Source organism: Microtus oregoni, unplaced genomic scaffold (genome assembly GCF_018167655.1).
Source record: "Microtus oregoni isolate MIOR12 unplaced genomic scaffold, Mior012 000026F_ref0000081, whole genome shotgun sequence".
Lineage (NCBI taxonomy): Eukaryota > Metazoa > Chordata > Mammalia > Rodentia > Cricetidae > Microtus > Microtus oregoni.
Genome location: NW_024543085.1, coordinates 35,141,258 through 35,213,346, shown reverse-complemented (window position 1 = coordinate 35,213,346; position 72,089 = coordinate 35,141,258). Strand labels below are relative to the sequence as shown.

At 41.9% G+C, this 72,089-nt stretch overlaps 1 protein-coding gene and 1 pseudogene across 6 annotated transcripts; both read left to right on the top strand.

Annotated features, from left to right (window-relative positions):
• The first annotated feature begins 17,621 nt into the window (after positions 1-17,621).
• Positions 17,622-18,623, top strand: LOC121463440 (annotated as a pseudogene).
• A 21,749-nt stretch (positions 18,624-40,372) lies between these two features.
• Positions 40,373-49,880, top strand: LOC121463446 (28S ribosomal protein S33, mitochondrial). Of its 6 annotated transcripts, XM_041675671.1 has the most exons (5): positions 40,449-40,479; positions 43,265-43,366; positions 45,960-46,142; positions 46,239-46,480; positions 49,520-49,880. In XM_041675671.1, the coding sequence occupies exons 4-5, from the start codon at positions 46,266-46,268 to the stop codon at positions 49,623-49,625; spliced, it is 321 nt and encodes a 106-aa protein (XP_041531605.1). In that variant the 5' UTR covers positions 40,449-40,479; positions 43,265-43,366; positions 45,960-46,142; positions 46,239-46,265; the 3' UTR covers positions 49,626-49,880. The 6 variants fall into 6 exon arrangements, with proteins under 6 accessions (XP_041531608.1, XP_041531607.1, XP_041531605.1 ...); XM_041675673.1 differs by lacking the exon at positions 43,265-43,366 and having other exon boundaries at positions 40,446-40,479; XM_041675672.1 differs by lacking the exons at positions 40,449-40,479; positions 43,265-43,366 and adding an exon at positions 44,214-44,399.
• Positions 49,881-72,089: the final 22,209 nt, after the last annotated feature.

Sequence of the window (72,089 nt, the reverse complement as noted above, 5' to 3'; positions counted from 1 at the left end):
AAAAAAATGTAGGCTTGAGAGAGAGGGAAAAAAGTATAGACAGGTATAAAAAGAAATAGTTTTAAAAAATAAAACAAAGTCTTTTAAGAGATAGTAACAATCATATAAAAGAGTACAGATAGTCATAGATTAAAGAAGTAAAGAAAAATAAGTCACATAAAGATGGAACATACACAGAGAGTCTGGATTGTGTTTATTATTATGTTTTCTTTTAATTTTTTGACCACAGAGAGACATTTGATTCTGGGACTTATTAAGCTAAACCAACATATATATTTTAAAGGTGCCTTGAATTCAAAATTTGAGTCTAAGGATATGTTACTTTGGAAAAAAGGCTCTGATTTTGTTTCCACAGAGGATAAAAAGCTGTGGATTCCTTACCAGCTAATATGGTTTGTTCAAACAAGACCCCCTGAAGCAATGTCCCAGATGGTCCAACATCCATGACAGCTTCAGGACTGCTGGCTGAGATGAACCTACTACACAGGATACCCCATGAAAGACCTGATTAACAACACTCCCAATCAGTGAGAAGTAGTCTAGAGAACAATGCCCAAATTCTCTAAATGATTATTTATAATTTTTTTTACATTTGAAGGGGGATATGCTATAGAGATGAATACTTTGCATTGGTATGAATCTTGGTTTATTGACACAAATTTAAGGCCAATTTTATTATATGTACATTTCTGTTCTTGATTAAGGTATTGTATTTGTATAGTTCATTTAAAAATGTAATGTATAATTAAGAAATATGGGTTAGCTGGGCAGTGGTAGCACACACCTTTAATCCCAGCACTCAGGAGGCAAAGGCAGGCAGATCTCTGTGAGTTCGAGGCCAGCCTGGTCTACAAGAGCTAGTTCCCAAGTCAGGCTCCAAAGCTACAGAAAAGCCTTTTCTTGAAAAACAGGAAGAAAGAAAGAAAGAAAGAAAGAAAGAAAGAAAGAAAGAAAGAGAAAGGCTAATAGATAGTTATCTACAGTAGTCAAGCTTGTAATCATGTTAGCTAGGTTCTCTAGATGTAAAGAGATGTATTTCAGATGAATAAGTATTCTTCAAACCTTTACAAGATTAAAAGAATATGGCATTTAAAATGTTTTAAGAACTTAGGACTTTTCATGACAATGAGACTCATCTGCTCCTGGCCTCACCAATGTACTTCAAGAGGATGATGGGCATCAAAGAGGCTCCTTATGGAGTTTGCTAGCAATTTGGGCAAGAAACTGCCTGGACTACTTGATGGTATACTGTACGAACTGGGCATACAGACCCACAGAAAAATGACTACTGAACTTGCTTAAAGGTGAGATGGTCTTTCGGGATTCCTGCTTCATGAAAGAGTCTGCCAGACATTTTGCAGGACGCAGAAGAAAGTATCTGATGAACTTTGCAATTACATGACAAAACAGATCTTCAAATTTCCTGCTTCATGGAAAAGTCTGCCAGATACTATAAGCCAGCAGGCTGAAGATGGGTGCCCACAACATTGCAGAAGAACTTTGGGCAACTGTCGAGGCAATGAAATGTCTCTGTCAATTCTAGAGTTTTAGAAGTTGCTTACCATGCACTTCCTGTTAACTTAGGTAATATTATATCCTTCTGGGGTCTTTGATGGAGTTGAAGAATAGATAGTTATAATTATAGTTTTCCTTAGTTATGATAAAAGATAAAGTAGATATAAATATGGTGACTGTAATTCTTGCTTGATACTTGTTTTGTTATATGTAATTTTATTATGTTAAAGTTAAAACCTTCCTTTCTATTTAGACAGAAAAGGCAAAGTGATGTGGGATTCCCCTCTATATGCTGTAAATATGTTTTATTATCATTGGTTAATAAAGAATCTTCTTTGGGCCTATGGCAGGGCAGAATTAAGTCAGGTGGGAAATCTGAACAGAGATATAGAGAGAAAGTAGGTGGAGTCAAAGAGACGCCATGTAACTCTGAAGAAGAAAGACATCAGATGCCAGTCAGAACCTTGCCAGTAAACCATGAGCCTCATGATAAAATACAAAATAATAGAAGTGGGTTAATTTACAATGTAAGAGTCAGCTAGAAATATGCATAAAGTATTGGCCAAATGTTGTTGTAATTAATATAGTTTCTGTGTTATTATTTGGGTCTGGGTGGCCGGGAAACTAACAATCCACCTCTGCCTACATACATTCTGAAGTACTAGGGTAGGACTTCACATCCAGAGTGGCATGTTGCTATAACTTAGACAAGCTTGAACTTGTAGTATAGGCAGACTAGCCTTCAAGATTTCAATTCTCCTGCCTCAGCTTTCTGACGGTCAAGCTTACAGGTCTGTGCTACCACGCCTGACTCAATGTATCTTTTGAAGGACACTGTTCAAGAAATAAACACATAGTTGTTTATTTGTGTGAAATGTAAAACTAATTGAAAACCAGAAACCAAGCAGCCAAGTAGCCATAGCAGAAAGTCATTTTCACCCTGGACAATATAATATTCCATGCTTACCCCCAACACTGAAAGAGCCATGAAAATATACAACTGGAAGTTCATATGCTCTGTCTGAACTTACAAAAGTTATAATGACAGATAGTTAACTAAAAAAAAATGTGTTCTATCTTATAAATACCTTTAGGATGACAAAATTTGAAATATGTTATTATATTTTATTATAAATAAATGTTGACAAACCATCAACCAAATTGTTGTGGTGTGGTAGTTTGAATGTAATTGGCCCCCATAAGTTCATAGGAAGTGGCACTATTAGAAGGTGTGACTTTGTTGGAAGAGGTATGGCCTTGTTGGAAGTTGTCACTGTGAAAGCAGACTTTCTGGTCTCATAAATGCTCAAGCCATGCCCAGTATCTCAGACTACTTCCTGCTGCCTATGAGTCCAGATGTAAGAACACTCTGCACTCTGCTCCTTCTCTAGCACCATGTTTACCTGCATGCTGCCTTGCTTCCCACCATGACAATAATAAACTAAACCTCTGAACTGTAAGTGAACTACCAAAATTAAATGTTTTCCCTTATAAGACTTGCCATAGTCATGGTGTCTCTTCACAGCAATAGAAACCCTAACTAAGACATGTTTATATGTTGATGGACCAGTATTGTTCAAAATTAATAAAAAGATTCACCATTCATATTTCATAAGACTTATTTTTCTTTTCAGTGCTAAGAATCAAAGCCAGAACCTCATACATGCTAAGGAGGGACATACTCCACCACTGAATTGATCCCCAGTCTTTGTGTGTGCACACGTGAGTGTGTGTGTGTGTGTGTGTGTGTGTGTGAATGTGTGTGTGCAAAATTAGGTGTCAGTCTTCACTTTCCCTGAGACAGGATCTTATCACTAATGCTTATACCATGCTCACTGGTCCTTAAGCTTCTGGGGACTCCTGTGTGTGCCTCTCATTTCTCTGAGGGAGAGATGGAATTACAGATGCTCCCACATGACTTCTGGGGTCTGAACTCAGATATTCATCCTTGTGTGACAAGCGCTTTTGCCCACAGCCATCTCCACAACCTGCCTTTGGTTTGTTTTTTAATTATTATCACCATCTACACGTACGTGTACAATGTTCAGGCAGGGAGACTCTCGTGCCATAGCATATATTGTGGTCAGAAGATACTGTTGTATAGTCTGTTCTCTCCTTCCTCCTCTAGGTGATTCTGGGAATAGAACTTAGGTTATTGAGCGTGTGTGGTAAACACTTTACCTACTGGGCCATCTCACTGGCCCCAACTTTGCTTTGTTTTCTTAAAGCACGATTTCTCTACATAGATCAGGGTGGCCTTGAACTTACCATGTAAAACAAGTTAGCCTCAAATTCCTGCCTCTAGCACAGCTGGGTGTCATGATTCCATTTGCAGAAACTTCACAGGAGTCGTAACACTTGCACTGAAGTATCACTAAAATTCTGAATATTTATCTTTAATGTTTTATATACACCAAGCACTGCATCAATCACATATGAAAAGTGATTAATATTTAAATACTATATGCTTTCATCATATACCATTATCACATTTACTATTATTTTACCATCTCCTGAAGTAATAGCTACACCCCTGCAATATTTCTGAAGTTCTTTAAAATATTTCAATGCTAAGAAAAAGAAAACTAAAAATCAGAAAATATTTTTTTAATTTGGTCAAATGTCCTCACAATCAAGACCATCATCCTAATCTGTATTGATCAGGAAATGGTTTATATAGATATAACCTTGGGGTTTTAATTGTAACATTTAAAATCATGAAAGTATGTTAATCTCTGGGGGGGTTGTTTATGTGTGTGCAAGTGTGTGTGCATGCATGCGCCCAGGTGTGTGTGTGTGTGTGTGTGTGTGTGTGTGTGTGTGTGTGTGTGTTGGGGTCTTGTTACCTTTCCCAGGTTAGCTTCAAACTCCCAGACTTTAATGATCCTCCTGGCTCTGCTTTATGGGCAGCTGAGACTAGAGGGGAATGCCAGCTACCAACTCTGTCGGCTCTAATTCTTTATTCTCTTTCCCCTTATTATATTTCATATGTAGTTTATTTCTATTAACAAAAGTATGTCAAATTCTAAGGTACCTTTTAAAATCATTTTAATCTGCTTTCATTTATGTTATTAATAGCATATAATAGCTCCTGTTAAGGAATTATGGGCGGCACACATCCTAAGTCAGTTTCATTTTCCCACTGAAATCTACACTTTGCTCTGTATGTAGGCTTCTTCTGTCACTCCATTTAGCTCTCCTAATACTACTTGCATATTTTCTTAAATAATGATGATTTAGGCATCTTCTATTATTCCATTTAGCTCTCCTAATACAATCCGTATCTTTTCTAAATCCATGACTTTAGCAGCATTTAATCAGTATTTCTATCACTGTGTTAAAGTAACTGTGGTTTTTTATTTACTAACATGGATTTCTTCTATGATAGATTTGAGATATTAAAACCCTTTTAGTTTCTCTGAAGAATATCATGAGTACTAGCTAAGTTGAGGTTACATCTTCATAACATATCCAAATTATGCGCCTCCATTACTGGCATGTTTTTGAACTTTAAACCAAAATTCAGGCTGAATTTGTATCAAAACAGTTTTAGGTAAGAACAACCGTGAATTGCTTTTCATCACAAAGCACCCTTTGCCCTGTCTAATTGTTACAGAATACCATAGTAACATTGTTTGCCCTGACTGTTACAGAATATGATAGTAACATTGTTTGTCCTGTCTAACTGTTACAGAACACCATAGTAACATTGTTTGCCCTGTCTAACTGTTACAGAACACCATAGTAACATTTTTTGCCCTATCTAACTGTTACAGAATACCATAGTAGCAATAAAAAACTCTCCTTCCCAGGGGAAAACATAAACAACCTGTCCCCCTCTCCCAACAAACCAAGTCAGATTCCAGCAGGTTCTACTGGGGAACCATTGAGCTTATTGGGCTTCCTTACAGAGCACAGATGAGGGGTTACTTAGAGGCGTGTGGGTGCCCCCCACAACAGGAAATTCTTTACCTGGCAGGGAAAGCCATGAGGCTTGTCTACCAAGGACAAACCTGAACCTGATTGCAAATCTACAAAACTAGAAAGATCATAATCAATTTCATAAATATCTATACTTTAAAGATGTGTAGGTAAGTGTGTGTGAGAGAGAGAGAAGAGAGAGGGGCAGAGAGAGAGAGAGAGAGAGAGAGAGAGAGAGAGAGAGAGAGTTGTGCAGCCTTGGCATTTTGGCTAGAGTATGATGGTTCGTATTGAAAATCATGTTGATTTTATCCAGGAGACAAAGTCTGGGCATGTCTGTGAGGGAGTTTCTAGATTAGGTTAATATAGCTGGGAAGACCCACCCAACTGCAGGCAGAACCATTCCCGTGGCGTTCTGAATTTAATAAAAAGGAAAGAGAAAGCACCAGCCTCTTTTCTCCTCTCTCTCTCTGTCTCTCTCTCTCTCTTTCTCTCTCTCTCTGTCTCTGTCTCTGTCTGTCTCTCTCTCTGTCTCTCTCTGCCTCTCTCTCTCTGTCTCTATCTCTCTCTCCCCTTCCTGACCATGGATGAACTATGACCAAGTGACCTCAATCTCCTACCACCATGACTTTACCACCATGATGGACTGTACCCTGGAATTGTAGGCCAAAATTAACCCTCTTACATTGCTTTTGTGGTATATTTTGTTGCAGCAGAGAGAGAAGTAATATGTGATGCTAGAGATCTCAAGTGAGGTTCCTCTCCATTGAAGACAGCACTTATCAAAGTTTAGGGAAAGTGAGTCAATGGTACTGATGTGGGAATATAGATATATATTGCTTTCTTAGTCTGTGTTTTGCCTACAGAAGGATGGGTCTAGATGAAAATTCCAAGTTACCCAGACACTCTACTAAGGGAGACTTTCTTCAGTCCCTCATTTAACCCCCTTATTTTACTTATTTGTTTATTTTATATTTTGGGATAGGGTCTCATGTTGCCTAGGCTAGCCTCAATCCCAAGGGCTCAAACAATCTCCCAGGAGATCTGCAGAGACCACAGATACAGTGGCTGTAATGGTAAAAGTAAAATGCTGCGGATCCCCAAGTGGCTGCAACGGGCAGAAACGCTGCAGGTCCCCAAGCAGGGGCAGTGAGCAGCAGGTCCTAAGAGAAGCCAGTCCCAAGCAGGGATGACACAGTTTCCCGAGTGCTTGAGGTGGGCCACTAGCCGCATGATGGGTAAGAGACCTTGAAGGGGCAGCCAGTCTTACAAGGAGAGATAGACAGAAGGGCACACCATGAGACCACACCGCAGGTCTCCAAAGGTGGCTGGTCCAGGGCAGGGAGCCATGAGAGACAGAGACATGGATAGGCTCGCCATGCAGAGTGAGATTGGATGTTTATTTAGTGGGTTATGGAGGGGAAAGGGAAAAGGAGAGAAGAGCAAAGAGGCAGAAAGAGAGAGGAGGGAGACAGAACCTGCCTCTTCGAGAGGGAGATGGAAAAGGAAGAGAGTCAGGCTGCAAGCAGGAAGGAAGATCTGCCTGCCTCAGTGGATGGGGGGAGTGGGAGGAACTTGTCTCTTAAAGGGACAGTACAGATCATTACAGTGGCCACAGGTGCATGCCACTGCACCTAACTCAGCTGCCACCTTTTAGTGAGTGTTCCTGTCCACTGTCGGTCTAATGAAGGCTTTTGAAACCATGGGTAAGTATTTTATATAAAAGAAATGTACAGAGAACTTAGAAAATTAAGAGAACCAAGAAGAGGAAAATAGAATTTTATCTGTCACACAAAATTTCTGTATAGGATTTGAATAGATTTAAAAATAGGTACTGATAAATCTACAAAACTCAGTCTCAAGGCACAGTTTTATCCAGTGCTTTCTCTGCATCTGTTTGATATAATTGCATGCTTTTTCTCCTTTATTCTGTTGATATGAAGGATGTTCCTGCATAACTAGAATAAATCCCATGGGATTGCAGTGTATAGTTATTTTATACATTGGTGGATTTGACTTGATAACATTTTGTTGAGAATTTTTGCATCATTTTCATGAGAAATGTTGGCTTTTAGTTTTGATTTCTTGTAAATTTTTGTCTGGTTTGGAATAAGAAAAATATTGGCCTCGTAGAATATTGGGAAATATTTCCTCTGCTTATATTTTCTAATGAAGTTGTAGAGAATTGGTTTTATTTATTTTTTAACTATCTGGTAGAATTTACTGGTGAACAAATCCAGAATTAGTTGGGAGATTAATTACTGACTCAATTTTAATAGAAATAGTCCTATTCTGAGTATTTCTTACTGTATGTTTTAATAGTTTATATAAAGCCGGGCAGTGGTGGCGCATGCCTTTAATCCCAGCACTTGGGAGGCAGAGGCAGGCGGATCTCTGTGAGTTCGAGACCAGCCTGGTCTACAAGAGCTAGTTCCAGGACAGGCTCCAAAACCACAGAGAAACCCTGTCTCGAAAAACCAAAAAAAAAAAAAATAGTTTGTATATTTCAAGAAATTATTCCGTATCATCCTGGTTATCAAGTTCATAAGTACAAAGATGCTCACAATACTTCTTTGTAAGTCTTTTTTTCTTTGTGTGTGTCTGTGTGCATGCATGCACATGTGGCTGTGGGCAGGGTGCAGTACATGCATGTGCATTAGCACAGGGATGCCAAGATTAATACCAGGTGTCTTCCTCAATTCTCTCCACTTTTTTTTAATGAGACAGAGTCTCTCACTGAGCCTGAAGCTTGTAGATCCAGCTAGACTGTCTAGCTGCTAGCCCTTGGGAGTCCCCACTTCCCCAGCTCTGGGATTATAGGCACATGCTATCATGCCTAGCTTTTTACGTAGGTGCTGGAGCTTGAACTCAGGCCCTCATGCTTGTAGAGCAAGCACTTTATGAGTAATCTCAGCCTACCTTTGTAATTGTTTAAATGTGCATGATCCCTCTTTCATTTCTGGAATTAATAATGGACTGCCATCTTTTTCTTAGCCTAGCAGGAATTTATTCACTTTCTGTTTGTTTGTTTTGACTTTCTTTGGCTTGTTGTTGTTCTGTTGTTTATCTCTACAAAGTACCAGTGATTCAATTACATTTATTTTCTTCTATTGATTTCCTGTTTTCAGTTTCTCAGATTTCTACACTATTTTTTATCATTTCTTTTCTTATGGTTTGGACCTAATTTGTTCTCTTTTTGTTGCCTAAAAGAGTTTACAGTGTTGATACTAGATTATTCTCATATCCCAACACATACACTCAATGTTATAACCATGGCTGTGATGCTTAGTGTTAGCTGTCAGCTAAACAGAATGGAGACTCATCTAGAGGGCAGGCCTCTGGGAAAGCATATATATAAAATCATATATATATATATATATATATATATATATATAATCTTTATGATTTTACCCCTCCTAATTCTTTTTGGCTCTTGTTATTTACAACTATATTGCTTAATCTTCAAGTACTTAAGCATATTCTAACTATCTTTCTGGATTTTTTATTTTTTTTTACTTAATCTTTTGTGTCCTAAGACCATACATTGAATGATTTTGTTCTTTTAAATTTTTTAGGATTGTTTTTTATGACCAGCAGTCTTTGTTTCTGGTTTTGTTTTGTACTGGAGAGATTACTTTTGCTTGTTTCATTTGATTGTTTGTTTGTTGCTTTGCAGTTGCTTTGCGGATAACACATACCTCAGGCTGACTGCCTATGTAGCCAAGGATAATCTTGTGCTCCTGGTCTTCCCTCCACCAACAAGTGCTGCTGAAGAAGCATGTGACACCATGCCACCCTCAGAATGTCTAGGTGAGCATTTTGTATGAGCTTAAGAACGTGCTGTTGTAAGATGAAATATTGAAATACTCTATAAATGTCAATTAAGTTCAGTTGATGGATGGAGCCATTCAGTTCAGTGATATATCTTTCTCCATCCCCTTACCTGTAATCTACTTATATGCTTATATTTAAGGTGAGTCTCTTGAGGGGAAAATGTAGTCTTTTTTAAAAAAAAAAAAATTCACTCATGCAGTCTTTGTCTCTAAATTGATGTATTTGGAACATTAACATTTAAAGTGATTACTGATATGGTTGGATTAATAGCTAATGTATTTGTTGTTGTTTTATAGTCATTGATCTTAATTTCACTTGTTCAAGTGGGGTTTTGTTGCTGTTTTATGCATTTTCTATCTTCTCTGATTTTGACTGAGCATTTTTTTTTTGAGACAGGGTTTCTCTGTAGCTTTTTGGTGTCTGTCCTGGAACTAGTTCTTGTAGACCAGGCTGGCCTCAAACTCACAGAGATCCGCCTGCCTCTGCTTCCTGAGTGCTGGGATTAAAGGCGTGTGCAACCACCGCCTGTCTTGACTGAGCATTTTATAGGATTCTTTTTTCTGTTTTCTTAACATATCAATTAATCTCTATTTTTAACTTTTGCATTTTATTTTGGCTCTTAACTTTGCAATATTCATTTATGAACAACCCAAGTTCACTTTCAAATAACTGTATTATTTCATTAATAATAGACATATCTTATAACACAGTATTCCAAATTCTTCTTCCCAAATACATTGCTGTTTATATTACTTCAGGTAAACTGCCTCCTGTTAGATCAATTAAGAATAAGAGCACTTAGTGTTCTTCCAGAGGACCTAGGTTCAATTCCTATCACCCACATGGCAAGTAACAACTGTCTGTAATTCCAGTTTCAGAGGATCTGATGCTATCTTCTGGCATCCACAGGTGCCAGACACAAATGTGGGTTACAGAAATATGTGCAAGCAAAACACCCACACATGAAAGAGGAAGAACAGAGGAAGAAGAAGTGGGAAGAAGGGAGACTTTATCTTTACTTGTTCCTTCTCTAGCATGTTTCCTTCCTTCATGGAGATCCAAGCTTTTGATCTACAACATTCCTTCCCTTTCTGAGGAACTTCTCTTAACATTTGTTGCAAAGCAAGTAAGGTATAGTGAAGGGTTTTCTTTTACCATTCATTAGTTATAAAACTCAGAGACAAATGTAAGACAAGACCCTACGACAGTCACCACAGGCTCCATGCACCCACCACCATTAGCCTTTCAGCTCCAAAGGGCCTCACAACCTCTCGGTTCCAGCTATTCTCCCACAGCCATTCTTTCTCTTGTGCTGGGCCCATGAAGGATTAGTTGATCCATTCCAGGCAGCTAAATGTGAACTCCACATCTTGGACCAAATGATCTATTCAACTGGATAACAGAACATGACATAAACAGAATTCCCATAACATTTACCCCTCTGTGTCTAATTAAAAAGGAAAGTGACTACTAAACTTTGCCAAGACAAGGTAGGACAGTCCTTCAAAATTCCCCACTTCTCAAAAATGTCTGTCAGCTATACTAGGCCTATAGGCAAAAGTTGGATGTCCCAACATTACAGGTGAGCCACTGTCTAGGCAGACAGATGTCCCTGTTGTTAGGTAGCATTTCACCCTTCTGGAGTCTTTGATGGAGCTAAAGACTAAATAATTAGACTTAAAGTTTTCCTTATAATAAAAGTTATAAAATGTAAATTAAGTATAAAACTTTAGACTCACAAAGATAAGATAAATAATAAAATATTTTCTCTAAATTTTGTCAAATACAAATAGACTAGATATTATAACTATAATTCTTACCTAACTGTCATATATATATTTTTACAACAGCCCTAACTTTTCTCCCTCCTGTGGACCCTTTCAGCCACCTACCCTTCTAGCCCTTCTATTCCTGCTTGTCAGTACCCAAAATCCCCCTTTCCAACTACAGTACTTGGGAAAGTGGGCCCTGCACCTCACCTAGGCAGCACAGTAGAGTTGACCCTATTGACAGGAGTACTCTTTGCAATGAATAACTGCAAGTAAAGATACATGGATAAAAGTGTTCACTGTGTGACTCACTGTGTCACACTACAGTTTCCGTAACAAGATTGATTTTATTTTATTTTGCAGGGGAGGTTGCAAGGGCAGAGGGTGGATACAAAGGGACGGGGAAATGAATGGGATCAAGATGCATGATGTAAAAGATACAAAGAATAAATAAGAAGAAAGTTAAAAGAGAGAAAAGAAAATATAACCTACCCAAACTTATAAGACACAATGAAGGTCATTAAAAGAAAAAAAATGGAGCAATCTCATATTAGTAACTTTACAGCACACCTGAAAGCTCTAGAACAAAAGGAAGAAATAAGGTCCAAAATGAGTAGACAGCAAGAAATAATCATACTCAGGGCTGAAATCAACAAAATAGAAATAAACAAAGACAAAAAAAAAGCAAAGAGTTGGCTTTTTGAGAAAATCAATAAGATTGACCAACTCTTGGCCAAATTAACTAAAATATGGTAGGAGAAGATTCAAATTAAGGAAATTATAGTTGAAAGTGGGGACATTAACAACAGACAACAAATCCAAAGAATCATGACATAGTTTTAAAACCTATACCCCACCTAATTGAAAATTCTAACAAAAGTGGATAATTTTTAAATATACACCACCTACCAAAGTTAAATCAAGATCAGAAAAGCTATAGCCCCAGTGAAATTGAAGTAGTAACTAAAAGTCTCCCAACATAAAAATCCCAGTACCAGATGATTTTAGTACAGCATTTTACTAGACTTTCAAAGAAAGATTAATACCAATACTCCTCAAATTATTCCACAAAATAAAAACAAAAGAAACACTGCCAAATGTTTTATGGCTCTACCATTATCCTGATACTTACACCAAAAGACCCAACAAAGAACAGAATTCAGGCCAATTTTTCTTATTCACATAGGGACAAAGTTTTCCAATAAAATACTTGCAAACTAAACCCAAGAGCACATCAAAAAGATAATCCACCATGATCAAGTGGGTTTCATCCTAGAGAGACAAAGATGATTCAACATATGTAAATCAATAAACAGAATACACTATATAAACAAATTGAAAGACAAAAAACACATGATCATCTCATTAGATGAAGAAAAGATGCTTGCCAAATTCCACTAGTACCCCTTCATGATAAAAAGTACAGGAGAGACTAGGGATATAAGGGACATACCTCAACATAAAAAGGGCAATTTACAAGCAAGCCCATAGCCAACATCAACTTAAACAGAGAGAAACTCAAACATCCACTAAAATCAGGGACAAGACAAGGTTGTCCACTCTCTATATACCCATTCAATATGGTAAGTATTTAAAGTTGTCCACTCTCTATATACCCATTCAATATGGTAAGTATTTGAAGTTGTCCACTCTCTATATACCCATTCAATATGGTAAGTACTTGAAGTTGTCCACTTTCTATATACCCATTCAATATGGTAAGTACTTGAAGTTGTCCACTCTCTATATACCCATTCAATATGGTAAGTACTTGAAGTTGTCCACTCTCTATATACCCATTCAATATGGTAAGTACTTGAAGTCCTAACTAGAACAATAAGACAACTGAAGGAGGTGGAGAAAATACAAATAGGAAGAAAAGTAAGTCAAAGTATCGTTATTTGCAGATGATGTGACGGTTCATATAAGTGAGCTGAAAAATTCCACTGGGAAAGTTGGACTCCTGATAAACACTTTCGGCAAAGTAGCAGGATAGAAAACTAATACAGAAAAATCAGTAGTCCTCCCTTGTACAAATGGCAAATTAACTGAGAAGAAGTATCAGGGAAACAACACCTTTCACAGTAGCCTCAAAAAAATGTAAAATATATTAGGCTAACCCAACCAAGCAAATGAAAGGCTTGTATGGTAAAACCTTTAAGAGACTGAAAAAAAGAAATTGAAGGTATCAGAGGATTGAAATCTCCAATGCTCATGGATCTATAGGATTTACATAGTAAAAATGGCCATTCTGCCAAAGTAATGTACACATTCAATGCAGTCCCCATGAAAATTCCAACACAGTTCTGCAAAGAACTTGAAGCTCCAGCTTCATATTGTTAATCCCACCAAATGAGAGTAAAGTCCATTACCCAAATTCTTTGGTTGAGTTATGTGAGCTTTATCTTCTGTCAGACAGGGCTATCTCCCTAAAGCTGCTTTGAGAAAATAACATCAAACATAGGAGAAGGTAGGGTTTATATTAGCCCAAAAAATTCAAGATTAGGGGATTTTCAAGGGGTTTTTGGTTATGTAGCAAGTTGGCAGAACATTTCAAAATTATTTGGCAGGGTGGAAGTTAGGGTATAGGGAGCAGAATGCTTCAAATTCCAGAAAATAGATCAAAACAAATGGCCAAACCCAAGTGTCTTTTCATTTTGTTTTGTTTTTGTTTTATTTTGTTATTTTTTTTTGTTTGGTTTTTGTTTTTCGAGACAGGGTTTCTTTGTAGCTTTGGGGCCTGTCCTGGAACTCACTCTGTAGACCAGGTTGGCCTCAAACTCATGGAAAGCCTCCTGACTCTGTCTCCCGAGTGCTGGGATTAAAGTTGTGCACCACCGCCACCCAGCCTTTTAAAGAAATGTTACAGAAAACAGAAATTAGCCTACTCTGACCTTGTAACCAGGTGGCTTTTAGGCTTAAAATGGAGTTAGGCTGATCCATCAATATGGAAACATGAAAACCTAGGACAGCTGAGACAGTCCTGAACAACAGAAGAACTGCTGGAGGTCTCACCATTACCAACTTCAAGTTGTACTACAAAAGCAACCCAGCATGGTAGCCTGGCAGTGGTGGTGCAAACAGGAGGATGGGCTGCAAAGGCAAGGTGGTGGTGGCAGCAGCAGCAACAGCAGCAACAGCAACAGCAGCAGCAAAAGCAACAGCAGCAGCAACAGCAGCAGCAGCAACAGCAGCAACAGCAGCAGCAGCAATAGCAGCAGCAACAGCACAGCAGCAACAGCAGCAGCAGCAGCAGCAACAGCAGCAGCAGCAACAGCAGCAGCAGCAACAACAGCAGCAGCAGCAACAGCAGCAGCAACAGCAACAGCAGCAGCAGCAACAGCAGCAGCAGCAACAACAGCAGCAACAGCAGCAGCAACAACAGCAGCAACAGCAGCAGCAGCAACAGCAGCAACAGCAGCAGCAACAGCAGCAGCAGCAACAGCAGCAACAGCAGCAGCAGCAACAGCAGCAGCAGCAACAGCAGCAGCAGCAACAGCAGCAACAGCAGCAGCAGCAACAGCAGCAGCAACAACAGCAGCTTGCCCCTCGTGCATCCAAAGGACTGAGGTAGCAGGACTGCACTGAGTTCAAGACAGCCTAGGCTACAGAAAATACCAGGCCAGTCAGGGTTACGGTGTGAGACCTTTAAGATAGGTAGATAGATAGATAGATAGATAGATAGATAGATAGATAGATAGATAGATAGATAAAACTAAAGCCTTTTACGTAAAAAGTTTCAGTTTCTATCTTAGTTAGGGTTTCTTCTGTTGCAATAAAACACCATGACCAAAAAGCAAGTTGGAGAGGAAAAGGTTTATTTGCCTTATACTTCAGCATTGCTGTTCATCACTGAAGGAAGTCAAGGAAGGAAATCAAACAGAACAGGATACCGGAGGCAGGAGCTGATGCTGAGGCATGGAAGGGTGCTGCTTACTGACTTGCTTCCCATGACTTGCTTGACCCACCTTCTTATAGAACCCTGATAGGGATGCTACCATCTGGTTGGAATGACTGGGTTCTCCTCCATTGATCAAAAAATGAAAAAAAATGCCTTAAAGCTGGATCTCAACTGAGACCCTCCTTCCTCCGATGACTCAAGTTGACACACAAAACCAGCCAGTACAGTTTGTTTGTTTAATTTTTTATTTTTTATGTCTAGGAATATTTTTGCCTGCATGTGTGTCTGTACACCATGCCTATGCAAGCCAAAAGAGGGCATTGGATCCCCCTAGGACTAGAATTACAGCCAGTAATGAGCTGCCACGTGGGGGCTGGGGATTGAACTCAGGTCCTCTGAAAGAACAACCAGTGTTGTTGACCACGGAGCCATCTCTTCAGACCCATCAAAAAGTTTTTAGAGCTGGGTATGGTGGTGTATAAGTTTAACTCCAATGGGAGGCAGAGGCAGGCATCTCTATAATTTCTAGGCTAGTGTGCTCTACATAGTAAGTTCTGGAACAGCCAGAGCTATATAGAAAGACTCTGTCTCAAAGCAAAAACAAACAAAAACAAAAAAAAAAACGTTTATAGCACCTTCTATTCCCACAGGAAAAATTTGAGAGTTCCGGATTCATCAAACTGTCACCTATCCTCAGTATAGCAGTTACTTTTTCTGTTGCTATAAGAAAACACCATGACCAAAAGTGATTTATGTGAGAGTTTATTTTAGCTTATAGTTCCAAAGGGCTAAGAGTCCATCACTGTGGGAGGCATGGCAGCAGGCAGCATGGCCACTGGAGCAGGAAGCTGAGCGATTACATCCCCTTGATGGCAAGTACAAAGCAGAGAGAGAAAACCGGAAATAGGGGAGGTTCTAGACCCTCAAAGCCAACACCCTAGTGACATACTTCCTCCAACAAGACTGAACTTCCCCATAGTCTCGCCAAGCAATGCCACCAAATAGGGACCAAGTGTTCAAATGCTTAGGTTTATGGGGGACAGCTCCCACTCAAAACACCACAGTCAGTAAAGAATCTTTTTAATCTTCCTCCTTCTCCTCTTCCTTTTTCCTCTTCCCCCTCCTTTTACTCTTCCTTCTCCTCTTCCTCCTCTTCTTTTTTCTCTTTCTTGTTCTCCTCTTCCTCGTTCTAGTTCTCTTCCTTCTCTTCCTCTTCCTTCTCTTCTTCTTCCTCCTCTTTCTCTCCCTCCTCTTCTCTTCCTTCTCTTCTTCCCCCTCTTCTTTCTCTTCCTTTTGGTGCTGAGAATAAGATTCCAAACCTCACAAATGCTGAGCAAGCACTTTACTAAAGAACTGCATTCCCAATCCTCATTTTACTTTTTGTCTCTTTCATTGATGGGAGAAAAAAAACAAATATAATCCCAAATATGCCTATGTTATTTCCTCAGAAAGCACGCAAAACAACTTTTTTTAGAATGCTTTTGGAGTGGGGCAGTAGTGGGTTATACCTTTAATCCCAGCACTCAGGAGGCAGAGGCAGCAGATCTCTGTGAGTTTAAGGCCAGCCTGGTCTACAAAATGAATTCCAAGACAGCTAGGGTGGTTACACAGAGAAATCCTGTCTCAAAAAACAAACAAAAAAATGATTTTGGAAATGAATATACATTATAGAGATTATATGTCTTTGCTAAAATAAAATAGAATGTTTGTCAGAAAACAGACTTATCAAATGATATTAATATCTCACAGAATCATTTATAGAGCTAGAGAAAATCACAGGGTTTGGCTCCTATATTTCAAAACTGGCCTGGGCAGGGCATCTTTTACCAGCACTACCTACTAAATGCCAGATCAGATTCCTGATGCAGGATGATTGATGGCAAGGGTATTAGAAGGACATCTTGAATTCAAGTTGACTTGGCTTCTAGGTCTTCCAAATCTGAATTGGGGTGGGAATAATATGCTTGCCCATATGGAGGCAGCACAAGGCATTCAACAAGAAATGGAGGTCTAAAGTAACTGACTCAGGTAATGTAAAAGCTTACAGGGTAGCCCAATTTTGACTAAAAATCCCTGTCTGCTCAGCCTCTGATAATGGCCCCCTCAGCCACATCACATGTGCTAGATGGAGGGGAGACACATGAGAAAGGGAGAGAGGTGAGAGGGAAAGAGCATACAGTGTGACAGGAAGTCATAGAGCACACAGCGTGACAGGAAGTCAGAGAGCACACAGTGTGACAGGAAGTCAGAGAGCACACAGTGTGACAGGAAGTCAGAGAGCACACAGTGTGACAGGAAGTCAGAGAGCACACAGCATGACAGGAAGTCAGAGAGCACAGCGTGACAGGAAGTCAGAGAGCACACAGCATGACAGGAAGTCAGAGAGCACAGTGTGACAGGAAGTCAGAGAGCACACAGTGTGACAGGAAGTCAGAGAGCACACAGTGTGACAGGAAGTCAGAGAGCACACAGTGTGACAGGAAGTCAGAGAGCACACAGTGTGACAGGAAGTCAGAGAGCATACAGCGTGACAGGAAGTCAGAGCAAGCAGAAGAGCCTGTCTTGTTCCTTATGTAACAACTCACTGTGGCAAAAATAACTCACTTCTGGCTCTCTGCTCCTCCCTGTTCTAGAGACAGCTGCTTCTTTTCGTGCAGTGCCAGCCTCGTTCCAGAGACACGATGGTGAAGGTCGGAGTGAATGGATTTGGCCGTATTGGACGCCTGGTTACCAGGGCTGCCTTCACTTCTGGCAAAGTGGATGTTGTTGCCATCAATGACCCTTTCATCGACCTCAACTACATGGTCTACATGTTCCAGTATGACTCCACCCATGGCAAGTTCAAAGGCACAGTTAAGGCTGAGAATGGGAAGCTTGTCATCAACGGGAAGGCCATCACCATCTTCCAGGAGTGAGATCCCACCAACATCAAATGGGGGGATGCCGGCGCCGAGTATGTTGTGGAGTCTACCGGTGTCTTCACCACCATGGAGAAGGCTGGGGCCCACTTGAAGGCTGGGGCCAAGAGGGTCATCATCTCCGCCCCTTCTGCAGATGCCCCTATGTTTGTGATGGGTGTGAACCATGACAAGTATGACAATTCCCTCAAGATTGTCAGCAACACTTCCTGCACCACCAAGTGCTTAGCCCCCTTGGCCAAAGTCATCCATGACAACTTTGGCATCGTGGAAGGACTCATGACAACAGTCCATGCCATCACGGCCACCCAGAAGACTGTGGATGGCCCCTCTGGGAAGCTGTGACGAGATGGCCGTGGTGCTGCCCAGAACATCATCCCTGCATCCACTGGAGCTGCCAAGGCTGTGGGCAAAGTCATCCCAGAGCTGAACGGGAAGCTCACGGGCATGGCCTTCCGCGTTCCTACCCCCAATGTGTCCGTCGTGGATCTGACATGCCGCCTGGAGAAAGCTGCCAAGTATGATGACATCAAGAAGGTGGTGAAGCAGGCATCCGAGGGCCCACTAAAGGGCATCCTGGGCTACACTGAGGACCAGGTCGTCTCCTCTGACTTTAACAGTGACTCCCACTCTTCCACCTTCGATGCTGGGGCTGGCATTGCTCTCAATGACAACTGTGTAAAGCTCATTTCCTGGTACAACAATGAATTCGGCTACAGCAACAGAGTGATGGACCTCATGGCCTACATGGACTCCAAGGAGTAAGAAGCCCGCCCTGGACCACCCATCCCAGCAAGGACACAGCAAGAGAGGGGTCCTCGGCTGCTGAGCAGTCCCTGGCCTAACTAACCCTTGACACTGAGCATCTCCCTCACAGTTTCCATCCCAGACCCCCAGAATAGCAGGAGGGGGCTTAGGGAGCCCTACTCTCTTGGATACCATCAATAAAGTTCATTGCACCCTCAAAAAAAAAAATAACTTCTTTCGACAGGCATGAATCCCTTTTGAGAGAGATGTTTCCAATGACCTAATTACCTTCCACTTCCCTCCCTGTCATGGACCCACCACCTTTTATGTGGTCACACTGGGAAGTTATTGCACCATGTTGTGGAGAAGGGAGCACTCAAGAAGAGTAACATAAGTGACCTATTACCAACTACCACCAACCAGTCAACTTGTAACTGAACAAAATATTCTAACTTAGCTCTTTCCTTGGCTTCCTAAGGAAACTGTAAAACGTATGTATTCCATTGCATAGTTTATTTAATAAAGTGAATATTCAAATGAAGCATATAAACTTTGTCTAAGTGGAAAATATTTTAAATGTAAATGATAATTCTTTCAAATTGACATTTCATAAATCTTCACAAATATCAGCGTGAAGTGAAACTCAGCTAAACAGCTGAGCTTTCCTACATCAGTGAGTATCCAAGAAATCTAAAGATAAAGGTCAATAAACCGTGGACCTTGGGGAAAGATCAGTGTTGTTTTAAAACTAAAACAAGGAAAAACAGCATTTCCTGTGTTTTCATTTTGCAGTGGTGGCTACTAAATATACGTGAACCCTAAATTCAGGTAGGAGCACTGATATCACCCACAAAATCTTTGGGAAGAAAAAGGTGACTTGCAATGACAGAGAAAGGGATCTCACTGCAAATGAATAAATTAGCATGATTCTGAGAAACAGCTGCCCTAAGCCCTGGGATTTTGCTTTAAAGTTAGTCCAATCTTTTAATGACCATAAAGTCCCTATCACAAAGTAATGTAAATTTTTGCTAAAACATTAATTTTCAGAATCCTATACCCCAAGCAGCTGATACATGACTCCCAGCATTCAAATTCTACCACAGCTTTATTTGACCTTGATATGTGGCAATGGACATGTTCACCCGCAGGTGCATTTAGGAAAAAAAATTAGATGGTATAATATTAATGAATAATTAAAGATTTATGAAGGTCTCTGGAAGTTTCCCAAAATATCACAAGGGTTCACCGTATTTTTTTTCTTTGGTTTTTGGTTGTTTTGAGACAGGGTTTCTCTGTGTAGCTTTGGTGCCTGTCCTGGAACTTGCTCTGTAGACCAGGCTGGTCTTGAACTCACAGAGATCTGCTTGCCTCTGCCTCCCAAGTGCTTGGATTAAAGGAGTACACTACCACCACCCAGCTGATTCAGCATATTTTTAAGAAATTTAATAAATAAAAATATCTGTAAAAGAAAAGTAAATTAAAAAACAATAACAGAAATTACTGTAGCTAATAAAAATCCATAATCTGACTGCTAGGTACAATATAGTTATAACTCTTCCTACTGAGAGTGACAGAAGCTCAGTTTGTCATAGGCAAAGGATTTGTTCTCATTGGAAACTACCAGGAAAGGTTTAGATGGCTGGAGCACATCCTGCTCTTGCAAGGGACCCAGCACCCACTTAAGGAAACTTAAAACTGCCTTTAAGTCCAGCTTCGAGGGCTCCAAAGTCTCTGCTATACTCCACGAGCACCTACGCTCGCAGTAAATATACCCACTCACAGGCACACATACACACACACACACACACACACACACAATTAAAAATTAAATAAACTTTTTAAAAAAGTCTTTTAAAAGTGGAGCCAGAGCCGGGCGGTGGTGGCGCACGCCTTTAATCCCAGCACTCGGGAGGCAGAGGCAGGCGGATCTCTGTGAGTTCGAGGCCAGCCTGGTCTACAAGAGCTAGTTCCAGGACAGGAACCAAAAGCTACGGAGAAACCCTGTCTCAAAAAATCAAAAAAAAAAAAAAAAAGTGGAGCCAGGGACATGGCTTGCTACTCTTCCAGATGTCTTGAGTTTGGTTACTGGAAGCCATATTAGGTGACTCACAACCATCTATAACTCCAGATTTAGGGACTCCATCACCCTCTACGGCCTCCACGGGCATCCACTCACAAGCATGCACCTCACATATGTGGATGCTAGGAGTCCAACCTAGATCATCCAAGCTACCTAGAGGTTGAGGAAGGAAAGTCACAGGTTCAAGCCTGTGCTGCATAGTGAGACATGAAGAAATTTTTTAAAAGATGAAATGTAAGGGAAGGATGTGTGAGGTTAGGGAAAAGAGAGAAGAGGGGATTGAGGTAAGAACCATAGGTTGGGAAAGACTGCTGCCAAGTATCTTCTGGACGTGGGAGGAACATTGACTCACCAACTCCCAGCAGTTCTCGTTGCCAGCACAAAGGTCAAGCCACCCATATTCCAGCATGGAGAGGGAAGGGACTCATGAGAAGAGGAGGGGAGGAAGAATGGAGGAGGGACGAAAGAAGGGAACAGATAGAAAAGGGAGGAAATGAAATGGAAGGGAAATCCCAGGAAGAGTCTTAGGGTTGATTTGGTCAGAAGTCCAGACGATTTTATCAGGGCTCAGGTTCTTTCTGTTTCTTTTCTTTGTCTTCGCCCTCCATTGTCTTTATTCTCACTATCTAGCTGTGGCTTGAGCTGCTGTTCCCACAAAGAAAAAAAGACCTTCTGCGATTCCTTCCTCAATACCTTTTGTACCTTCCATACATACGTATGTCTACTCCTGATTAGCCAGACCTTGGACACATGTGGCACCTCTGGAGAGAGAAAGGAGCCCCCACCCAAGCTATAATCCTCATTAACTGACATTGCAGAGAAGTTATTCCACAGAAACATACAATAAATAAATGAAATAATAAAATCAAATGAATTCCAGGTATCCCAATCTAAAAATATACACAATGGATGACTAAAACAGTAAATTTTTCCTATTTATATTTAAGGCAAAATTGGAGATGGTGGTGTAGTTCAGAGCTCAGCACTTGCCTAGCATGTATGAGACACTGGATTCAATCTCAACACAGCGACAAGAAAAATGAAAGAACCCGAAAACCAGGGACTCCGATATTTGAGAGCTGGACCCTAAACACAGGGCACTGCAGTATTAAACCTTCGTTGTTTGGGAAGGCGGGGAAGATCCCAGGGACTTAGCGAAGGCAAATGCTCTGGGAAACAGGCAGAATGTGACTATTGTGTGGCCCCTCTAAAAATAATCCGAAAGCCTGGTGAAAGCCTGTTGCCTTTCTATGTTCAGATTCAACCACCAATGTACCGTCATCAATGTAGTACTCTGTACCTAAAATAATGACCTCATTTTCCACTGAGCCTTTAATGCATCCAACAAGTTCTTTCTTTATAACAAACACAGGAGTGTCTACATTTGTTAGCTGTCTGCTTTGGGTGTGTGTGTGTGCTCTCAGATATATCTTGGAATAGACAGTGACATCAATTTTAGTTAACAGACTGAAGATACTTGAATTCTTGAGCTAGAATTAGGCTGTGTAAAAGACTGACACTGTGACCTCAGTGTATTTCTCTGAACAAAGTGAATAGATGTTTTCCAAGGATAGTTGTGGTGTTTTGAATGAGAATGGCCCCATGGCCTCATAGATTTGAATATTTGGTCCTTAGTAGGTGGAACTGTTTGGAAAGCCTAAGGAGGTTTGAACTTGTTAGTGGAGATGTTTCACTGGGAGGAGGCTTTAAGGCCACATCATTTCCAATTAGCTCTCTCTCTCTCTCTCTGTCTCTCTCTCTGTGTCTCTCTCTCTCTGTCTGTCTCTCTGTCTCTCTCTTTGTCTCTCTCTCTGTCTCTCTCTCTGTCTGTCTCTCTGACTCTGTCTCTCTCTCTGTGTCTCTCTGTCTCTGTCTCTCTCTCTGTCTGTCTGTCTGTCTGTCTCATAGTTACATCTCAGATAAAAGCTCTCAGGTGCTGTTACAGCACCATGCCTGCCTGCCTGCTACTATGCTTCTCGCCATGATGGTCATAGACTCATTCTCTGAACTATAAGCCCACCCCCCCCCCCAAAAAAATCTTCCTTCTGTAAGCTGCCTTGGTCATTGTGTCAGATCACAGCAATAAAGAAGTAACTAAGACAAGAGTCTATCTCAGAGGCTGGAGAGCTGGCTTGGAGGTCAAAAGCACTTTCTGTTCTTGTGGATGATCTAGGTTGGGCTCCTAGCATCCACATGATGGCTTACAACCATCCTTAACTTCAGTCCCCCATATCTGGGGCCATTTTCTTGTCTCTGCAGGCACCAGGCATGCATGCAGTACACATGTATACATGCAGGCAAAATATTTAGAACTTACATACATAAAATAAAAATAATAAATCAAAGAGAGAGTTGTGTATCCCTATCTCAAGCAGGCCAATGATTAAACAAGGGCTCAGAATCATAGATCCCTACTGTGCTCATCTAAACAGGCCACGGGACATGCAAGGGCCATGAAATCAGATCCACAATTTAAACACTAGTTATATTCTGTGACCATAAGCAAGTTATCTAGACTCTCTGAGCCTCATTTTTCTGACCTGTAAATCAAGTTGAAATAGCTCTAACCACGGTGATATGAGTCACTATCAATTAGTAGCTAACCCATAATAGGCATTGAATGAGTGCTCATTATTAACATAACTACATACAGTTGGTTTTCCTGCTTCTTTCTCTGAAATTTCAAACCTGTGTATGGTGTGTGTTTGTAGGGGCATTTTAAGGTGCATGGAGTCTGTAGACCAACATTCATATTGCTCTCCTCCTTATTTTTGAGATAGGGTCTCTCACTGACCCTGGAAATCATTGATTGACTAGACAGACTGGCCAGCGAGCTCCAGGGATCTCCCTGTCTTTTCATCCTCAGTGCTGAGATTATGGGTATGTGCCATTATACTCAGCTTTTTACATGGGTGTTGGAAATCTAGACTTAGGTCTTCGTGCTTACATAATAAGTCCTCTAGCAAGTGAGCCATCTCCCCAGTCCAAATCCTATTTTATGCCACGTAATTAATCCACAGTTCATCCAACCTAAAAATGTCAATCATCTACCATTTACATAATGTGGGCATATGCTTCTGGAATGATATATGAATGTATACATATATGTGTATACACACATACACACACATACATACATATATATATGTATATATATATATATTGTTTGTTGGTGCTGCAGCTAAATTCTTCTCTTAGTTCTGACACTAACCCTCTGAGGTAGGTTCTGCTATTTTTCTTCCTTTATTAGGAAAGTGAACCCCAGAGAAATTAAGTGACTTACCTAAGGTCACAAAGTTGGCAAACATTATTAGATTGAGGGTTGGAACACAGAGAATCTTGTTCCTTCGTCTTTGTGGGGATGGGAGGTAGCTCACTATATTACCCAGGCTCATCTCTAACTCTTGAATCTTGAGAGACTGGGACTGCAGACACACATAGCTGCACCCCGATGCCATTTGCTTTATATATTTGCTGTTCAGAGCAAAGATGACAAATAAAGACAGTTAAAAGATAGAGAAAAGAGCCACCAATTCCATCACTTATTCGTAAACACCTACTGCACTGCCGCTTTGGCTGCAAACCTTGACCCTTGCCAACAAAGCCTCTTTATACAGTGGATGGCAGTTAGAAGGAGGCTCAACAGTTTAGGGTATTAGCAACTGTGGGGTGTTCATCACTAATTCACATCCCTTCCCCACCAAGGCTCAGAGAACATCACAGAAGGATAGTCAAAGGGAAAGGCCATAGGTTGGAAGACCCTGCTGCCAAAGAAGATCTTACCAGCATGACAAAGCCATTGTACTCATGAGCTCATGGAAGCTGTGGTTGCCAGCTCGGGCATGCACAGGATCAAACCAGTCAGTCGGCACTACAACGTGGAAAGGGTAGGGTCTCACAGGCCCTGTCCATAGCTGCAGGGTTATTGGCAGCTCATAGCTGCTATAGTAGGGAGAGTTACTTTACTTCAGAAGTTGGTCATGATAGGTTTTCCTGGTGGAAGGCACCTACATTCAAGTGAATATTGGCAGCAATAATTAGACCCAGTGAGACAAGAAGAGGAGAAGAAGTTGGGAGGGAGGTGTGTGGGGCGACCCTGGAGGAGCTAGAGAGTGGGGAACAGGGAGTGGATAAGACTTAAATATGTTTGTATTCAAATATGAAGTTACTAAAGAATAATTAAAAGTTATAAATAATTTTAAAGAGCACTTAAATGGCAGCTTATTGTATTTACTATAACACCCCTATGAAGTAGGTGATACTATTACTGTCATTTCAAGCATAAAGAAAACAAAAGTTTAACCTGGGCAGTGGTGGCACTGCCTTTAATCCCAGGCGGATCTCTGTGAGTTCGAGGCCAGCCTGGTCTACAAGAGCTAGCTCCAGGACAGCTAGGGCTGTTACATACACAAAGGAAACCCTGTTTAGAAAAAAAATTAATTAATTAATAGTTAATTAATTGAAAAGCTTAAAAATATAAACTATTTCCCAGGGTTGCATGAGGGGCGAATAGTGAAGGTAAGTTCCAATCCTGGCCATCTGGCACTTGTGTTTAAGTACAACCCTCCCCTGACTCCCCGACCTGTGGGGTAAGTGTGGCGATGCTATCACTATTAAAAACCATGTGTCTGTTTATTCAGACTCCATTCAGAGGCCACTGGCCACTGACACTGTTGTCCTTTAAAGACGGTGACGTGTAGCCACCGAGGCTCCAATGACACGCAGCCGGTCTAGTCACTGCAAAAGCAAACTGCGGGCAAATGTGTGAAGCAAATTGACGTTTCCTCTGGGGCTTCCAAACTCTTTCTCAAACCTCTTTCCCTCATCTTTAAGATTCCCCTCAGTGCTATTGGAAAGGAATATGTCCTCTTCAAATTATTATGACTCGATTAAGAACTCAAAATGGGTTAATATAGAAATATCAGTGTGAACTTCTCAGAATGCTAATGCTGTCGGTAGAAAGTTCAAAGGCATGATGCTTCGGTGAAATGTGAATTTCAAACATTCCAGGGTGTAGCCAAGGACAAGAACTCTCTGCCACCCAGAGCAAAACTGTGGAAAAGCTGGAACTTTGAGAGAATTTTTGGTTTAAAACATTAAAATATATGGAGAACATTTTAGAAGCAGACAACTTAATATTAATAAGTGCTGGAAATAGAGTTTAATTTATGGACTTTTTGTTGACAGAGTCCAGGGATGTGAAAGTTCAAGTAACTCCTAGGGAGGCAGGTTCAACCTAAAGCTGAAAGGAACATCAACACAGATAGCAAACACAACAAATTCTCATACACTGTTACTCCTCATAGCCTCCTTGGGTATCCATGACCAAAATGTTTTATTAATGAGCAAAATGTTTTTTAAAAAAATAGTTTGGATGTGAGCTTGAGGCCAGCCTGGTTGGTTTACAGAGCAAGTTCCAGGACAGACCCCAAAACTAAAGAGAAACCCTGTCTCAAAAAAAAAAAAAATAGTTTGGGGTAGGGAAGATAAATGCCTAGTTTTGACTCCACACGTTTTTATTCTGTTCCATTAGGCTGCGCCTCTCCCGGGACCACAAAACCCACCCAGGCCAGGGGAACTACAAAAGGCTGCAGAGAAAAGGAAGCAATCTGCCCCCAAACTGTGCCTGTAATTAACATACACCATCACAGCCCTGAAGCAGGAGTTGGCTACCCTAGGCTGTGTCAGTCTCGGGCTTACCTCTGTTACGTTTCAGAAATGAACTATTCCACGTAAGATCACTTTTTGATCCCAGCTGATGGAATTATCTAGGGAGGTTCTAGAAACTTTAGAAGATAGGGCCTCACTAGAGGAAGCAGATCAACGAAAGTGTGACGTCACAGGTTACAGATGGCCGCCAATCCTTCCTCCTCCACTTTCTATCCAGGACGTGGTGAGGAACATCCCCGGCCACACCGTCAGTGCTGCTATGTGTTCTGCCAGAGCACATGGGGCCAAGTGACCAGAACGGAACCTTCTCAAAACCGTGAGCCAAAGCAAACCTTTCTTGCATTAAGTCGTTTAATGAAGTGATGTCAGACACCCATCACAGCACCTACTGCTGAGACGAAGAACGTGATGACTACTTGTGCTCAGCGTCCTTTCTCCCTTCTTACACATTCCAATATCCTATCTTGGAATGGGGCTTCCCACAACAACTAAATCAAGATAACCCTGAACCGGTGTGCCCAGAGGCCTGTCTCACACAGGATCCTAGAGTTAGCCAAGTTGACAATTGAAATTACCCCTCCCATTAGACCAAAGAACCACGATAATGTTGCTCTATTGGCGCCTCACTACAAGGTCTCCAATAGGCTGAGGCGGGGACTGTTTTGTATTTCAAAACAATATCATTGAGAAGGGAGTGTAGCACCACAGAAGAGCACGTGCCTGAGTGAGGCCCGGCATTCCATCTTCAGCACGTCAATAACAATAGCAATGAAGAGGAGGAGGCGCTGTTCAGGATCCACGTCGAGCAGGAAATACACGTTGATTTTCAAGCTCTCGCGGGGTGCATCTGAAGAAGTGGTCACACTGCAGTTGAGCTCTCGGAGAAAGGAAGGGCTGTGAGAGGGGTGTTACAAATGGAAGCCTGGCGGCCAGAATGCTTTTAACGAGATTTTAGTGAGAATCCCAAACACACTTAGGTATAAAGGGGATGGATAGCCACACCTGTTTGCGACTGACATCAGTCTCTACCTGAGTTTATGGGGGGGAAACTCCAGTAAATTTAGCTCAAATAGAGTAGAAGGAAGACAAGATAGATGCAAATACAAAACAGAAAGCAAACATACAGAGATTATATTGCTGCGGGGTGTCCTCCTGTGACTACCCAGACACCAGCTTAAGCCAGTACAAAGTCTTTACCAGCGACTGAGTTGACAACTACACAAGCGTTTGGGATCCCAAGCCTCTCTCAGGATGAGCTTTTAGGCACAAAAACCATATCCTGGGTTGGCACATCTTAGGTAACAAGAACAGTTAGCAATAAGTGGAACTATAAAAACCAAAAGGTCAGTACATTTAGAGACTTCCAAAAATACAGATTTTCATAGTTTAGGTCTTTGATTTTGTTTTGGCAGGTGGTGCTGTCTATGTGCTGAGTTTTATGGCCTGAATGGTACTTTTATCATGGAGTCAGTTGTGCTAAGGTTTGGGAGCATATCAGGGTCTGGGGACCTACTAAGGTCTGGGGGGCTGTTATAATATCAGTCTGAAGTTGTTTCTTTAAATATTTATAACCTTTAGTATATAGTGCAAGCACAGATTAAATTTTTTGTGATATCAACAACTTTCTAGAAAATATATATCTTGCCAAAATGGATATAATGACAAAGAAATTTCTAAAAAACATTGTCTTAAATGAGCAGTGAGAATTATCAAAACAATAAAAAATAAAGAATTTGTAATTTAAGGCCTTGGTACAAAAAGAAACTTAGATACAGATAAATTCAAATACCAGCAAAGTCTATCAAATAGTTTTAGAAGTATCAATGCTACTTTCACAACTCTTCCAGGAAACACAAAGAAGGGCAGTCTTTCCCCTGTTAGTGTGACTTTGACACTGAAACCTGGTGACTAGACTTAGAGAAAGTAAAATTATACACCAATCACATCCCTTAGTACACATGCAAAATTCCCAAATAAAATATTCTCAGGCTAAGTAGAGAAAAACATGAAATAATTGAATTTCACAACCAAGCTGAGTTTATTCCTAAATTAAATGGTAAAACAAGCAGCGTAATAGAGAAAAGGATTTTTTAGCTATATAGTCACTGCAACTTGTACCCAGAAACACATGTAATAGGCTTCAACACCGATGATGACAATGATGCTGATGTATAGATGAAGATGGCAACTTCCAGAAATCCCAGGAGCAGAGACAGCCAGGAGTTACAGAGAGGAGATGAGGTAATTACATTGGTAACAGTATCTTAACAAAGGGAATGTGAAAACGCCACCAGGAAGCAAGTGCCTGAGAGAAGTTATGATATGCCAATCATGCTAGGAGCCTAATTAAGAGAAATGACTAAAGACTCGCAATAAGAAGCATATTTCTAGCATCTGAAGTAGCTAGAGGGGCCTGGGGGCAGGTAAAATGCTTCGTGTACAAACATAAGGACCCGTGTTTCAGTTCTCAGGACCCACAAAAAGAGCAGGTACCACAGTACAAGCCTGTAATCCCAGCTTGGGGAAGACAGGGACCAGTGGGTCACTGGAAGCTCCCTGGCCAGACAGCATAGCTGAGTCAGTGAGCTCACAGTTCAGTGAGAGGCTCTCTCAAAGGTAAGGTAGAGATGACCAAGGACGACACCCGACTTCAGCCTCTCACCTCCACAGGTACGCACACACAAACATGTATCAAACATGTGTATATACACTCACACACACATGCTCACATACACACAGGCAGCTTGAGGAGAGACCTGCAGTGATGAGACTCTGGAGTGTGGAAAGCCGTTAGCGAAGGTTGAGGGAAGGACACAGATCTGTACTCCACAAAGGATCCCTGCTACAATGAGGAGCGTCTACTGGTGGAAGGGGACTAGACAGCAGGTCAGCCTGATGCTGTGCCCAAGAACTAAAGGCTAAGGGGACTTGGGGGGGGGGGTAGATTTGGGAGAAGGCAGCTGGGAGTTCAAGGATAGTAGATGAATGTCTGGTGGGAGCATCTAGATAACAGTGATGTGTTTTGTCAGAACGAATAACATGAAAAGAGGAAAAACGATGGGTAAAACAGGGGCAGAGAGTGAAACTAAAGATACACAGTCTGGAGATGGAGAGACGATCTAGAGGATGGAGAGACAGTCTGGGATGGAGAGACAGTCTGGAGATGGAGAGACAGTCTGGGGATGGAGAGACAGTCTGGGATGGAGAGACAGTCTGGGGTGGAGAGACAGTCTGGGATGGAGAGACAGTCTGGGGATGGAGAGACGATCTAGAGGATGGAGAGACAGTCTGGGGTGGAGAGACAGTCTGGGGATAGACAATCTAGAGGATGGAGAGACAGTCTGGGGATGGAGAGACAGTCTGGGGATGGAGAGACAGTCTGGGATGGAGAGACAGTCTGGGATGGAGAGACAGTCTGGAGATAGAGAGACGATCTAGAGGATGGAAAGACAGTCTGGGGTGGACAGACAGTCTGGGATGGAGAGACAGTCTGGGGATGGAGAGACAGTCTGGGGATGGAGAGACAGTCTGGGATGGAGAGACAGTCTGGAGATGGAGAGACGATCTAGAGGATGGAGAGACAGTCTTGGGATGGAGAGACAGTCTGGGGATGGAGAGACAGTCTGGGATGGAGAGACAGTCTGGAGATGGAGAGACGATCTAGAGGATGGAGAGACAGTCTGGGGATGGAGAGACAGTCTGGAGATGGAGAGACGATCTAGAGGATGGAGAGACAGTCTGGGGATGGAGAGACAGTCTGGGGTGGAGAGACAGTCTGGGATGGAGAGACAGTCTGGAGATAGAGAAACGATCTAGAGGATGGAAAGACAGTCTGGGGTGGACAGACAGTCTGGGATGGAGAGACAGTCTGAAGATGGAGAGACGATCTAGAGGATGGAGAGACAGTCTGGGGTGGAGAGACAGTCTGGGATGGAGAGACAGTCTGGGGTGGAGAGACAGTCTGGGGAAGGAGAGACAGTCTGGGGATGGAGAGACAGTCTGGGGTGGAGAGACAGTCTGGGGATGGAGAGACAGTCTGGGGATGGAGAGACAGTCTGGGATAGAGAGACAGTCTGGAGGATGGAGAGACAGTCTGAGATGGAGAGATAGTCTGGGGTGGAGAGACAGTCTGGGGATGGAGAGACAGTCTGGGGAAGGAGAGACAGTCTGGGATGGAGAGACAGTCTGGGGTGGAGAGACAGTCTGGGGAAGGAGAGACAGTCTGGGATGGAGAGACAGTCTGGGGTGGAGAGACAGTCTGGGGAAGGAGAGACAGTCTGGGATGGAGAGACAGTCTGGGGATGGAGAGACAGTCTAGGGTGGAGAGACAGTCTGGGGTGGAGAGACAGTCTGAGGATGGAGAGACAGTCTGGTGTAACATGGAGAGCCAGGGCTACTTGTTGTTGGGGTTTTTGTCCTGCCCGGTATCCCCAGCTGTTTAGCCCCAAAGAAAATCACACATAGATCTTTATAAGTTATAAAGCTGATTGGCCCATTAGTTCTAGCCTCTCACTGGCTAACTCTCACATCTTGATTAACCCATTTTTCTGATCTATGTTAGCGGTGGTCAGGGCAGAAGTGGGAGGAATCAACTTCCTCCTTCCCAGAATTCTCCTGTTTTCATTACACCACTTCTACTTCCTGTCTGGTTTTCCTACCTATATTTCCTGCCTGGCCAACCGGCGTTTATTTATAACATGATTGACAGAATACAGACAATTCTCCCACACCAGTCTGGGGGATGGAGAGACAGCTCTGTTAGTAAAGTGCTCATGGTAAAAGCTTAAAGACTTGAGTCTGACCCCAGAACATGAGTAAGCAGCCAGCTGTGGTCGGACGCACTTGTGTTGCCAGTGCTGGGGAGACAGAGACCCAGTGTCTTAGTCAGTGCTGCATTTCTGTGAAGAGACACCATGGCCACGGCAGCTCTTATCAAAAATAGCATTTCATTTCTTATAAGAAAGTGGAGGTTTGCTTAGTTTCGGGGGTTCAGTTCATTATCCTCATGGTGGGTAGCCTGACGGCATGCAAGCAGACTGGTGCTGGAGACTTAGCTGAAAGTTTACATCTTGATCTGCAAATCACACAGAGACAGAGAGACTAGGCCTGGCATGACCTTTGGAAACCTTACAGCCCACCACCAGTGACATACTTTCTCCCACAAGACCACACCTCACAGTCCTCAAATAGTCCCACTCCCTGATGGCTAAGCATTCAAACACATGAGCCTGTGGGGATCATTCTTATTCAAACGACCACACATGTATATCCCCGGAGCTCACTGGCCTTCAGCCTCATCCAATTGGTGAATTCCAATTGATGAGAAAGAAACTCTGTTTCAACAAGCAAGGTGGACAGCTTATGGGGAAAAAATCCAGCAAGATAATTGACATCACACACTATTTATGTTACTACTTGTAATTTAAAATATGCATACTAGGTATTGCTTCCCAACCCTTAACAAGTCTGCTACATGTTAGATACACTGGTAGTGGGATATAACCAATGCAATTATGGAAGACTACTTGAAAGTCTGTAAACACAAAGATGACACTTCAGGCCCCTCACCTGAAGACATGCGTATGTATGTACTAAAAGGCAGCTTGCAGGAGGATGTTCACTGAATGCTTCTGATAATAAAAAAATCTAGAGACAAGTATTTCCTTGGTGCCAAATGTTAAATAACCATAATATATTCATATAGTGGAATACTCTACATAAATTAAAATAGATTCATTACATATGTATATATTAAGATGTATGACTCTCAGAAACACAACTTCAAGTGATTAAAATAAGATGCAAAAGATGTATATAGGAAATTCCCAGCTCTGCGGTTTTGAAATGAAAGGCATGGCTTCTGTATTCTATTTATGACACATATAGATGTCCAAAAGGACAAATGCACACACAGGAATCAGACACGCCAATCTCAGAATGATCATCATCTTCGAGAAGACGGAGGATAAGAGAGAAAGTAGGAGGGATGGAGCTTCATCTCTTCTGTATTCATATCTGCACAGCAAAATAAATTTTAAAGAGGAAGAAGTAGAGGAAGCATTCATTTGACAAGCTATAAAAAGAACACCTCTCATTTTAAAGCCGGTTTTCTGAGTTATCATTTACATACCACAAGATTCAGCCTTTTCTACATATACAGTCTGATGAGTGTTAGCAAACAAGTACAGTTGTGTAACTACTAGTGTAATGGAAAAAGTACATCCACTGCCCAGAAAGTTCCCTCAGCCCCTCTGTGGCCAATTGCTCTCCCTCGTCACTAGCGCCCCCTATGGTCATCTGTCCTGTAGTTTCCAATCCCAGTGAAGCCTCTCCACAATGCTGCCTAAATGGACTAAAAGGCATGTAGCCTATTGGGTCTTACATATCGCTTAGCACAATGCTTCTGAGACTCACTGACATACTCATATGTTGTCCTAGATAGGGTTTCTATTGCTGTGATGAAACACCAGGACCAAAAAGCAATTTGAAAAGTGTATTGAATGTAATTGGCCCCCATAAACTCATAGGGAGTGACTATAAGTAGTTGTGGCCTCGTTGGAGGAAGTATATCCTCCTTACCTGGGGTGGGCTTTCAGGTCTCCTGTGCTCAAGCTATGCCTACTTCAGTTCACTTTCTGTTGCCTGGGAGTTAAAATATGGTACTCTCAGCTCCTTCTCCAGAACCGTGTCTGCCCTCACACCACCACATCCTGCCATGTTGATAATGGGCTACCCCTCTGAATCTATAAGCCAACCCCAATTAAATGTTTTCCTTTATAAGAGTTGCTATGGTCATGTGTCTCTTCCCGGCAACAGAAACCCTAAGACAGAAGGAAAGGGTTTATTTGGCTTACACGCCCATATTGTTGTCTGTCTTGAAGGAAGCCAAGACAGGAACTCAAGCAGGGCAAGAACCTGGATGCAGGAACTGTCGCAGGGCCCATGGAGGAGTGCTGCTTCCCGGCTTGCTGCCCATGGCTTGTTCAGCCTACTTTATTATAGAACCAGGACTGCCTGTCCAGGGGTGGCACCACCCACAAAAGGTGGGGCCCCATCCATCACTAATTTTAAAAATGCCATTACAGACTTGCCAACAGATATTGAGGAAGCATTTTTTTTTAATTGAGGCTTCCTCCTCTGATGACTTTAGCTTGTATCAAGTAGATATATGACTACCCAGCACATAAGAATACATAATTTATTCCCTTTTGTTACTTCATAGAATTCCATTGTATAAAGGTACCACCATGTGCTTCTCTATTTATCCACTGATGGACCTTTGGGTTGTGTCTTAGTGTGGGCTCTTATAAATAAAACTGCTATGGTGGGATATGGAGGTTTAAGTCTGTAACTCCAACCCTCTAGAGACTGAGGCAGGATAACTTTTAACTTCAAGGTCAGAAGTCACACAATCACAATAACTGCAAAAAAGGCCTTTGTCAAAGTTCAATAACTTTTCATAATAAAAATCCTGAAGACAGTAGCAAGAGAACAAACATACCTCAACATAATAAAGACTATATATAACAAATGTATACCAACATTATACTAAATAGAAAAACAACTCAAAACATCCTTCTAAAATCAGGAGCCAGACAAGAGTGCCCACTATGATTCCTCCTATTCAATACAGTCTTCTGGATCTTAGCTAGAGAGATAAGGCAAGAAAAATAATAAAATATCTACAAATAGGAAAGGAAATCCTTATTTGCATTACCCTATATTGTAATAGGCTCTTCAAATGTGTGGTCAAATTAAGGGTCTTGAGACAAAAAGCTTCTCTTGGATGAGCCAGATGAGCAGCAAATGTAATCATATATCTCTCTTAAGATCAGTGGGAGCCAGGCGGTGGTGGCGTACACCTTTAATACCAGCACTTGTGAAGGCAGAGGCAGGCAGATCTCTGTGAGTTCAAGGCCAGCCTGGTCTATAGAGCTACAGAGAAACCCTGTCTAGAAAAAAATCAGTAGGAAATCACACACAGAGGAAAAGGTGAGAAGAGTAGGGAGAAAAGTATTATTTGAAGATACTGGCCTTGAAGATTGAAATGATAGGGCCACAAACCAATGCGTGCCAGTGACCACGAGATACTAGAAGAGTCAAAGAACTGGTTCTCCCCAAAAGGAACATATGCTTCCCTAGAAGGAGCATAGCCCAGACAATATCCTGATTTTTAGTTCAATAATACTGAATTTCAACTTCTGTCTTCCGGAAATGTGATGAACAAATGCATTGTGGTAAGCCACTGTGTGTGGCATTTTATTACCTCAGCTTCAAGAAAGTAACATGAGCCCCATGAATTCTACTTAATGGCAGGCATGGTGCCCACTACAGCCTTCTACACCTTGTGCTATGGTTTGGACATGGCTTGGGGGTATCATCCAAGCGCTCATGGGTTGAAGTTTAACCCTCACCCTGAGGTATTAAGAGGGTAGAAAATTAATCCATCGTGGCATTTAGAGATGAGGCCTTCGGGAGGGGATTAGTACTAAATAAATAAACCATGGAATGGAGTTCTCATGAATGAATGCTGGTGGTTTCTTACGAAAGAGACCAGGGAAGATACATGCATGATCCATCTCTTGCCATGTGCTGTTCTTTACCCCCTTAAGATTCTGCATGCAAGAGATGATTGCCGGAAGCACTGGGATACAGCTCAATGAGTGCAGTACTTGCTGTGCAAGCCGGACAACCTGAATCTCCAGCACCTGCACAAAAGCTGGGTACCAGCGCACCACCACTGGGAGACCAGAGCAGAGAAGGAGCCCTGCCAGGGGCTCCCAGGCCAGCTAGCCTGCTGTACACAGCAGTGTACCGTAATGATCCTGTCTCAGACAAGGCGCAAGGCAACGACCAACACCTACACTTGTACTCTGCCCTCCAGACATGCATGCAGACATCCACACTCACATACAGGAATGTGCACGCAAACACTGTTCACAAACCCCAGAAGAGAAAGCCAGTGCAGAATGTGGGCCCTCTCCTCCAGAACAGAACCAGAAGCCAAACTAAACCTCCTTCCAACACACCAAACGTTAGTAACAGACAAAAAACTAATACACCTTGGTGCTCTGGTTTTTTGTTTGTTTTTTTACATTTCTTTTCTTTTCTATTGAGAAATTCTGGAAATAACCACAAAAGTACAGTACAACAAAAAACTGGGGCTAGTTTTTAACAACCTGAAAATTTCAAATTCTAGAACTGTTTTTTTTTAAACTAACTTCCAAACAAGATAGGATAAATAAATAAAGAAATAAATAATCATGGATGTTCATGACAGTGCCCAGACAGCTTACTGTTGTCATGCACCTTCAGGACAAGGTAGGTAAGGTTTGCTTCAGGAACAACCACAACACATCAAAGCAACAGTCACCTTAAAAACAAAGGACCTACCAGGAAAGTCAGTCTCAAATGTCAGAGCCGGGCGCTCCAGTCCTCCTCACCGGGCACAGGTGCAGTACTGGGCCAGGCTGGCTGACCCTGCTGCTCCACCTCAAAGCCTGCAGAGTGGTGGATCACACTTGGCAGGGGGCGCTTCCTTGGGAGAGCAGCCACTGAGTCTCTGGCCGGGTGCAGGCTGCACTTACAGGGGTGGCTTCTGTACTTCTTTGCATTTGTTTCTGCCTGGTCTTGGTGTGCGCCAGATTCCTCGCTGCCCTCCTTTTATCATGCTCTTGCTCTTTATGGGAGGGCAGTGTGTTCTTAACTGTGTTAATCAGGAATCTTTCATTTGTTCCAGCAAGAGAACACTTCATCGAGTCCATCAGTCCCACGGTCTCTGCTCTGTTTTCCCCACGTTTTGCCTCCTTTCACATTCTTCTCGGTTTTCCTCTTCCATGGAGTACGGAGGGGGGGGGGGGGGACCTCCAGGAAATACTCAAGTGGCACTGGCCTAAAAGGGGCTCTTCCCCATATCAGGAAGGGTGCAGGGCAGAGAAGGAAGTAACCACTAATCACCTTGATGTATACTAAGAAAGATTTATTTCCAGACATGATGGAGCATGCTTTTAATCCCAGCACTCAGGAGGCAGAGTCAGATGGGTCTCTGTGATCCCAGGGCCAGCCTGGTCTACAGAGTGAGTTTCATGTAAGCCAGGGCTACATTGGGAAACTCTATTTTAAAGCAAATAAATAAAAGAAAGAAGGATGGAAGAAAGGAAGGAAGGGAGGGAGGGAGGAAAGGAGGGAGGGAGGGAGGGAGGGAGGGAGGGAGGGAGGGAGGAAGGAAGACTTGCACAAAACATACTAATAACACAAATCAGCAGAGATGGCTCAACAACTGGGAGCACATGCTACTCTTGAAGAGGAGAGCCCAAATTCAGTTCCCAGATTCCATGTCAGGTGACTCTCAGCCACCTCCAACTCCAGCTTCGGGTTATACGACATCCTCTTCTGGCCTGCACTGGAACCTGCCATCATGTGAACATACATACACACACATACACATACTCAGACACACACACAATTAAAAACAAATATTTCTAAAATACAGCAAATCACTTAAAATGATTTTTAAAAAGACATGAAGCAGAACCAACAAGCTTCATACAAATATAGCAGGCCCTCCATGTTCATGGATCTTCCACTCATAGATTCACTTAATAATTTGGAGGGTCTTGTATCTATAGTAAGTGTAGACAGACATTTTTTTTGTCAGTATTCTCTTACCAATACAGTATAACAACTATTCACAGATCTTTTACACTGTATGAGATAGTATAACTAATCTAGAAATAATTTGAAGTATATTATAAGCTGTGCATATATTATATGCAAATATCAGTCTATGAGTTGAGCAACCACAGATTATGATGTCCATGGAACCAACTCCCCATATGTAGTGAGGATACATTTAGAATATTTTATGCCATGAGTCAATTACAAATCTGGCTTTAAAGCTAACAGCCAATATATAAAGGAGTTTGTACTGGTTAGTTTTTATCAGTTTGACATAAACTCGAGTCACCCAGGAAGAGGTGAATTTAATTGAGTACCTGCCTCCAGCAGGTTGGGCTGAAGACATATCTGTGGGACATTTTCTTGATTAATCATTGATGGGGAAGCCATGCTCCAGGTGGGCTGTGTCATTCCTGTGCAGGTAGTCCTGGGTTGTAGAAGAAAGCAGGCAAGCAAGTCATGGGAGCAAGCCAGTAAACAGTGGTCCTCCATGATCTCTGCCCTGGGTCCCTGTGATGGTCTCCCTGGATGATGGACTACAAGGGGAAGTCAAATCAACTGCCCCCAAGTAGTTTTTGGCCAGTGTTTCATCACAGCAACAGAGAGGCAAGCAAGGATAGAAGTCTTCTTGTTTACAAACTCTAAGAGGGCATTGGTTAAAAACAACCCAAATCTACACAAAATGCAAACGCAAGGTGAGATTTCTCCAAGGATGGCTGCTGCCCAGGATACTGTGAGGTGGGTAGCTGTAGTTATGTATGGGATTTTAATAGCCTCGGTATAAATGTCTAAAAGATTGCTTACTATAGCATGGTTGATAACATATTAATACCTGGCAAACAACAATTCTATAGGAGTGGAGACAATGTCAACTGAATGCCCTTTAGATATAGAACTCACTGCTGACTTGCCTTAATTCTAAGATCTATTTTACTGTATTTTTGTAAGGCCTTGATTAATGCTCAGAAAATAAGTACTGGCTTCTCAATCAAACTATCAAGCATTCAATAAGTGTTGTGCAGAATCCCTATAAAACTATTGAAAGCAGATTTGCAAGGGGTGAAAGACTTAGAGTGTTTCTGTTGTCGATGAAAGACTTAGCTAACCACTGAGAAGACGTGCTTTCTTATGAGCGGGGTTTCTCAGCTCTTGTCTTTTCAAGGAAAAATTCAGTGGAGACTCGCAGTTTAAGCAGTTTACTTAACAAAGAAAAAAAAAGTTGCCAAGAAGTGAGCTGTCCCAAAGAGAAGGGGAGTAGCATAGTACATTCTGCATTGTAAATTTTTTAATTCTTATATTTATAAAGTGGGTGTCACACCAGTAGAGTAAGGTGAGCCTTCTTCCTTCCCAAATCATGGTGAATCAGATTGCCTTTTTTGCAATATTTCTTCCCAAGATCCTCTAAAAAAAAAAAAACCTTATAGTAGAGGCCAAAGCCACAATGAAAATGAAGTCTTGGTCTTTTTAACATGCAAACCCTTCACTAGTGCACAGATGGGCAAATACCTCAGTGCCTTAGTTTTTGATATGGTGTGAACAACCCATCTGTGGCCCCAAGGACAGATAACCAAGAAGGGAACTCTGCTGTCAACAGACACAGATAAAACTGTACTTTTCTTACTCCACATATCTGATTTCCTTTCGAGATTGCCCAAGGTCCCATGACTGATCTCACAACTGTCCACTGGTTAAGACATTTTCCTGCCCCACAGTTAAGACATCTTGCTTTTCTTTCTTTTTTTTTTTTTTTTTTACATCGAAACTTTATCATAAAAGCTGGAAGCAGATGTGGCAATTGTATAGCTTGGTCTTCTTATGGGACTTCTAGCAGTGGAAGCGGAGCCTGTCCCTGACGCTTTGGCAGGTTTTGGGGAACCTATTCCTCATACTGGGTTGCTTTACCAAGCCTTAACACGTGGGGAGGAGCTTAGTCCTACTCAACTTGATATGCGGTACTTTGTTGACACCAATGGGAAGCCTGCCCGTAGTAATTTAAAAAAAAAAAAAAAAAAAAAAAAAAGCTTAGAAGAGAAGTCATGCCATACAAAGCTCACACTGGAGATTTATTGGAAGAGGAGAGAGAAGGAGTAGAGAAGGGGACAGAGAGGGAGGCAGAGACAAGTCCCTGGAGACAAGAGTGGCGGAAAAGAAAAAGAGAGGGAGGAGAGAAAGGGGAAGAGAAAAAAGAGAAAGCGATGGGAGGTGGGCAGGCCCACCTTTTAAAAAGGAACATAGAGAATGTGCACAGGAGGTGCTCTTACTAGCTATTGCTGAGGACGCATCCTGTTAGGACCCTACGGGCAGGCCAGTACAGATGCCCAAATACTAACACTGCCCCTTTCTGGACAGAAACAGAGGAGGAGTGGGTGGGGAGGTGGGGTGGAAGGAGAGGACAGAAGGGAAACTATGGTCAGGATGTAAAATGAATGAATAAATGTAACTAATAAAACATTTTAAAGAAAAAAGTTGGGAGCAGAATTTTTTTCTTTATTTTTTTGTTTTTTTTTTTTTTAGTTGTTGAAAAAAAATTTCAGCCTCCTCCCCATTTCCCATTTCCCTCCTCCTACTCCCCTCCCCCTCTCCCCCTCCCCCCACTCCATTCCCTCTCCCTCTCAAGAATGAAGAGCAGTCCAGATTCCCTGCCCTGCGGGAAGTTCACGGTCCTCCCACTTCTATCCAGGTCCAGGAGGGTAAGCATCCAAACAGGCTAGGCTCCCACAAAGTCAGTTCATGTATTAGGATCGAAACCTAGTGCCACTGTCCTTGGCTTCTCATCAGCCTTCATTGTCCGCCATGTTCAGTTGGGAGCAGAATTTTACAAGAGCTTGTCCAACTGTAAGAGGAGAATCATAACCTGGACTGTCTTCCAAGACACAATTCTCTCCATGCTACCGCCCCTGTTTATCTTCCACCCGGCAGTTCCATCACTGCGCCCAGAAGAGAGAAATACAGCTTCAAAGACAACCCCTTGCCTAATACAAAGGAATCTTCCAAAGAGGCTCAAAAAGACTCCGATCTAGCATCAACTAGTATCTTTGGAGCACATAGGACATGAGAAAAAGAAAAGACAATGAGAAAGGAAAAACACTGCATTTCTTTCTATTATCAAAGAGCAAGTAGCTTCAGAGACGATGGATGCAGCGCCGTGGCCATTCTCAACAAAATGAAGCTTGCGAGCCCTCCAGAACCTTCTGAGAAAGCCGAGCCAGCCTCGTTCTCAGAAGCAACCACACAGCTTTTCTCACCGGCGGAGGCCCTCGGCGCCGAGCAAGCCAGACCGCTAGGTGTCACCCGAGGCCCGGCCCCCCAGGGAACCCTAGTAGTTCCGGGTTGTCCGTGGCTCCGCTCTAGCCGCCAAGCTTCCGCCTCTCCCCTGCTCTCCGGAGCTGGGGGCGGGCGGGCGGGGGGCGGGCTTTCCGGGACGCGCGCGAGCAAGGTCAGACGCAGGTAAGGCGCGCGGACAGTCGGGGTCGCAGCCGAGGGCGGCGGCGGTGTGGGGCAACCCAGGTAGCTCTCCTGGTCGCTTGCCTGGATCCAGACGAGTCCGTTAGGGGCCCGCCCGGACGTCCCACGTGTACCCCACACAAACACCCTGGCCTTTCCCTGCGTCCTGTGGGGAATTGAACCAACCAAGAATGCACTTCCTGTCCCCCAGTTAGCCCGCCCTCAACACTGTGGTTTTGTATGGGAGGTGCAGACTGTGTTTGTTGCTAGTTTTTATAAATGCAATTAAAATGGTACTTGAGAAAATGTATGATACCGCTCCAGCTCCATCACCTGAGTAGTGACCGAATCAGACAGCGGAGAATATGAGTGGTCCATAATGAACGGAATAATGAGTAGTGACCGAATCAGACAGCGGAGAATATGAGTGGTCCATAATGAACGGAATAAAGTTAATATCTATTCAGTGGCGTTCTTGCCCTGTGACCTAGTGAAATAGTTGGCACCAATTTTTAAACACTCGTTCTGATTAGGTTGCTTCTCAGTAACAGCACATGTGCGTTCCTTGGGTCGTGATTGGGCAGGCACCCTGCCTTCAATTTTGCATCAATCTCACAATCCAGGAAGACCATATGACTGTCTTCATTTTACTTGGGGAGAGTATAGTGGCAGATAAGGACGGCAACAACAACATGACCTTTTATGTAAAAGCATAGAAAGGATCCTAGCTACCTTTCTACATCAAGTTCGGTACACTCTGTACTCTGCTTTGAGGAACTGAAGAAAGCTTCCAGGGAAATGCATGATCTAAACAAGCGGTTTACAAATTCAGAGACAGCACACTTCACCTTTCAAAAAGGAAAAGCAAACCTAATCCAAAGCCAGCTACCGAACTAGAATTGATCTTTTAAATCAAATCTAGAAGCTGGAGAAATGGACCTATGGGTGGGACCTATGGCTTACCGTGCAAGCATGGGTACTTGAATTGTATCCCCAGTACCCACGTTTAATAAAAACAGACAACAACAAAACAAAAGCGCTGGAATCTCAGGGACCTTTGCTTGGGAGGCTGAGCCTGAACTCACTCCTCAGCCAGTCTCGCCCAATCCATGAGCTTTAGGTACGATGAAAGACCTTGTCTCCAAAAATAAGGCAGAGAACAAATGGGAACCTGATGGTAACCACTGACCTGCACACACTGTAAATAAATGGAACAAATCAGACCCATCAGAAAGATAAGAAGCTTGCCTTTTTATACCAAAGGAAAAAGATAAAGGAATTTTGAATTTTCAGATGTGGGCTTAATGTGTTTTCCTTGACATATTTAAGTAATTTGGTTTTGTTTCTCATTTTTAACAATCATTTTCTCCATAACTGTATTTTTATTTCGTTCACATTTAAAGAAACATGACGTTTCAAGGGGACTAATTAGGGAGCTGGAGAGATAGTTCAGCAGTTAATAGTGCATATTGCTCTAGCACAGGACCCAAGTTGAGTCCCTGTGTCAGGTGGCTCACAACTGCCTCTAACACTGGTCTCGGTCTCGAGCAGCGGTTCCCAGTCTATGGGTTGTGACCCCTTTGGGGCTCACATATCAAAAATTTAGATTACGATTCAATACAGTAGCAAAACTAGAATTATGAAATAGCAACTAAATTTTAGTTTGGGGTCAGCACAACATGAAGAACTGTGTTCAAGGGTTGAAGCATTTGGAAGGTTAAGAACCACTACTCTGGGTGATCCAACACCGTCTTGCCTCCTCAGGCCCTGTGCTCACATGCACATACACAGATCCACCCACATAAATTTTTAGAAATTAAAATTTTTCACACTATTATGTAACTCCTAGGATAATTATATATGAATTAAAATCTAATTGACATGTAAATTATTTGACTTGATGTCATTTTTAAAAGTCATATTCTTCCATAAAGTTGAAATCCTGTAAGAAAGCATGCTAAGATCTTGAAAAGTCCTAATTTTTTTAATTTTATTTTACGTGTGTGTGTGTGTGTGTGTGTGTGTGTGTGTGTCAAGATGAAAAGGTATCTTGGGGGAGTCAGTTCTCTCCTTTCACCATGTGCGCTCCAGGGATCACACTCAGAGCGCAGGCCAGGTGGCAAGCACCTTAAGCTGCTAAGCCATCTTTTGGGTCTTATTTTTTCTTTCTTTTTTATTTAAAGTTGGAGATGGGGGGAAAAAAAACAGCAATGTGTTAGTCTTAGGACTAGTAGCTACAGAAAACAATCTTGGTTAGCTTGTGTTTTTGTTTTCAGATGAGGTCTCTCCACATAGCCCTGGCTGGCTGAAAACTTCTTAGAACAGGCTGGCCTTGAACTCACAGAGATTCGCCTGCCCGTGCTAGGCTTCAAGGCCACACCTGGCCTGTGTTGGTTTATTTGTGTGTTTTTCTGTACTTTAAGTTCCTCAGACCAGTGAGATAGCTCAATAGATAAAGACACCACAGACAAATCTAATGACCTGAGTTCAGTATCAGAGGCCCTTATGGCAGAAGAACCCTAAATTACCCTCTTACCTCCATTGTGTATTGTAGCACAGGTGTGCCCACATCCTTGCATACAACATGGCACAAAATAAATGAATGCAATTTTTTTTAAAAAAAAAAAGCACATCCTTTATTTTTAAACTTTTTTTTTTCCAAGTTCCTCTGTCATTTACTAGGATGTGTGTCTGTGTTATGGACAGAAACTAAAGCCATGGTGCTGGAAGTGGGGTTGAGTCAGGGTCTCGGGTCTAAAGAGGTTTATTCTCTTTCTTTGTCATAAAGACTTTGTCACTTCAGGACATGAGTTTTGTGGTCTGTGTTGCCATGGATTCTAATGTGATCTTATTACTGGTCGTATATCCCACCTGTCTACTACATTGCAAAGTGAGTATGGAATTACCTTAGCATCCTGTGCCGGCTTTGACTGTTTCTAGAGAGCCCTTTCCCCTCTTTCCTACCTATTGGGTTACCAAGGAGCTGGTAGCGCCACCCCCCTCGTCAGGCTTTGTAAATGAAGGTATCATTTCAGGTAACCAGCACACACAGCTACGCCTGAAATTTTATCAGGCGTAACCATGTGTGCGTGTGCACTCTCTCAAGGGAGGACGAGAAATCAACAGATGTGTCTGTGTGAACACACGAACGCCAAGCTTTCGGAGAGGTGTAGAGTTGTTCCTTTTTTGAGTCATCATTTACTGAGTATCGCTGCCCTACTTCTCACAGTATTGCTGCAACCTTTCTTTTCAGAGAAAAGGGAAAGTCAAATTTAGACAGGCAGAGTTCAGAATAGACAGAATGGCGGAGCCAGGATGCAAAGCCAGGTCTCATACTGTAGCCTCTATTTAAGAATAAAGTGATTGGGAATTCAAGATTTATTTTCCTTTAAATGCTAGTAACAAAATGATAGTTCCCAGCCTGCCGTAAAGTATCTCTGTAAATCTTCTGCAGTTACAATGGAAATCTATTCTTGTATTATACTGGTAATTAGACAAAAGAGGGCAAGTGAAAAGAGTGCAGAAGCAATTTGTTTGTTTCAAACTTGTGTTTGGAAGAAGATTCAAGGTCTTCAAAAAGAAAAGCGTGCATAGAAACATGGCTGCTTCTGAAGACTTCTGGATACCTGCAAAGCCCTGGAGGGTTGTGATGCCTGCCGGTCATTATTTTCTACTTTGATATTAAACTGGTCATGACATTTTTTCCCCTGATAAAAATGAAACCCTCATTCTAATAGCACCAGCCCAAGCCCATCTGCAGCCACACAGCCAAGCAAGAGATGGCAGAGAAGTGTGTGAAAAAGGAGGAGCAAGGAAAGCTGAGCGAGCCCAGATCCCGTGATGAGGCTTCCATTCTGACTCTTCTGCCTTTGCTGGCCTTTGGGTGGCACTGCTGGCCCAAGATCATCCAGTTGGCATTCAAGGTGGTAAATGGTTTGAGGCTAACATTCTACAGTAGGATTCAGGTCAACCTCTCTTCTGTTTCTGTTGAAATAGCAGTAAAACTTTCTTCAAGCAAACTGAGTTTATTTCTTGCGAGCACTATTTTGAAGTTTTATCAGGTGTCCTACACCTAGCCTTGTCTTTCAGCAGGTGTGTGGGACCTTGTCTCTGCAGGTGGCAGGTGGTTTTCTTGGCGCTCTTTCTTCCTCCCACACTCCTGGCATTTTTATTTTTGAAGTATTGATTTGATGGAACCAGACTTTGCAAGGGTAACGTGAAAAACTCTGAAGAGCTGTTTTATTTTAGCACCCTTCTCCTTGGGAGGTTTTGGTACAGTTCTTCCATCAGTTTTTTTCAAGATAGATTTATGCCTTTTTTATGTTTAAAAACCAGCTCCTTGGGCTGGAGAGATGGCTCAGCGGTTAAGAGCACTGACTGCTCTTCCCGAGGACCCAGGTTCAATTCCCAGCAACCACATGGCAGCTCACAACTGTCTGAAAATCCAGTTCCAGGGGATCTGATACCTTCACACCAATGCACATAAAATAAAGTTAAATAAACCATAAAAAGATTTTAAAAAAAAAACAACCAGCTCCTTTTTCTCTCAGCCAGACTGTCCCCCAAATAGTCCTTTAGCCAGCAAGTATTCTCATCTTGGCATGAAAATTTCATATAAATTAGCGTATTCTGCCGACAGTAACCCATCTATCTGGCCTGGGATGAGATGACATGTTTATTCTACTAGAAGCATTCCTTTTATTGTTGGTGGTAAATATTTTTCACTTTTTCTTATGTCTGTGTCTGTGTGAATCCATGCCATTTGAGTGTGGTGCCCACAGAGGCCAAAAGAAGGCATCAGATCCCATGGAGCTGGAGTTAGTTCCAGGCACTTGTGAGCAGTCCAGCATGGGCGCCATGAACTGAACTGTCCTCTGGAAGAGCAGCAGCAAGTGCTGTTCACTGCAGGCTGTCTCTCCAGCCCCCAGAAGCATTCTTGATTTTTACATGTCCATGTGTAGGTTTTTTTTTTCTGTCTATTAGCTATAATTTTCAATGCCCTAGTTATCATTCTTATATCTGTTTCTACATTCTGTACCTCTGAAGGAAAAGGTGCTGTTGAGTTGGTCTGCATTACGGCTGATGAATAGCATCATAATTCCTAGGTGACTTTTGTTCAGGGATAACAGATCTTTTAAGCTGATGATCCTTATTTGAGCTGTTGAGTTTTGTTTCTATAGAACTACTGTCTGTTTTTCCCAAATGGCTTTCAGTTGCTAGGCAGAATTCAATCCAGTAACCTAGAGGCCAAATGACCTCATAACTCATTAGCAGTTCTCAGAGCCATCTGGTGCCCTTGAGGAGAACTGTGTTCAAAGGGCTGATAATAAAGACAACAGCATAATTACTTCTCTGCCATGATTACACCTTTAGATGGCAAGCAGTCAGCATATTTATCTGCAGATTGCCTGGGTGGTTGTTTTCTGAAGGTATAATAACGATGCTATAGCAGAATAACTTGTTTCCCTGTCCCCTTCATCCAGCTTGCAAATAAGTAAACTTGACGACAAGTAAATAGCCTATTGAATCACAAATTGTAAGAAAGGCAATACACCAAAGCAACATAGTATATAAACACAAAACATAAAAACCACAGGCCTGAGGAAAGAAGTAGCTCCAGAGTGGATATGTCTCAACTCCAGGGCAGATCTTGCCAAAGGAACACGGTAATTCATGGGTGGCTTTCTGTGTTTCATTTTCTACAATGTTACCAGATAAGTGCAAAATTTCTCACGCTCACCTATTAATCTCCTTTTCTCTAGGGAATCTTATACCTCACGGCTTAAGAAATGGCTTCGCTTTCAGAATATGCACTGCGCATGTCTCGTTTAAGTGCCCGAATCTTTGGTGAAGTGGCCAGGCCTACCGATTCCAAGTCCATGAAAGTGGTGAATATGTTCAGGGAGCAGCCCTTGGCCAAAAAGAAAGAGACTTACGACTGGTATCCAAATCACAACACGTATTTTGCACTTATGGGCACACTCCGTTTCCTTGGCCTCTACAGGTGAGGAGAGATAAGATAGGGCTTGTCAGAGACGGTGTTAGCAGAGCAGCAAAGGAAAACAATTAGCCTGTCTCTCCCTACAGTTCTGTGGTTTTTACGAGAGAGTCCAGGTACATCAAAAGATACCGTGTGTGGGGGTAGGTGCTCTTTCAAAATTGCTTGTTGGAATTATGTCTAAAACATAGCCAGCATCAAATTGTACTGAGCTATAGAGAGACGTACAATTGCTCATTAATTAAGGGTGCTCTAAAAAGGATGGGGGTAGGGAGTAGGCCAAAACGTAGAGGAATAAAACGCACCAAGCACCATGCCTGCCAGAGCAGCTGATTGTTGGTACAGAGGAACAGAACCCTGCCCCACACCTGATCTGCCTCTTACTGGGTGTGTGGGAGCCTCCATTCTCCGCTGGTGGCAGTTTTGTTGACATTCTTACTCCACCTACTCACTTCTGGCATTTTGATTTTGTGTCCTTGGTATATTAATTTGACTGATAAGCTGTAGTTCACTTTTAATGGTAATTTATAAATCACATAACTCTTAATACTGTGTTTTGTTTGTTTGGTAGGTCTAAGAAGTGAGTGCCTAGGACCCTTGTAGAAAAAAAAATAGTAATAAAATACCAAGATGGTCGTTTTTCTTTTAAAAAAAATTTAAGAAGAACTAAAATAGTATATTTTATTAAATTGAATTGTATACCATCTTTAAAATATAACATGTCCTAACTCCTAACTACTACCGTTTGTTGTAATATAAAATAAATAGTACAGCATGGTACTCATTCCAGAGAGCTAAAGGTTGGCATTCATTTATCCAACATATTTTTAAGTACTTTCCATGTACAGGTATTTAAGATGAATGTTAAAGGACCAACAGTAAACAAAACAAATGGATATTCTAAGTTAATAAATTAGTAGAGATTATAATGTATGGCCTACTTTTGAGTGTCTAGAATTGCTAGGGACTATCTCCTTTGCCATTAGTCTTGGCTCAGAAAATAAAACCTAATTTTATTATGACCCAGAATAAAATATCAGAAGCCAGATCCCATGGAATATTATAACCCCTAACAGAATCACATTCAACTATTTTAATATGTCTGTTTGATATTGTTCTTCATTTATTTGAAGAACAAAGCCCCAGCTATCTTTGGGAACAAGGGAAAAAATGCTAAATATTTAGTTGTTCATTGAGAAGCAAAATTATTTTTATATGTTTAGTCAGTAGTTATGGTAAATGATGCCTCCAATGGCCATCTGTAGCATCAGACAGGATGGATGTAGACATCCCTTCAATAAAGTCTGATATAAAAGCCTGCAGAAGAGGGAGGGAAATAAAATCAACCAAAACAGTTGATTCACTCGGTTAATAAGCTGCCTTGCTGTGCTAGCAGCCTTTGTAGTTTTCTTTTGGTGGTGGGCAGAAACAGTGAGGGATTGAAGAATGGAAAAATGATGTAATGAATAATATGATATGTTTTGTGACAGTGTTGAACATGCTGGGTGACGGGGACGGAACTAGCTAAGCAGGATCCAGAGTGCTGACAGAGCCTGTGGTGATCTGGGGAATAGGCATGGTAACAGCCTTAAACAGGGCAGTCAGGGTCAGCCCCAGAGAGGAGATTGAGGTTTAGGCTGAGGCTTGTGGGTAATGAGTGAACCCGGTGAGACCTGTAGAAGAGCTTGTGGGAAAGAGACGAGTGAACAAAGGCCTCTCTTACTGAGGCTGGATTGTGCCTGCAATGGCCCAGGAATAGTTTGGGCTAAGGGACCAACTGGGAGACAGGAGGCAGATCACAGGGGTCTGTGAGTGCTGTGGTAAAGAACAGGACTTTTGCCCTGGACAACAGAGTTTGGACAACATGATCTGACATCTATTTTGGATGAATTGTTATGGTTATATTGATAATTATTTGTCAGTCATAGCTAACCCCAAGGAGGTCTGTGCTGTATTGTCCATCATGTTCATAGAATGAGATATCAAATTCTATAAAATCAATCTTTTAAAAAAAATAGTTTAGTTGGGCCCAGCAAAGCATCCCTTTTTAATATATTTAGCCCATTTTATTAAATCCATTGAATAATGTATATTCAATCCATAGGCCATTATTGCTCCCTGTTACAGAGGAGGAAACTAAGGTGCAGTGGGAGAGCGAAGTCTCGTATCCAAAGTTACAGAGCTCGTGTCTGTCTGGTGGAGCTGTGTTTTAAAACCAGGTTTCCATGGGTCCCATGGCTTACATGTGTTTACACGTTTTGGGGTATTTAGTCTTAGGATGTAGACATGATACAGTTGTAGCCTTCTTCGCCTTCTGCGCTGCCCACATGTGTAATTAGTCCTGGCTGCTGTGACCCCTAGAAGGCTTATCTTGATTTGCTGTCCATCTGTGTGAGCCTTTCCCAACAGCCTTTACGTATGGGGCATTCACTGCCATGCAGGGTGTTCTGCAGAACTGCCCATTTTTAGTAGACGCTGATTCCTAGGGCAATCAGGATCTCTGTGTAGCTACTGAAAATTATATTCAAGTTTTGTTTTTCAAGACAGGGTTTCTCTGTGTAGCTCTGGCTGTCCTGGAACTCACTTTATAGACCAGGCTAGCCTTACAAAGATCTGCCTGCTATTGTCCAAATTTTACTCCTCTCAATGTTTAGTCTTTTTTTTTTTTTTTAGGTTTTATTTTTGGGGTGTTTGTTTGTTTGTTTTTAGATACTGGGCATCTAACCCAAGATATTTATATATACCTATTTTATATAGAGAAATGTTGGATGGTGTATCTCATAGTTACATAGGTTTACTTGGTCTCACCTGGAAGTATACTACTCTTTGTAGTATTGTGTCTGTGAAGGAAAACTGACATCTGAATTCTTACAACCCAGCCAGTCTATATGTTGGATATACTTTCTGTTCACCAAACTAAGCACATGCCCTAAAAAGCCATGCTCAACAGCCTAAGAGAACAGCTCTAGATTGGTACTTCTCTGGTGTGGTAAACATAGCTGTAGTAAACAATTTTTTGTTTTTTCTCTTTCCTCCTTTATCAAGAGATGAGCATCAGGATTTTAAGGATGAGCAAAGACGTCTAAAGAAGCTCCGTGGAAAGGTGAAACCAAAGAAAGGAGAAGGGAAAAGAGCTACAAAAAAGAAATAGTACCAGCTTGTCAAGAAAGAAAATTTCTTCCTCAATGACTAAGAAAGTGTATCTCATTATCTTTTCATATATTAGAGCAACATGACCTTCCTCAGTAGACACCAACCCTGTGTTCACATCCACTTCAGTTAAACTGTAACTGGTTTCTTGAAGATATTCTAATTCTTCAAAATTATACTTACTTTGGTTTTGTAATATGAAGTTTACCTAATTCTCTAATGGAATGAATAAACTATTGTCTTGTGATTTGTTTAAGATGGGAATGAAATATTGTGATTTGTAAACAGAGACTGCTTATTTGTTTCCCGGCCACCTAGACCTGAATAATCACACAGAAACTATATTAACTATAACACTGTTTGGCAAATAGCTTAGGTGTATTCCTAGCTAGCTCCTACATCTTAAATTAACCCATTTCTATTAATCTGTGTATCGCCACGAGGCTGTGACTTACCAGTAGATTCTGATGTCCTTCTCCTTTGGCAGCAACATGGCATCTCTTTGACCCTGCCTATTCTCTCTATATATCTCTGTTCAGATTTCCTGTCTGTCTTTACTCTGCTAAGCCATTGACTGAAACAGCTTTATTCATCAACCAATCAAAGCAATACATATACAGAAGGACATCCCATGTCATCTCTCCTTTTCTCTCTAATTAAAAAGGAAAGTTTTAACTTTAACATAATAAAATTACATATAACAAAACAGTTATCAAGCAAGAATTATAGTAACAGTATTTAGTCTTTACATTTGGCAAATTAAGAAAAATACTCTATTATCTATCCTATCTTTGTGGGCCTAAAGTTTTATATCTAATTATCTTTTATCGTAACTAAGGAAAACTATATAACTATCTGGCTTCAACTCCATCAAAGACCCCAGAAGGATATAATATTACCCAGGTAAACAGGAAGTGCCTTGTAAGCAACTTCCAAAACTAGAATTGCTAGAGACATCTCATTACCTGGGCAGTCACCCAAAATTCTTCTGTAACATTGGGGCATCCATGTTGAGCCTGCAGGCCCATAATATCTGGCAGACTTTTCCATGAAGCAGGAAATCTGAAGATCTGTTCTGCCTTGTACTGGTAGAGTTCATCAGTTGCTTCCTTCTGTGTCCTGCAGAATGTCTGGCAGTTTCTTCTGTGAAGGAGGAACCCTAAAGAACCCTCTCACCTTCTTTAGGCAAGTTCAGCAGTCATTTTTCTGTGGGTCCTGCATGTCCAGTTTATACAGTATATCATCAAGCAGTCCAGGCAAGAGTAGTTTCTTGCCCAAATGGCTAGCCTTGTCACATTGGAGGCAAATTCCATAACAAGTTTCTTCAATGCCTGTCAACCTCTCTTAAGCAATTGATGCTGCCAGAAACATGTCTCACTGTTGAGAAAAGTCTAAGTTTTTAAAACCTTTTAAATGCCATATTCTATATATCTTTGAAGTGTTGAAGATTATCTAACTGAAATATATCTCTGTATATCTAGAAAACCTAACTAACATAACTACAAGTTTGACTATTATAAATGACTATTAATCTATAATTTTTAGTTTTACATTTTTAAATGAGCTATATAAGCATAATACCTTAAACACAAGTAGAAATATACATATAATTGACCTTAAATTTGTATCAATAAACCAAAGTCCGTATCAATATAAAGTATTCATTTCTATATCATATCCCCCTTTTTGTTCTTTAGAAAAACTTTGCCTGGGGCCATTAAGCAGTCATAATCAACCCCCTTTAAATGAAAGCAAACACTTATAAACTATCATTTTGGGAATTTGGGCATAGTTTTCTCTAAACTGCTTCCTGCTGTTTGTTGGGGAAAGTGTCTTTATGTTTCATTGAGACCTTTCAGGGGGGATCTTGTTCCATCAAACCACGTTAGCCTGGAAGGAATCCACAGGTTCTCATTTTCTGTAGAAACAAAAGCAGAACCTTTTTTCTAAAGACTCAAATTCTGAAATCAAGATACCTTTATATTGGTTTAGCTTAGGAGCCCCCAGAATCAAATTTCTCTCTGTACTTAGCACATTCACAGTCAAAAGTCAAAGAAAACACGATAATCTGCATAATCCAGGCTCTGTACTTTCCAACTTTACGTGGCTCATTTTCTTTACTTCTTTAATCTATGACTGTCTATATTCTTTTATATTACTTTTACTGTCTCTTTAAAGACGTTGCTTTATTTTTTAAAACTATTTCTGTTTATAACTGTCTAATAATCTTTTTCTTCTCTCTCCCAAGCCTACATACATTTTTTAAACACACTGTGACTCGTTCAGAGGTTTATTTTTGTCTGAGTTTCTTTATTGCATATCTGTAATCATTTTCTGACCAGGAGCACCTTTCTTTTTTTAAATACTAAGCAGACATGGCTAGGACCAACTCCATGGCCCTGCTTGTTGACTCCACCCTGTCCAAATGGCAAAGGTGTGTTCACCACCTCTGCTAGCCATGCTCACCACCCCAGCTCCAGAGATGCAGTAGGTCTATGTTGCCATTAAACACTAGTAGCATGCTGCTCACAAGCCCCATTTAAGTGCAGGACCTCCCAAAACAGAGTTAGTGCTGCCAGCATGAATCAGGAAGCCATTTCTTAAAGAAGCTGTGCAGATTTTGCAAGTAATTCCGAGTCAGGAAGCCTTCTCTTAAAAGAGCTGCACTTCGGCTTGCCGCCAGAAAGCAGAGCAAATCTGGAAAAAACTGAAGCTACCAAGAAGTTGTGCTTAACTTTGTTCTTTTGTGTCTAGAATCCTTCTCAGGCTCTCTCAGGTTTCATGTGAAGGTAGTTACCCCACATTGGGCACCATTTGTAAAAGAAGATTGTTCATTTCCCGACCACCCAGACCTGAATAATCACACAGAAATTATATTAATTACAACTGTTTGGCCAATAGCCTAGGCTTATTCCTAGCTAACTCTTAAATTAACCCATTTCTATTAATCTATATATTGCCATGAGGCTGTGGTTTACTGGTAGGTTCTGACGCCCTCCTTGGAAAGTTATATGGCATTTCTTTGAACTCTGCCTATTCTCTCTATATATCTCTATTCAGATTTCCTACCTGGCTTTACTCTGCTAAGTCATTGGCTGAAACAGCTTTATTCATCAATCAATCAAAGCAACACATATACAGAAGGCCATCTCACATCGGGGATTGGAATAGGGGAAACCCTTAAATGAGTATTCTTAATTTCTCTGTTGCTTCCCCATCCAACCCTAACCTTTCCTCTCTCTGACCATTCAGCTTTTGTCTTCACCTTCAAGCCTTCTCTTTTGAAGGTGCCTAAATGAGATTAAAAGCTTTCTGGGAAAGGGAAGATTGAATGCCTGGTGTATACAAGATATTGGAGTCTTGGTAATAGAGTGATAGTTTTTAGTTCACGGAACTTTTAAGTGTTATAGAAGAGAATAATATAAATACATATATTTAATACAATTGTCATTTCATTTATCCATAATTGTATTAAGTGCTATGAAGAAAACTACTTTTTGAGATGGTGAGTGGGTGGATAAATGAAAATATTGGCAAAACCACATTAAGAAATTTAGAAACCTTCCTAAAGAAAAAATAAATTATATTTAACTGAAGACAAAGGATAAATAAGAGAAAAAATAATGAGGAAAGTGCTTGAAGTGAAGAAAGATTGAAAATTCCTAAACTAAGAAGCAGTTCTTGGCCTGGTGGTAGTAGTGGCATATACCTTTAATCCCAGCACTTGGGAGGCAGAAGCAGTCAGATGTTTGTGAGTTCAAGACCAGCTTGTTCTACAAAGCAAGTTCTAGGACATCCAGGACTACACAGAGAAACCCTGTCTCAAACAAAAAAGAAAAATAAAAATTCTCATTCCAAAAATTGAAAACAGACCTCTGACTGACTCACTTAAGGACATAGACAGGCCAGGCCAGTTCTATAACCTAGCAGTGCTTGGGAGGCTTAGGCAGGACAGCAAGTTTGAGGCCAGCCTCGAAAATTTAACAAGACCCTATATCAAAACAGGAAAAGGAGAATGGTATATGTCATGATAAAGTCCTTTTTACCCTCTTGGTCAAAATGTGAAGTGCAGAAGCAAGAGTAGATATAGCAGGTACTTTAAACAGGATTTTCTCTCCCTGAACATTGAATGAGTCCTGGACTAGTAAGAACGTGAGTGCATATGTTTAGACAAATGTTATTTTTAAACTTGCATAGTCCAGATGGCATGGCTAGTGCTTATGTAGCCTGTTTGGGGGGGGGGGGTACTTAAAATTGGGTGATTTGTGTCTGATAGAACTGAACTCAAACAGAAGGTTCAGAATCCATTCACTTAACACTTTCTGCTGAGCACCTGCCACATGCCTGGCTCAGAATAGTTGTGAGATGATTGAATGAATAGATATGGTCTCCCCAAGCTTGTGAATGAGTGCTGCTGCTGTTACAAAGTAAAGGCAAGAGCTCGGGAATGTGCTTAGAAAAAGTGCCTCTGGCAGTGCAGCTGACCCAGGGTAGGCACAGAAGTGGAAATAGTCATAGCCTGAACCTGGGACAGCTGTGATGATTCTCCAGCTTTTAAATGAGCCCCAGGGCTGAAGAGGTGGCTCAACAGCTAAGAGGACTTGTGTTGCAGAGGATCTGGGTTTGGTTCTCAGCACCTACGCATTGACTTACAACTATCTGTAACTCCAGTGTGAGGGGATTGGATGCCCTCAGGCATCAAATGCACATGTACACATATATACATGCAGGCAAAACCCAGACACATAAAATATTTTTAGAAATTTTAAAGAAACCCTGAATCAAAAGGAACTAAGAAGACATAAGAGGATATATGAGCAGATAATTGAAGTAGATGCTAACCACAGACCTCAGGCAAAAAGAATCTCTCCTGGTTAACTAATGGAAGAGCTTCAATAGCTCAGGCTACAGGGAACCTTAGCAATGGCTGGTAGGGAATTGTTACTTACTCCTGTGGTGGTTTGAATAATGGCTCATATATTTGAATCCTTGGTCACCAGGGAATAAAACTGTTTGGAAGAATTAGGAGGTGTGGCTTTGTTGGAGGAAGTGTGTCACTGGAAGTGGGCTTTGAGGTTTCAAAAGCCCATGCTAGGCCCAGTTCTCTGCTGCAGGACAATGGTTTTACCCTGTAAAGATTTGTTTCATATACTTGTTTAATAAAATGCTGATTGGCCAGTAGCCAGGCAGGAAGTATAGACGGGGCAATGAGAACAGAATTCTGGGAAGAGGAAAGCTCAGTCTGCAGTCATCACCCAGACACAGAGCAAGCAAGATATGACTGCCTTGCTGAAAAAGATACCAAGCCACATGGCTAACACAGACAAGAATTATGGGCTAATATAAGTTATAAGAGTTAATAAGAAGCCAGCCAGTTTATAATTAATGTAGGTCTCAGTGTGTTTCTTTGGCATTGAATGACTGCGGGACTGGGTGGGACAGAAACCTCTGTCAACAGTTCTCTCTCCTTCAGTCTGCAGATCAGGATGGAGTTCTCAGCTACTGCTCCAGGATTATATATGCCACCACGCTCCACACCATGATGATGAACTAAACCTGAAACTATAAGCAAACCCTCAATTAAATGCTTTTTTTTTATAAGAGTTGTCTTGGTCATGGTGTCTCTTCACAGCAATAGAACAGTGACTAAGACAACCCCACAGCAGATCCGTGTGCCGCTGACACAAGCTGAAAACCACAAACAAGTTAGGATTTATTTGCACACAAACTGCCCAAAAAGCAACTGCTAAAGTGAACGCCATGCAACTCAACACAGCCTACAACAGACTACTGCAGACCCATGGTGGGTAGGATGGGAAGGAAGAATTACCTAGGTCCATAGGAGGCAATGCAATTCAGGACACAAGTGGCCAAGGTTCAGTACAGATAAATACAACCGGGGTGGGGCAGGGGAGGGAATATCAACTTTAGACTTAGACCAACGACATTGCTATCATTAGATTTCTTATCAAAACCTAAACGACTTGTGTTTTTCTTCTAATGTTTGATATTTAGTGTGCATAGAGGACTTTACCATGGATTCTGGTATAGTGTCGTAAAAAGGCTGAGTTTTATATTCAAAAATTGAAAGGTTATAATGCAGCTTGCTTACTGTAGCCCTACAGTACTTTCCTGAACCTCTCTGAAAAATCATGATAGTATTTTACTAGATTGCAGGCCAGGAAAGATGGTTCTGTAGTACTGGGCATGGTGACATATGCCTTTAATCTCAACACTTGGGAGGCTGAGACCTGTCTCAAAAAACAGCATACGCACATACGTACATAAGTATATTTGTATATATGTACTCTAATGCTTTTACTTATACTACATCTTCTAAGATAAAGTAATACTTAAAATTCCACTTTCCTTTTTCATATATCTTCACTAAAACTCCTAAAGTTACTAAATTTAAAGCTCAGTCTGAGATGGAGCTAGGAATAAACTTCAGGAACAAAATGGATAGCATAAAACATTTTTTAGCTGAGTGGTGCATGCCTTTGATCCCAGCACTTAGAAGGCAGAGGCAGGCAGATCTCTGAGTTCAAAGCCAGCCAGAGCTGTTACAGAAATCCTGTCTCAAAAATAAAAACAACAAAAACAAAAAACCAAAAACTCCCAATCCTGTTAAGAGGATTTCTTTAATCCTAGCACTCTGGAGGCAAAAACAGTAAGTCTGAGGTCTACAGCCTGGTCTACATAGTGAATTCCAAGCCAGTCAGGGCTACATAAGACCCTATTTAAAATACACATGATAGATAGATAGATAGATAGATAGATAGATAGATATAGATCTTTTTAAAAATGAGACCAAAACCTACTGACTGGATCATTGAGCACAAAAACAGTGCTAGAGAGATCGCAGAGGTTAAGAACATAGACTGTTCTTCCCAGAAGACCTGACTTTGATTCCCAGAACCTACCTGGTAACTCACAACCATCTGTAACTCCAGTGTCAGGGAATCTGATACCCCCTCCTGGTCTCTACATGCACCAGGCATACACATGGTCCACAGACATATGTGTTCACAAAATACATAAAAATAAATAGAGTAGAATAAAAACAGGAATTCAAAAGATAGATCAAAAGTTTCGGTGAGGACACAAATTTAATCTAAAAGGCTCCTATCTGAGTATCCATGAGGACGGGCCAATTCAGTGAACATCAAACTAGTTACCAACAGAGCAATACAAACATTTAATAAAGAGTTATAGAGATAGGAGAGAATCTTGGTTTGCATAGGAATGAACTCCTAAGCATTGAAAACAATGAATGCAAGCATGCCGACATTCTTATAGCACTCTTCACAGACAGGACATCGTGTGCTGTAGATCCTGTCTCCTTAACCCCTTCCTTTGTTCCATGATTAAATATTCCTATTTTAGAAGAGTCTGAGGATTAGATCTTACACCCAAGATCCGATATATACAAATACCTAGACAATTTAAAATCTTTATCACCAGACTCATTTTTCACAAGCATAAAGAAAAATTCAAAATAAACAGCATGCACACGTTCTAGAAGGAACCATGGAACACTAGTGCATGCCCTAAAAGGCGTGGTCTGCCAGTCTCAGGATCACAGCCTTGATAAGTCAATACCCACACGTCAAGTCCCCAGTGTGCATTCGGTTGTTTGGTTCTGCAGTGCTGGGGCCAGCAGCCAGCCTTTGGCTCTACTGCAAAACTACACCTGTAAGCCCATGCTCTGTGATGACGTAGCTCTGCTCTTTGAAGGTCAGCGCAATCACTGTCAAGCTCTGCCTTTTGCTAGGTACTCTACAGTTTCCTAAAGCTGTGTCGCTTAGTCTCTACAACAGCACTTTGGCTATTACTGTCCCATCTTATACAAGAACTTGAGTTTGGATCTGTGAGAGAACCCCGGCTACATGGAAGAGGCTGAAAGCCCCTGTCCCTGGTACTCTTCCAGACGAGTTAAGAGTTGAAGCAAGCACGAGGCATTAGCTAAGGCATTGATTGGTGTTTGAAAAACAGCTTGTTTTTACCTTGGTGGGGGTTTTCCTGTTCCTTGTTGTTTGTGCTTACTTTTCTGAGGATTGAATCAAAGATGTCACACACGCCAGACAGGCACTTTCCCTGAGCTACACCCCAGCCCTGCAAATAACTCCGGAGGTGGCTCTGCTGTGCATCCAAGGCTAAGAAATAGCACTGAACTTGGCTGTGTGGCTTGTAAATCCCAGCACTAAGGAAGCAGAAGCCCGGGTTCGGGCGGATTGCTGCCATGCTGGGCTGCTGAGGCCAGCCTAGGCTACGGAGACCCTGTCTAAAAAAATAAAAATAAAAAAAGATTGCTGTCAATCACTTCATGTTTCTCAGATCAAGTATTCCTCAGTATCCTACTGAGATCTTGTTAGGCACGGATGGGTGGGTGGATGGATGGGCCCCACTGGTGAGCCTCACTCAGGTCTCTGGCAGGGCGCCGGATTTACATGTGTAACAGGCTCCTAGGGCTTGCTAATGCTGCTCATTTGGGAAACTTAACAACACGGCTTAAAGTAACTTGGCCAAAGTTCCCTAGCTGATAAATTATTGAGTTCTTTAACTCCGGTAAAATTTCCTAGGTACCCAGGGGCCTTTTTCTAATCAGAATTTAGCAAATCTTTAGAAACTGACGGAAAATCCAAAATTTCACACACTTAATAAGAAAGTTGTCATTGATATGCAAAAAGTTTGTGAAACTACTAAACCTTACAACAGATAAACAAGCATCCCCTGTACACGAAGGGGAAGATGAAGTGGTATAGTTACGTGGGTGCCGAAGCAGGGTGTGCACCCTTGTGCTTAGCGCTATGAGGTAACAATAAGGCACCAATAAGGAACACGACAGATCAGTCCTTACCCTCCTCCAACGACATCTACGTGGCCAAGCTTAAACAGCTTTGGACTCAAAGGAATAGGTAAAATGATGATTCAATACGTAAAAAGTATTGTAAACATTAGTAAAAAATGATTCCATAATTCTGAAACAAATGTAGATATCCTATGTACCAGCCAGAATGCTCGGTGAGCTGTGGAAGACTCAAGACAGGAGATGGCAGCTGGGATGGCGCTCTGTGGGAACTACTGTACCAAGGACACTGGTTTCAGTCCCCTGTGCTGTACAATAAATAAATATCCAAATAGAAAAGGATATGGGACCACGTTGACTTTGAAAGAAGCCTGATCTACACAGCAAGCTCCAGGCCAGCCAGAGTTACACGGCAAGATCCTGCCTCAAAACAAACAAACAAACAAACAAACAAAAACAGCCGGGTGGTGTAGCACATGCCTTTAATCGCAGCACTTGGGAGGCAGAGACAGGTAGATCTCTGTGTTCAAGAGTGAGAGCCAAGGTTACATTTTTTTTGCCTTAGAGATCCAGGAAACAAAAATGCCTCTGATTGCAAAACACTTGCTCAAGGACAGACAGTTCCTGAAATGCTGGAGGCTGTTGTTTTTGGGAGATAACAAGCCTTGTGCTTTTCCTTCTCGGAAACAAGTTTGTTTGACCCCTCAGCACCAGAGGTGCTTGATCACATATGGGCGGAAGGTTCACAAGCCAGAAATATGTTATCATATATGCTTGTCCCTGACTGGGTGTAGGCTGCAGGTACCTCAGGAGGTACGCTTGCCCCTGACTGGGTGTAGGCTGCAGGTACGTCAGGGTGTATGCTTGCCCCTGATTGTACCTGATGGGAAATACAGTGAATTATGGGTTTTCTTTCTTAAGCCACGCAAACCACGATTTGGGGCTATTTCCCAGGAACCTGGGTATAGACCTGCCCAGAGCCCAGCCACCTGGCCACTATTAAGTAAAACCTTGCTTTAAATTTGGCTTTAAACTGTGGTAGTGGTCTTATCCTCAATTGGTGGGATTTACACAAGGCCAGCCTGGTCTAACAAAGAGAGAGTTCCGGGACAGCCAGAGCAACACAGAGAAACCCTGTCTTGGAAAACTAAAAAGAAAAAAAAAAAGGTTTTTTTTCCCCTCGGTGAAATAGTGATAAAAGATTCGCAGTTACGAGAAACACAATGTTTAAAGTTTTATAGCGTTTTTGAATGGTGTAACACCTCAAGGAACTGGACTGATCACCACAGCTCTTTACTGTGGTGGAAGGGAAAATACTGAAGGACTGACATAGAGGCTCAAAGTCAGCATCTTCCGAATGACGCCATGACAATAGACAGCGAACGCCAGGAAAGAAGGGCCAGACCTTGCCGTCTGTCAGTTTAGAGTGTTCTGGAGAAACTAGAAGATAAGACAATGAGTACAAAGGTAAAGACAAAGGAATCAGTAATTCTGGGATAATAAAAAGAACAGAGGTTAAAAATGGTATATTAAGATATATGTACATATATGTATGTAAATATATTTTTTTAAATATATGAATATTTCCAGGTCGTGATGGTATACACCTTTAATCTCAGCACTTGGGAGGCAATGGCAGGTAGATCTCTTATGAGCTCGAGGCCAACCTGGTCTACAAATTAAGTTCCAGCAACGGCTACACAAAGAAACCCTGTCTCAAATCATAAAAAAAAAAAAATATCGATGCAAGAATATATAACTGGGAAATTATATTACCCCAAAATATTCTGCAATGTATAAGAATTAATGTATAAGGACCTAGAGAGATGGCTCAGGGGTTAAGAGCGCTTCCTGCTCTTCCAGAGAACTTAAGTTTGATTCCCATCACCCACATCAAGCAGATCACAATTGCCTGTAACTCCAGCTCCTCCAGAGGATCTGACCCCAGTCCTGCTGGCCACTTTGGAACCTGCACACATGTGACAGACACATACATAATATAAAATAAATAAAATGCATTTTTTAAAAAAAAGAAAAGAACTAATCTCTCAGGAGCCAGCAATATGACTCAGCAGGTGTCAGCAAAATGACTCAGCAGGATGTTTGCCGCCAAGTCTGATGGTCTGGATTCTAGCTCCACGAGCCATGTTATGGAAAAAGAGCACCAACTCCTGTAGCTTCTCCACTGGCCTACATGTGTGACATGGCATGTACCCCACACAAACACAAATAAATAAACAAACGTGATTTTTTTTAAAAAAAATTGGTTAACAGATGAGATGTGACAATGTGTGGCAATAGGATTGATATTAAATGAGCTATTTCAGTCATCATCTTATACCATGCATTTAAAACGTTTTGGAGGGGTCAATAGTCAAACATTAAAAATATGGGACTAGTCGGGCAGTGGTGACACATGACTTTAATCCCAGCACTCGGGAGGCAGAGGCAGGCAGATCTCTGTGAGTTTGAGGCCAGCCTGGTCTACAAGAGCTAGTCCCAGGACAGGCACCAAAACTACAGAGAAACCCTGTCTTAAAAAAAAACAAATATATATATATATATATATATATATATATATATATACATATATATATATATATATATATATATATATATATATATATATATGAGACTAGAGAGATAGCTCAGAAATGAAGAGGTTTACTGCTCTGCAGAGGAACAAAGTTGGGTCCCCACCAATCATGGGGGATGGGGGGGGGCTCATGGCACCTATAACCCTTGTTCCTGGAGATCTAATCCTCTTCTGATCTCCTTGGGCACCCATATACATATGTGCATGTCCCCACACAAACATAATTGGTTTTTTTTTGTACCTTAATAGCAGGTTTCTCTGCCGATGCAGTAATCAAATCAAGTAGAACTGAAAAAGTAAAAGAGCAGGTTTATTTGAGCAAAGCAACTCCTGGGCAAGTCCTCCAGCCCCAGAGATTGAGGCCAGAGAAGTCACACACCCAAACTAAAGCATAGAGATTATATAGCCTGTAGGGGAGCGGTGATGACATGTCCACCACAAGCTGGGTTTGAGCCTCAGTATGGTCAAAAGCTGGAATGCTTGGGCGGAATTTGGGCTGCCTGCACTTCAGGGAAGGAGCTGCTATAGCTACCAAGAATGCAGAACTGGGCTTTTCCGTGCCTCCCCTTTGTTCAGAGATTCTCTGAGAGGGCACGGTTTGGAGAGAGACAGTAATGGAGCTTTCCGGATCAATCAGGAGTGAGCTGGAGGTTCCAACCAAGCAATACACATAAGTTAAATTTTTTTAAAGCGTAAAACACTATTAAGAGTGGCTGGAGAGATGACTCAGAGGTTAAGAGCACTGGCTGCTCTTCCAGAGAACCCAGGTTCAATTCCTAGCACCCGCATGACAACTTACAACTGTCTATAACTCTAGTTCCAGTGGATCCCACATCCTTACACAGACATATATGTAGGCAAAACACCAATGCATGTAAAAAATAAATAAATAAATCACTAAAAAAAACTATTAAGGCTGAATGGTGGTAGAGCACACCTTTAATCCCAGCACTCAAGATGGATCTCTATGAGTTCAAGGTCATCCTGGTCTACAAAGCGAGTTCAAGGACAGTCAGAGTTACACAGAGAACCCCTGTCTCAAAACAAACAGAAAACTATTAAAATAGAAGCTTTAAGTAAATAGAATGAAATAGTTTGTTAAATGTAGCGAGCACAGGGTCTTCGAGCTCTGAGACAAGCACTAGGGAAACCAGGAATGTTATGCACACAGGCTTGTGTTGTCTGTGCAGAAGAGTGGGGGAAGATGTCATTAATAGCCCAGTGGCCTGTGCTAGCTGTAGGGCCTGGCCACACTTGAATCCCCTGCACTACTGTGCTTTTCCCAGACTTTCCCTCCCAAGGTCTTTGTCTTGAGCACTGTTTCTCAGTCAACAGACCCCATCCTTATGGGGAGATGTCACCTGTAATTTACAAAGGGAGCAGGGCCTGGGTGACCTCTGTGATATGTGGGTCAGAGCCCACACCAGATCCTGGATCTTAAGCTATAGAACCCATCTTCATGGTAGAGGTCACAAGTACTTTGCAAAAGAGTTTCAATGTCTCAATGACACCTTAAGCTTTATCATGCACAGGGGATTGAGATAATTGTTATAGGAAATTTTCCAAAATTGTATTGTACTTAAATACACCTAAAACAAGTTGCTGGGTGGCAGACTCCAGAAGCTTGAACGAGCATCACTATATCCTGTTGAACTGGATTTCCTTCTTGCCTCCTGCAGATCATGCCTCTGCTGGCCGCAGCATTTATAGGGACCCCGCAGTAAACATAGATATAGAGGTTCTTCTCTAAGTTGAAGTAATTACAGAAGCCCCGAAGAAAAGACAAGAAGATTCAGAATGGGTGTCCAGGGAGAGGATTCTGGGAAGGAGCATCAGGATCTGTCTCTACTTGGCCGGCAATGGCCCTGGCTCTGTGTGTCAGGTATAATTATTTTAGAACACTAGAGTGTGTTGAGGGTTTACAGCTTCCTATGGAAGGCTTGGGAGGTAAACCACACTTAATTTGGGTCCGTTTCAGCGCTTAGCACGGTAATAGCTAAGCATTCCTCCTGCACAGCCTTCACACCCCCTGCAGGAAACACAGTGGGCAAAGCTAAACCTTGTCTTCCAGTGCTTGACACTGACAGCTGCCCTGAGCACACGTGGTGTAGGCAGAGACAAGCTGGCATGCTTTGTACCTTTCTCTTCACTGGTTCCTAGATGACGTGAGTTCCAAGCATTTAAGGGGCCAGTGCCCTTCTTCCCTCCCGATTTTTCTAATTTTTACCTTTTGGGAGCTACCCATTAATGACTGGTGTATCCAAAGCACATCCAGGGGACATTAAAATGTGACCATGTGTGCCCAGAGAAGGGCACAGAGACAGAAAGACCTGAAAAGACCTTAAGTTTATATATTTATTGATCTGTGTCACAGAGATAACCTACAATAGTGAAACACAAAACTTAGGGAAAACAATATAAAACCAAAACAGAAAGACCTATGGAAGAGAGAATGAAGTTTGAGACTTGCCACATTATTAGATCCCAATGTCGTTTTCAACAGTAACAGAAACAAAAATCACAAGGCATGCAGATAAACATTTGGACCATTCCCCCTCATCACCACCAAAAAAATAAATAAATAAAAATTAAAAAATTTTTTAAAAAGAGGGAGGAGGGGAATGGAATGGCTGTGGTAGAGAGCTGATCTAGCATGTGCAAGGCCCTGGGTTCAATCCTCAGGAAAAACAGAAAACGCAGAGACTGGACAGTTTTTCCTTTCTGCTGGAGTGTCCTGGCTGGTTTTTATCGCAACTTGACACAGCTAGAGACATCAGAGAAAAGGAACCATAACTGAGAAGATGTCTCCATAAAGTCTGGCTATAAGACATTTTCTTAATTAGTGATCAATGGCAGAGGGCCCAGCCTATGGTAGGTGCTGCCAACCCTGGGCTGGTGGGCTGGTGGTTCTGGGTTCTATAAGAAAGCAGTCCAAGTCAGCGATGGTGGAACATACCTTTAATCCCAGCACTTGGGAGGCAGAGGCAGGTGGGTCTCTGAGTTTGAGGCCAGCCTGGTGTACAAAGTGAGCTCCAGGACAGCCAGTGCTACAGAAAGAAACCCTGTCCTGAAAAAAAAACAAAACAAACAAACAAATAATAATTTTTAAAAAGAAAGAAAGCAGGCTGAGCAAACCATGTGAAGCAAGCCAGTAAGCCCCACTCCTCCATGGTCTCTGCATCAGTTCCTGCTTCCAGGTTCCTGCCCTGTTTGAGTTCCTGTCCTGACTTCCTCCATTGAGGAACAGCTGTATGGAAGTGTAAGCTAAATTAACCCTTTCCTCCCTGTGTTACTTTTTGGTCATGGTGTTTCCTCACAGCAATAGACTAGCAATAGAAAGCCTGGCTAAGACATGGAGTCTGTGCCTCAAAGGAAAACATAGACATTTACCCAGAAAAAAAAAAAACCTACATAGTTAGTCTACAAATACTTTAATAAAACAAATTTCTTACCCGGGCGGTGGTGGCGCATGCCTTTAATCCCAGCACTTGGGAGGCAGTGGCAGGCGGATCTCTGTGAGTTCGAGACCAGCCTGGTCTACAAGAGCTACAGGCTCCAAAACCACAGAGAAACCCTGTCTCGAAAAAAAGAAAAAAAAATTCTGAAAGAGCTACAAAAAGATGTGATGAAAGTAAAAGAGAGAGAGAAGAAGAAGTAGAAGAAGAAGAAGGGGAAGGGGGAAGAAGGGGAAGAAGGGGAAGAAGAAGGGGAAGAAGGGGAAAGGAAGGGAAGGGGAAAGTATTAAAAAACAGAATCATTCCAAATACAGGTAGAAAGTCTAAGAGGGACTGGGGAGATGGCTCAGCCAATAAAATGCTTTCCACATAAACACGGGAACCTGAGTTTGATCCTTGGTACCTACATTAAATTTTTTTTAAGCCCCAAAAGTTGGCATTTGTAATCCCGATGTTACAGTACCACTGAAGGCTCGTTAATGAAAACTATTACTGACGAATTGTCAAAAGATTGGGATCTACCACTTCTGGTCAGGCCTGCCAAGCACCTGGCCAGGGGCCTACCCCTGGGGAGAGGCTGGCTCGCCTCAAGCCATGCTAATGAGATATAGGAAGAATTAGTCCTTTAATGAGAATTCCTGCCCCCTAGTACAGTCCATACAAGCCTCCGGAAGGGCATGACTTTTTCTTTTCTTCTCTTCTGTCTTTCAGGTACTGGGTAGAACCTAGGTAGACTTTTCCCAGTATCTGGGCTTTTCCACCCTCTCTGAAGCTAACCTTCTCAGCATATGGCTGATCTCCATGCCAGCACGATTCAAACAGCATGCCTCTCTCTCCCTCTTCAGCGCCATCTATGCATCTACAATAAATGTCTCTCTAAAACTTCCCCTCTGTGGTCCATGAGTTTCATTTTTCAAGTTAAAGAAACAAAACCCTAAAAGCCACTGGTTCAAGAGGGCTTTGGTGACCCTCGATGAGTCTTCTGCGACCCCAGCCTCCAAGTTGAGAAAGGCAGATCTGAGCAGGCTAAAGACACAAAGGGGAAGAGAATGAAAAAGGATTAAAAACTATCAGAGCTTAACAGACCCATGGAACACCATAAGCAGACTAGCACAGACACACAGGGAGTCTAAAGAAGAGAAATAGAACATTAGATATTAGAAGAAATAAAAGCTAATATTTTCCAGATTTGGTAAAAGTCATAAATATATACGTCCAGAAAACTCAATGAATTTCAAGGACAGAAATTCAGAGGCCCACGCTAAGAAACAGTGTAATCCAATTTTAGAGAGTCAAAGACAAATGCTAAGCCGAAGGGCAGCCAGAGTGACGCGGTTCACACACGAAGGTTCCAGAGTGTCCCTGTGTCCCCTGCTTCTCACCAAAGGACAGCAGGAACGGAGCAGCAGGTACAGGCGAAGTGCTGAAAGGAAAAACTGTCCCTCTAACGTGAGAACGGCATTAAAGCGTTTCCCGGTCAAAAGATGCTGAAAGACATTGTCACCACTAGACCTGCTTCATAGAAAATGAGCAAAGAAGCCCTGCAGGGTAAAAGAAGGCGTGAAACAGTGACCAAAGCCATCTAAGCACATCAAGGAAGGTAAACACCAAAGCTAGTATAAAGCTGTAACAAGGGTTTTCCGCTCTACTTTTTGCTTTATGTGTGATTTAGGAAATCAACAGTTTTTATCTCTATTTTATTTTGCAGTGCTGGAGATTGAACTCAGGACTTTGTACCTGCTAGGGAAGTGTTCCACCACCAGCCTACCTCTCTCATTCATAGAACAGCAGCACTTTGGAAAAATAAACAATCATTAAACAAGATATGGTGGCTCAGGGAGGATCACCACCAGCTAACAGCCTCCCTGGACTTCAGGTGAATCAGGGACCATCCTGGGATACAAAAGAGTCAGGGGCCATCCTGGGATACAAAGGAGTCATGGACTACCCTGGACTACAGAGAGTAGGGGCCATCCTGGGATACAAGAGAGTCAGGAGCCATCCTGGGATACAAGGGAGTCATGGGCCACCCTGGACTACAAGGGAGTCGGGGGCCATCCTGGGATATAAGGGAGTCATGGGCCACCCTGGACTACAAGGTAGTCATGGGCCATCCTGGGATACAAAGGAGTCATGGGCCACCCTGGACTATAAGGAAGTCAGGGGCCATCCTGGGATACAAAAGAGTTATGAGCCAGGCTGGGCTTCAGAATGAGACCTAATCTTTAAAATGAAAACAAAACTTATTCTAAAAGCTACTATTAACACAACTTCAGTTTGTAAGTATTTCATTTACTACACAATCTAAGAATGTTTAGCCTATAGTTTGGGCTATATAATATATAGATAGAATTTCATATCAATAATCAAAAGGGATGTGGACAGAGCTATAAGACAACGTTCTATGGATCTCTACATTCAAGGATAGCATAGTCTATATAAAGAACTCCAGGCCAGCTAGAGCTACAGACTGAGACCCTACCTATAATCCCAGCACTCCGAGGCAGAGGCAGGCAGATCTCTGAGTTCAAGGCCAGCTTGATCCACAGAGCGAGTTCCAGGACAGCCAGGGCTACCTAGAGAAACCCTGTCTCAAAAAAAAACAGAAACAAAGAACAAACAAAAACCCCAGCAGTTTTACATGTGATTAAAAGTCAGCTTTTCAATGTAAACACTAAGGTAGCTGCAAACTCTTTGATCTACAATGGCATACTGCCTGCAAGACACGCTAGGACAGGGGTGACCCAAAGGTTGTGGGAGAAACCAACCCATAAGTAATTTGACTTAAGGTCCACTCCACAAGATGAAGCTCATACCCAACACTGCTTGGGTGACCAAGAACCAAAGACTAGATAGGGCAGGGACCTAGGGTAAAACCAAAAACTACTGTTCTAAAAAAAGGGGGGGGACACAAATAAGTAAATAAATAAATTAATAGAATGACTTCTAATATTCTGTTATACTCTTAGATTGGTACCTTGTTCAGCCATTATCAGAGAAGCTTCCTCTTGCAGCAGATAGGAACAAATAAAGAGACTCACCGTCAGATATTACAAAGACAGTGAGAGATCTTGGAAACTCAGCCCTAAATGGGATGTCTCCATCAAATCCCTTCCCTCGGAGGACAGGGAACCCTGTGTAAGAAGAGGTGGAAAGAGTGTAGGGGTCAAAAGGGATGGAGGACACCAAGAAAACAAGGCCCTCTAGATCAACGTGAGCAAAGCTGCCGTGAATTCACAGAGACTGAAGCAGCATGCACAGAGCTGCTCAGGTCTGCACCAGGTCCTCGGGGTCTATATCATGACTTCCAGTTGCGTGTTGTTATGGGATTCCTGAGTGTGTGAACAGGTGGGTCTCTGAACCGCTTCTCCTCCTGTTGGTTTGTCTTGTCCAACTTCAAGATAATAGTTTTTGGTTTATCTTATTGTATTTTATATTGCTATTTTGTTATTTTTTTAAATGAATGAGTGACAACTAGGATAAATGCTAACAACTGAATTGAACATTTATATCTGCTGGGAGAGAAAATCAGTTTTCTCCAGTAAGTGACACTGGGCATATCAACCACTCCAGGACAGGCCTCATGTTCAGGAATAGTTGACCAACATATAATGAACGCCACATGTTTAATCTGTGTGTGTGTGTGTGTGTGTGTGTGTGTGTGCTTTTATTGGGTTACAATTTGGGGGGAGGTTTTTTTTTTCTGTTTGAGTATTGTTTTACTTTGTTTTCTTGGTTTTGGGGGAATTTATTGCTGTATTGGGGTTGTTTGTTCGCTTGTTTTTAGAAAGAAATTAAAGTTGAATGTGTAGGGGTGAGAAGAGGACCTAGAAGGGCTTAAGGGATAGGAAGAATATGATAAAGATGTGTTTTATTTTATTTTTGGTTTTTTGAGACAGGGTTTCTCTGTAGCTTTGAAGCCTGTCCTGGAACTCGCTCTTTAGACCAGGCTGACCTCAAACTCACAGAGATCCACCAGTCTCTGCCTCCCAAACGCCGTGATTAAAGGCGTACACCACCACTATCCAACTTTTTGTTTGCTGGTTGGTTGGTAAAAAATACATAAAGAAAAAAGTCAGGTCTTGTAAATTTAGAGTGTTAAAACTTTAGGATGTTAAATGCAATCGTCCTGGCAACCACAAAGAAACAATTGTGTAATCTGCTCAAAATTAAATAAGAGGAAGAAGAGTTAAATATTTCACTACCAAAAAAATCAACTAAACACAAAAGATAATAGTATATAGATAGACTAGATAATAGTGAGTAGAATATAGACAATAAGGGACAGATTAGCCATAAAACATATAGAAAGCATATAAGTGGCAAAAGAAAATCCTTTTATATCAGTAATTACTTTGATGTCAGTCGATCAAATTCTCTAGGTAAAAGACAGAGACCAGAAGAATGAATATATATATATATACGGTCTGGGACCAACAAGATACTTGTGCAAGCCTGGCAACCTGAGTTCAATCTCTGGAATGGACATAAAGGTGGAAGGAAAGGACTGACTCCAGGAAGTAACTGTCTAACCTCCACACACATACCATGGTACCTACTCCTGCACACACGCTAATAATTCATATATACATCTACATTATATATAGTAATATAACCATGTGCTATGTACAATTATTTTCATTCCAAAGATACCAACACATTAAAAGTGAAACTATAGAAAAAGATATTCCACTCAAAGAGCAACTAAAAGGCGATCGAACTGCCTAGAAACTGGCTTGGTATTGGCATCACTAATGGGCTGCTAAATGAAGGGCATGTTCAAACTCACTTGTTTGGGACTGTAAAGTAAGTGAGTTGGTTTTCTTTGTTTGCTTTGGTTTTTGGTAGATTAAACTATGAAGTGAGAATGAAAATAAAGGATAAGAGAAAAGAGATAAATGATAATTCAAATTGACACTGGCATTTAGTAACACTGGATAATACTGATGTCAGGGTCTCTAGTGTAATCTTATTTAAAAGACTCTGTCAACATAGATACTGCGCCATTAATAACATTCATGTGTTCTGGCCTAGAAATACAACTAGATCTAAATCTCACTCTCTAAATACTATTCTTCCACCAAAGGAATCACAGTTCCTGAACAAACAGTAAATCCCAAGGCTGAATCCAGCAAGTATCAGTTGCCCCCAGAAGGCAGCACCTCCAATGCATCATTCTCAAAACAAGCTTTCTCCAGACTGCAGAAGGATGGATAAACCCTGTGAGTGCCCTACACAGACACTAAGATACTTACCGTAAGGAAGTAGCTCACAATTATGGAGGCACCCAGTGACTGCCCCTCAATCTGCCAGCTATAAGCAGGTAGTCAGGGAAGCTGGTGGTATCATTCAGCTTGGCTGAGAACCAAGCAGTCAGTGAAAAATCGCAGTTCAGTAACAGATGAGGTAGGATGGCCCAACTGGACCGGTCATGTTGGAAAGGAGGCAAATTCTCCCGTTCTTTTGCCTTCTGTTTTATTCAGGCCTTCAACCAATGAGGTGGTGCCCACCCACATTGAGGAGGGGACTGATTCTGATGTTAGTATCATCCTGAAAAGCACAGACACACCAGAAATTTCTAGCAAAATATCTAGACACCCTGTTAACCAAGTAGAGTTGACAAGACAGACGTGCTAGATGGTGTGGGTTCGGAGCTTGAGGTGAGAACATGTGAAAGCTGCCCAGGGTGGAATCATCCTACCTAGGCTCCTTCAGCCTCTAGACTTATCTCTTTCTTCCAGAAGCTCACGTCTGGTGGGTTTTCCCCCTGGTGAGTCTTCAGCATTAATTGCATTTATTCTAGTCCAATCTCGTTTTTCATAATCCTTTGGTTTTATTTGACCCTTTAAAATTTTTCATAAGATATGATTATTATCTCCAAATTCATATATCTCTAAATATATACATATATAAACATATATAAATATATTTTTCACATCACATATTAATCATTTTATTTATAGTAATAATATATACTTAGTAAGTATCAAGTTTTATGATTTTAAAAAAATCCTGGCGTGCCCCTGGCGGGCTCGCAGAGCAGCCACTAGCCCGGCAGATCATCTGTTGTGGGTCCCTGGGTTTACGAGCGGTGACCCATTTGGGGCAGGCGGGCTGGCCCGCTCTTTGGCCAGCAGGCAGAGACAGACCACAGCAATCCGGGAGAGCCAAGCGGGTGGGTGTGAACAGGAGGCGGGTAAAAGGCCCATAGACACAGTAAATAGGCATAAAGCTAAAACCATTTATTACTCAAAGGAGGGGGGGGCACGGGTCAGAGGTCACTGGGAGTGGGCGTGGCTTGTCCCTTAAAGGGACCAGAGACCAAAAGAATAACATCAAGTATCCAATATTGTTAACTCTAGATACTGTGCTGTATATCTCCATAACTTACCTTTTTTTTTTAACTTTTTTCATTCTTTTTATTGAGCTATATATATATTTTTCCCACACCTCTTCCTTCCTCCCTTCTCCCCTTCCACCCTCCCTGCTGCCCCTTAGCTCCTAATTCTCTGGAAGTATGGATTAGCCTTTGCTTGGCTTTGTATCTTCTATCCACTTATGAGTGAGTCCATACCATGTCTGTCTTTCTGAGTGTATTCTAGTCCAGTCTTATCTGCACGAGGGTCTCAATGTGGGGCATGTTTGGAGGTAAAGCTAATGAGAGTATCCCAGTCCCTGATGCTAAATTTCAGTCACGTGGTCTGCTCTAGCTCATCTATATAAGCTGCAGATCTCACAGGCTAAGGAAGGCATGGAGAAAGCTAGGGTTCTCCTAGAAAAGTCCTCCCACTGCATCTCACAACCAGCACCGAGCATCAGGGGAGCTGTGAGCACTTAGCAGTCCCATCTGGAGGTTGCACAACAGGCGGGCCCTCCAGCTCCGCTTTGACCACAGGTTCTATTGGGCCATATTACCAACCCCTCACTAGTCCTCCTGGTTTCACAGAATCAGAGAAGCCAAGGGGGAGACTAGGAAGCTAGAAGAGGAAGGATTTATTTCAAACTATTTATTCAACTGTGACAATCCCTAAATGTCACTTATTCTTAACTGATCTACAAAGAGCAAGTATTTTTAGATAAGGCGATGCCATGAATTCCAATCAACACGTCCCGGAATGGTGTGGCTGTTCTCTCACTACAAACTAAACGTCTGAAAAGGCGTAGTCGAAAACAGCTGAAAATGTTGATCTGGCTTGTGTTCCGAATTATTATGCTGAAGGAGTCCCAACCAATTAAAAACCTGTGACAACTCCAAGGGTCCTGCCTTCCTCCCACCCTCCATCACAGGCCTCTAGACTCAGAATTTCACCACTGGGTGGCTACTTTCATCAACAGGACTGGCTGAGCCCCTCTAACCCTTTCCTTCGCCTTCCCTGCAGCACTGCCTGCCCCGTCATCCAGGCAAGCGACCCCCAGGATGGGTCAGTCAGTCTCTAGTTGCACCCAGACTGCTGCAACTATAATCCGAATCTGTCCGCACAATGGCCTATTTTCCAAAACGAGCCTCCAGGTGCTTTTTATTAATTTGCTTAGAGGCAAAGGCAAATGTGCACTCTGCCTTTTGCTCTGAAGTTGTGCCAACTAACAGGAGCAACCGAAATCACT

Coding starts and splice junctions, on each gene's coding strand:
- LOC121463446 (XM_041675674.1), top strand. CDS start 46,266: ATGGCTTCGCTTTCAGAATATGCACTGCGCATGTCTCGTTTAAGTGCC. Junction 46,481..49,519: donor CGTTTCCTTGGCCTCTACAG/GTGAGGAGAGAT, acceptor TCCTTTATCAAG/AGATGAGCATCAGGATTTTA.